We start from the raw sequence: 72,089 nt of genomic DNA on the forward strand, positions 1-72,089 counted from the left end.
ACGCATACACAGTCCAGCAGTTTGTGTGTGTGAGTCAAGCTGTGACATTGAGTCCAGCTGTGTGTGTGTTCATCTCTCTAACTCCTACTTCCTTTGCCCCTTCCCCCTCCATCACTCCCTCCTCCTCCCTCCCCTCTCCAGGTGGCATTGTCCGCCGCCCAGGCGTCCCTGCGAGGTCGAAGGTCACACCTGGAGGAGGGCTGCCTAAGCCACACCCGGAAGAGGCGTGTCCTGTCGCCTGAGGACCTGCGGCACCTCATCGTGGATGACCGTCACGGCCTGCTCTACTGCTACGTCCCCAAGGTGGCCTGCACCAACTGGAAACGCGTCCTCATGGTGCTCACGGGCGACGGACGCCAGTCCGACCCACTCGCCATCCCCGCCAACGAGGCCCACGTGGCGGGAAACCTCCACACGCTAGCCGAGTTCCCCGTGGCCGAGATCAACCACCGGCTCCGCTCCTACCTCAAGTTCCTGTTTGTCCGCGACCCCTTCGAGAGGCTGGTGTCGGCCTACCGCAACAAGTTCACGCGGAGCTACAACACGGCCTTCCACAAGCGCTACGGCACCAAGATCGTGCGCAGGCACAGGGCGGGGGCGCGACCCGAGGCGTTGGAGAGGGGCGACGACGTGACGTTTGACGAGTTTGTCCGGTACCTGGTGGACCCGCGGACGCAGCGAGAGGAGCCCTTCAACGAGCACTGGGAGAGGGTTCACTCACTCTGCCACCCCTGCCTCATCCACTACGATGTGGTGGGCAAGTACGAGACGCTGGATTCAGACTCCAGGGCCGTCCTGCAGCTTGCCGGGGTGGACGGGGAGGTGAGGTTCCCCACCTCGGCCAAGAGCACACGGACCAACGGCGACATGGCGGGGCGCTTTTTCAAATCCGTCAACCCTTTCTACCAGAAGAAGCTTCTGAATCTCTATCGCATGGACTTCCTGTTGTTTAATTACTCCACCCCTGAGTACCTCAGTGTCAGCTGAGAGGAGGGCCGTTCTGACTCTCGAAACAAGCTTCCCCGTTCCCCTACTGAGAGGGACGCTGTATGGCTGAAGATAGAGAAAGTTTCAATTCAAGTCGTTTTTGTTGTTGTTTTTTTCAGTGCTTCAAATGCTCAAGACTTCAAAGTCTTTTAAGATTGTTGCTGTGTGCTGAGTTATCGCTAAAGTCCAAATCACTTCACGCATCAAGCGAGTTCAAACTTGAACTCAGGACTTTGACTGTACTGTTTTCTATTAGCGAGTGAGCCAAGAGTTTATTTGAATATTATTTATAGTGCCTTGTCACTGGAATATCCCAGAGTGTCACAATGTTGCCATGGTCACCCAATAAGACCTTCTCTGTGCCTTTTTTTCAGTCAAGGACTGTACTAAATATACATGACATTATTGAGATGTGGAACTTAATGCATTTCTCACTTCAGTGAGCCATGGCCATGAAGTTGTAGAAGGAGAGAAGCAGGTTCTTCTCTCCCCTGCTACACAGCCTGGGTCTGGGCACTAGGACTTCATCTGGGCATGGACCAGGACATGGACGGAAGTTAGGAGTTGGACCTGGGTCTTGGTTGAGGCTAAGACCTGGTCTTGAGTCCATGTCTCTCCAGGACTACGATTTAAATTAACTTAATCATCCCTAAAAGAGTAAGCATGTGTAACACTGCTCAGGGGAGTGTATTTATTATCATCAAAGACTGTGGAGTCATGGACTCTGCCTGGATGAATGGATGGATTCATGATGGAGATTATGAGTTTTTCAGGAAAAGAGAATCTGTTTTTTTTTTCTTCTACTTGCTTTTAAATTCAGTGTCTTGAGTTTCTTTTCTTGAGCACAGACTGGCTAATGATGCAACTGATAAACATGCATGCAGTACACACCCAACACACCCTCTCCCTGATGTCTTTATAACTCCCTCTCTCCCTCCCCACACACACACACCCAATCTCTCTTTATCTCTCTCCCTTCACCCACACACACATACACACACAGCAAAACTCCCTCCCTCCCTCCCTCCCTCCCTACTCTTCCTTCACCCCCCCCCCCCAAACTCTCTCTCATCCCTCCCTTTACTCCCCTGCACAGACACAGCCAAACTGTCTTTCTTTTCCCTCCATCCCTCCCTAACTTTCTCCACCCCCACCTCACCTTCGCCCAGTCCCACCCTGTCATCTCCCCCTAGTTTGTACCTGGCCCCAGCCTTGCTGAGTAAACAGCTGCATAGCTGTGGTTGGGCCTGTGACTAGCTCCCATCAGTAGCCTCCTTGTCCAGCCGGTGAACAGTCTGCAAGGGGTTAACCTACCAACGCCACACACTGCTACAGGTCATCGTCCACACACGGTTATTTTAGGGTTTTTTTAGTCGTTTTTCTGTTTCCTTTTTCCTTTCTTTAAAAAACATTTTTTGTATACCCCTAAGAGCTCAGAGATCGTTCTACATCCTGTAATTACTGCAATACAGAATGTTTGTTTCACACAAAGCCCAAGTACAACTTTGGATTGGAGAAGGAAGCTAAGAAGATGCTAGTTGGCGAGGGAGGATAGCTAGTTAGCTAAGGAGGCCACAGACGTCCTCAGACTTGCTAAAAAGTGCAATATAGTGTTCCCTCGCGCGCTATAGGATGTTTGTTATTGGCTTACAGGAAGGAAACATGGAAGACGATATCTCTTTGGAGTCTTTTGTCTCTGCAACTTAATGGGAATAACTCGATCCAGTTGTTCCCTTCTAAGCAACCTTGCACAACAGTTTGTCTTGTTGCAAACATGCTTTTCTGACTAGCCGTTCAGCTGGTTTGAATACTAGCTTCATGGACACCAGATATATTCCACAGTAATATATTGTTCGTGACACTGTCTGTTGTGAATGATTGTAACGATGAACTTGTAGCTCCTCAACTTTCACCTTGCTGCCTTGCTGGAAAGGAATGTGTTTCTTCTAGAAGAGTGCCTGTCCAGGAGACGGAACATCAATCACGGTGTGTGCGTACCCCGCGGCGTGTGTGCGTGTGCTTACACGCGTGTGTGTGTGTAGGGAAACGATTACAGGGGTAAAAAAAAAACGGCCATAAACTGTGAATCAAGTCCTGTGTAAACAGATGTCTCACTCAGCAGAAACGTTGCATCATTTTATGAACTCATTTCCGACTTGAAATGACAGGCAGAATCTGCATTTCCGGTAGACTCTAACGCCCGGTTAAAGACCGGTTACCGAGTTCCCGTTCCGGACGAAGCAGTTTATAGCGATACCTTTGTACGAATCCTGGTGAGTGTTTTATTAAGCTCTGACAGAGTTCTTAGCTAAATTCTAGTCTGTTACCGGGCTCACAGCCTCTGTGAATGTTGTCGCATCATTGCTCTTAAATATGTTATCTGTATAGGCTATTTATAAGTGAGCAATGTGTGGTCTAATATGCAATCGTTTGTTGAGAGCGCCAGGGACCCTAACTGTATTTATTTTTGATGTTGGCCCCGCTCTTAGGCTTGTTAAAAGGGATGTTGTCGATGCATCACCGCAATCGTCCAGATAGGGGCGCCAGATATTTCCGATTATCCCCCTAAATTACCGATGTGACCCAATTTTACTTCTAGAAATGAACAGCATACCTATTGAGACTCACTTACGGAGGGAAAAAACTGGTACTTCTCCTTAGCGGCCACGTTTCATGAGCACTTCTCCGCCTTAGGGAAAGAACGTAAAAGGAAACGATTGCTTAGTGGGTACAATCAGTTTGATGTTTTCTTTATTAAAAAGGGACTAAACAGAGCCACAGGGAACACTGAGATGTTTGTTGAACATCATTCAGTTCCATGTATTATATTACATTTGTGTATGGAATAAATATCCACAGACTTAAACATGTAGGCTGTTTGGACAATTGAAGTGGAGATACGATTAAAGGTACAATAAATGTTGTGTGAGCCAGCGAGCTGCTGGCAGTGTGAATGAGAAATATCCTCGTAAGGTTTTATGTCATGGAACATGAGTGGGACCATTGCAATGTTTCTAATAAAAGCCGGAGTTTTCTGTGACATTCAGCAGTGTGATGAACTAGCCCTTACAGGTTACACACACCTGTAGTCATTTATATATATACTCACATACACACCCATCTAGATATGAGATACACACAGTATATATGGTATATATATATATACACTGTATATACACAATTTTGTCTGGTCCCTTGAAATCCAGATTGCCACATGGTGATGTCATTGTCTAACTAGCTTTTAGTATGAATCCCTCCCTCACTGCGTTATGTTGGTAGTGTTCGCACTCGGGTAGTCCGAGATGGCGTGTTCGATCCCGGGCGAACGTCGGCCAAGTGTACAACCCTGCCTGTCTCCTCCAGGCCACTAGAAGGCAGAAGACTCACTCCACACCCTCACAGCTTAATCTGCTCAGCCTTCCACAACACCGGAAGTCCTACACAGATGTAATTCACCCAGAAATATTCCAGTTCCAGCCAGTGATTTATTAGGTACAGAGGTAGCCCACTTAGTTCATTAAGTGTTATAAACAGGTTTTGATCCAGTCACGGGTGGTGTAGTGTTACCGTGCTTCTGAGACATATTCATCTTGGATGGAGATGGAGAGAGACAGAGAAGAGGAGAAAGAAAGATGGAGAGGGATAAAGAAGGAGAGAGTTTAATGCAGTGTGTGTTGATGCCTGCTAGATCTCAAACACAGGCTGTTAGTCCACACACTCATGTGCATGTAGTAATACACCCACACAAATACACACGTCATCAGAACAAGGTGGCACCATCATCTGTGCTTTCTTTTTAAACATTCTGAGGAGAACAGCTGTAACAATCTCCAGGTGTAACAGCTGATCCAGTCACATGTCCCCAGGTTTAACAGTCTTCAGGTGAGTTGTCAAATAAATAAAACCTGAACCCTCAAACAACTAAACAAAAAAGTCTCCCCCCCCAAAAAAAGTCAGAAACCTGGTGGGGAGCAGTTCACCTGCTCCCCAGAGACGGGTGGCGACACAGGTGCATAACCTGCCAGGAGACAATTATGCAAAAAGAAAATCAGCCAATCAGTGTTCAGCTCCAGGTCTCTAGGTGAGGCAGTGCCAGTTAGGGTTCCAGATCCTGGACCAATGAGACAGAGCGGAAGCAGAGGGCCAGGAAGCCGGTGCCCAGCAGGTCGCCCAGCGCCGTCAGGTAGGGGATGGAGAAGTTGTCCGGGTCCAGGCTCCGCCTCCACATCAGACGCACGATGAGGTCAGCCAAGTACAGCAGGATGCCCACCTGGGAAGGTGACGGACAGCAGAGTCAGCCAATCGCAACAGACTATCCATCATGTGGGGTGACAGACATTGGATGGACAGAGCTGGAGACAGGCCTTGGTGACAGGAGGGGCGGGCCTTGGTGACAGGGGGGGCGGGTCTTGGTGACAGGAGGGGCGGGTCTTGGTGACAGGAGGGGCGGGCCTTGGTGACAGGAGGGGCGGGCCTTGGTGACGGGCCTCGGTGACAGGGGGGGCGGGCCTTGGTGACGGGGGGGGCGGGCCTTAGTGATGGGGGGTTTTCTATCTCGTTTATGGTTAAGTTTGATTTATACTCCCTAACCTGTAGCAGGGTTGCACATTGGGCCACATTGATGGAGATTGTACTCTTACCCTGCTGTTAGATTTATACTCTTTCCCTGCAGCACACGTGGAAGCATGTGAAGAACACAGTAAAGACGCTAGATAGGGGTTGTTTGGTTTGAACTCCGTACCTGCAGCAGGGCAGCACAGAGGTAGCAGCAGGTGAAAAACACTGAGATGGTTATGTGTCCTCCCTGGAGCAGAGAGATGGCGTAGAGGAACACCAGGTGACCCGGAATCACCAATAGGAAGAGGACACGCGCCGACTTGGAGTTCACACCTGGAAACAGGAAGGTGATGAAGGGGCCTGTATCTTACCTGGGGACAGGTGCTGGGTTGGGCCTGTTAGTTACCTAAGGACAGGTGCTGGGTTGGGCCTGTTAGTTACCTAAGGACAGGTGCTGGGTTGGGCCTGTTAGTTACCTAAGGACAGGTGCTGGGTTGGGCCTGTTAGTTACCTAAGGACAGGTGCTGGGTTGGGCCTGTTAGTTACCTGGGGACAGGAAGGTGATAAAGGGGCTGGGCCAGTGCTGCCTCATGCTGTAAGGCAGGACTCCAGGTAGACTCCAGTAGTGCAGGTAGGTAGAGATCCGGCTGGCCTGGATAGCTACCAGGTTCCCCCCCACCCCTGGGGAGACAGGGAGAGGGGGGCAGAAGGGGTGAGGAGAGAGAGAGGGGAGAAAAGGCAGGGATATAAGGGGGAGAGGGTAAGATTTATTTAGAGAAAGGAGGGGTTAAGAGAGAAAGGAGATGACAGGGTGAGGGAGAGAGAGGGAAGGAGTAGAACAAGTGCAGATATACAAATAGAAACAGATGCAAGAGAGAGGGGAGAAAGAGGGCGAGAGAGAGAGGTGGAAAGAAGGCGAGAGAGAGAGGTGGAAAAAGAGAAGTGGGTAAACTTCTTGAGTATGCTGCCATTAAACCATGTCATACCACGTAGAGTAATGCCTGTTGCTGCCTATAAACACCTCATGCTTATTAAAGAAAGCTGAACCAGACACACACAACACCAGCCTTTCTCCCTCCCTCTCCCCCTCTCTCCTTCTCCCTCTTCCTCTCCCCCAGAAGTCACACTCATGTGTTTTCAATACCAAACACACTGGGTAACACACACACCTGCAGAGACAAGGACAAAACACACACACACACAGAACACACTAGGTTAGACACACACACACACTAAACCTCTACTGCCACCAAGTGGTTCAGAAACATTTTAAGAACAATTACGTTTCATAATGTTAAGGATTTTTGTTTTGACGTTTTAAACCTCTATATAAAAAAAAATAACAAAATAAAACTGTATTGATGAAGCTATGAAGCACTGAGTTCCTTTCACACTCACAACCGTATCTAAAAATAATGGTTCAGAATGGTTAGGTCCTTCCGACTGATATCTGGAAAGAGCCATTTCCCCAGCCATGCCAGCCTACAGTAACAAAAACTGCTTTTTACTAAATGTTACACACTAAACACAAGTGTTAGGGTCCTGTTTAAAGGATGAGCTGAGAGAGAGAGACAGAGAGAGAGACCGAGAGAGAGAGGCAGAGAGAGAGACAGAGAGAGAGCTGGCACGCTCACCGTTGATGACCGGGGTGAAGACAGCCATGCCCACAAACTTAGGGTCACTCACTGTCTGGTCCAGGATCAGACCACCAAAGCTGCAGAGGCAGAGAGAGAGAGAGATAGAGAGAGGCAGAGAGAGAGAGAGAGACACACACACACAAGGAGATAGAGGTAGAAACAGAGATAGAGGCTGTTAACCACTGTGATCTGTTTCACTGTGTGTATGTGTAGATATAGTGTTGACAGAGTGTGTCGATGTAGATTTACATCTTAGTTTATGGATTTGATGTGACCGTGAGTGTGTGATTGCATGTGTGAATGCATGCATGTGTGTGTGTACCTACCTGCTGATAGACATGGCCACTATGACAGGCTGCCAGCCTGACCGCAGCACCTCTGTGATCTGAGAGCTGCGTTTGGCCAGCTTCACCCAGACTGGCAGCATCGCCAAGAACAAGACGCACACCAGGGGAGACAGGTACCACACACCTGGGCGCAGAGAGGCTGGGTTATACACACACACACACTAACCTCTATACTGGAACAGTGAGGAGCTGAAACACTAACCTCTATACTGGAACAGTGAGGAGCTGAAACACTAACCTCTATACTGGAACAGTGAGGAGCTGAAACACTAACCTCTATACTGGAACAGTGAGGAGCTGAAACACTAACCTCTATACTGGAACAGTGAGGAGCTGAAACACTAACCTCTATACTGGAACAGTGAGGAGCTGAAACACTAACCTCTATACTGGAACAGTGAGGAGCTGAAACACTAACCTCTATACTGGAACAGTGAGGAGCTGAAACACTAACCTCTATACTGGAACAGTGTGGCGCTGACACACTAACCTCTATACTGGAACAGTGTGGCGCTGACACACTAACCTCTATACTGGAACAGTGTGGCGCTGACACACTAACCTCTATACTGGAACAGTGTGGCGCTGACACACTAACCTCTATACTGGAACAGTGTGGCGCTGACACACTAACCTCTATACTGGAACAGTGTGGAGCTGACAGCGGCCAGCAGAGACAAGGTGATGAGGTCACCGAGACTGGCGGCGATGGGCGTGGCCACGTTGTCGGGGTTGATGCCCACCTTCCTGGAGCCCAGGATCACACCAATCATCACCAGGCCTGGAGGAGGAGGAGAGGGGGTCACACAGACAGACAGCCTTCATGAGTGTGCATATGTGTGAGTGTATGTGCCCAGGTGTCGCCCGTGTGACTGCTTGTGAACCTCCCCCCCCCCCGTACCGAGAGAGAGCGCTGCTACGAAGGCGGTGACGATGCTGCTGGCACAGAGCACGGCCGCCTGCTCCAGATCCACCCCTCCCCTGGACACCGCCCCCAGCACCACCGCCGCCAGCGCCGCCAGGAAGCCCACCACCGTGGCCTGCACTTGGATCAGAGCCAGGTTGCTGCTCACCAGAACCCACTGCTGGCCTGGGTCATCTAGCTGGCCAGTATTAGACTGGAACACAAGTACACACACACACACAAGCACACACACACACAAGCACACAGACACACACACACACACAGAGATGGTGACGAAGGAGGATGAGTAGGAGAGGAGGAGGGAGAGGAGGAGGGAGAGGAGGAGGAGGAGGAGGGAGAGGAGGAGGGAGAGGAGGGAGAGGAGGAGGGAGAGGAGGAGGGAGAGTAGGAGGGAGAGGAGGAGGGAGACGAGGAGGGAGAGGAGGAGGGAGAGGAGGAGGGAGAGGAGGAGAGAGAGTAGGAGGGAGAGGAGGAGGGAGAGTAGGAGGGAGAGGGAGAGGAGGAGGGAGAGGAGGAGAGAGAGTAGGAGGGAGAGGAGGCGGGAGAGTAGGAGGGAGAGGAGGAGGAGGAGGGAGAGGAGGAGGAGTGACTCACAGCAGTGGAGAGGCGTGCAGCCAGGGTCATCTCCAGGTTCCCCTTCAGCCCCACCAGAGCAGGAACCAGGATGAACACCTCTGTGATCACCTTGAACACCTCCCAGTGCTGGAAAACACACACAAACACACATGCCAAGACAAACACAGAAATAGAATTAGAGAGTGTACCTCTCTCCCTCCCTGCCTCTCTCCAGCCCTGCCCCTTTCCAGCCCTGCCTCTCTCCAGCCCTGCCTCTCTCCAGCCCTGCCTCTCTGCAGCCCTGCCTCTCTCCAGTCCTGCCTCTCTCCAGCCCTGCCTCTCTCCAGCCCTGCCTCTCCAGCCCTGCCTCTCTCCCTCCCTGCCTCTCTCCAGCCGGTTCAAACACACATTTAGAAATGGTCACACAGGGATATTTATAAATCCCTCTTCTTTTCTCTCTCCCTCTCTACTCACAAAACCAAAATAGACACTGGGTTTAGCATAACCAATATAGACACTGACACACACTGACACATACATCCACATAAACACAATACCCCTCACACACCCCCCCCACAAACCTTCAACTCATAAAACACAGCACAGGACGTATGTACTTTTACTGTATCCATGACGATGCCCGCTGACACCATGCCCATGCCACACACCAGGTAGGGCAGCAGCACCTGGGCGGCCACACTCCAGGCGCTCTCCGGCAGGAAGTCGTGCGGGAAGCGTGTCAGCTGACAGGAAACGCCACGTAGCTTCCTCCTCTGGTAGCAGAGCTGTAGCTCCAGATGAGTCACCACCATGGCTAGCAGCTAGCTAGCGATTAATGCTAAGCGTAGGACTGCGGTAGCTGATAGCTAAGCTAACAGCTAGCTACTGGCTTTTGTAAAAGATGGCTAAGCATGCAGCTAGCTTCTGATGCTAAAGATAGGACAACTGCAGCCGATGGCTGGAGTAGCAGCTAGCTTCTGATGCTAGTTATCTTAGGGGTTAACAATAGCACTACCGTTGCTGATGGCTAGGCTAGCAACTAGTAACCCTCCCCCTGTTTTAACAGCACCTGTCAAAAACACATGACTGAGATGCTCTCTGACACAGAGGCTGAGAACAGACCCGACAGGATGGAAAACAAGGTGGAAAGAGAGGAGAAAGAGAGAGAGGTAGGGATAGAGTGAGAGGGATAGAGAGAGGGGAGTGAGAGGGAGAGAGAGAGAGAGGGAGGGAGAGAGGGAGGGAGAGAGGGGGGGAGAGAGGGAGAGAGAGAGCACAAAGAAAGCCAATGAGGAAGGAGATGGTGAGGATGCAGAGTGAGAAGGAGGGAGAACTCCCTCCTGGCCCACCTTCCTGACTCGCTTGAAACCAATTGAATGATTTTCCATCATTATTGGTCCACGTAACCAAGAAGCTTCAGTTGTGTGACAGTAGGGTGACCAGGTTTGAGTTTGTGAAAAAGAGGACACTTCATTGCATCGAGGGGAGGGGGGGGGTGCTGGTCGTGTATTGCATGCCGCACTATCTGATCAAAATGACAGTTCTCTCTACATTCAGCGCAGGAAGGTGGAACATAAGGGAGATGCCCTTTCCAAAACTTGTAAGGGCGTAATAACCAGTTTGTGAAAGACCCAGAGAAACACAAATATCCGACGAGGCAAAATCCCGGACAATTTTGGAATCCCTTCCGGACAAATTTTTTAGGTCTCTAAAAGAGGACATGTCCGGGTAACAGAGGACGTCTGGTCACCCTAAGTGACAGACATGTAACATGTTTCCTCCACACATCTGTCAGCATCCCACCCTCATCCCAGCCCTCATCCTCACTATCCCTCATCCTGCCTCCATCCCACATCTTCCATCCCTCATCCTCACACCAATCATCATCCCCACTACCCTTCATCCTACATCATCCCCACTCCATCCTTCACAGTCCATCTGTCATCCTCTCTCTATTCCTCACCCTCGCTCCTCTCCTCACCTGTCCCACCCCCCAGCGGACTCACCTGCACACTGTCCAGCACCATGCCCGCCATCACCATGCCCATCCCAGCCAGCAGGTAGGGGAACACCACCTGCAGGCAGATCGCTACCGAGGACTCCTCCGCTGGCTTCGCCTCCTCCTTCACCGGCTTCCTGGAGGCCGGAGCCGGGACCAGGGGCACGGGTAGATCCTCCTGCCCATCGAAGGAGCCCCTGAGGCGGTCGAGAGAGCCACTGGCATTCCCTTTCCCCTTCTTGGACTTAGATTTCTTGGAGGATTTCTTCCTCTGGCGAGGCTGCTCCTCTGGTGGCATGGTGGGCTTCCCGAGGATGGACTGTCTGAAGAGGACACCAGGCAATGTGCTAAACTGATTAAATAAATATAAATACGGTCAACTGATCAAGATGGCATTTGCTGTTCGGTACATTCAACTGATAAATACTTGTAGAACTGATCAATGCTCATCTATTCAACTGATAAATACTTGTAGAACTGATCAATACTTATATATACTGAAAAAGACACTCAACTGGTCAAATTAAGTTAACGTTTCACTGATCAGTATGTAATAATAAGGTAATCCGATCGACACTGACAAATATGCAAGCTCAACTGATTGCAGACAGCACAAAGACATCATTACTGTAGGCCTAATGTGTGGTATCAGTACTTTGTTCTTGTACTTGTTTGCTTTTCCAAATCCGGAACCACGGGCATCGTCGTTTGTTTACTCGGCACGGCTTTTTTCCTTGGAGCTCGACGCTACTGTTCCTGTTGAACTAGCCAATTCAACGTTCTGACGAATTATCTTGGCTGGCATAAACTATTAACGTAAGTTAATTATAATGTCTCACACCCACTCACATTGTCCTACATGTGTCATTTTGTTCGAAAAGTTGACTCTATTAGAGAGTCGCGTTCAGTCGCTTGAGGAAGAACGTATGCTAGTAACTTTAGATGCGACTGGCGCAACATCACAAACAGGGAGTCCTAGCGTGAGTGAGGACTCAAGTTTAGCCCCACCGGTTTCACCTTTGCAGCATGGTGGGAGTGGGACTCCGCAGACGTTAGTGATCGGTGACTCCATCACTCGTAACATTAGATTGGAGGGACCAGCGACAGTTTACTGTGTACCTGGGGCCAGAGCTACCGACATAGAAGCTAATCTTAGGGTGCTGGCTAGCACTAGGGCTAAGGCAAATGCCCAAGCTAAGGCACATGGCGCACGCACTGATGATAGGTATGAGAATATTGTCATTCATGTCGGCACCAATGATGTTAGGCTGAGGCAGTCAGAGGTCACGAAGGTTAATATTGCTCGGGCATGTGACCTTGCTCAAAAGATGAGTCGGCATCGAGTAATAGTCTCTGGCCCACTACCTGCTAGGGGGACTGACGAGATCTACAGCAGGCTTGTCTCTCTCAACCGCTGGTTGGCTCGCTTTTGCTCAGAACAGGGTTTAGGATTTGTAGATAATTGGTCTCGTTTCTGGGCCAAACCTGGCTTGTTGAAAAGTGACGGGCTCCATCCTAGCTGGAGAGGTGCTTTTCTTTTGTCTAGGAATATTGAAGCTATTCTAAAGCAGACCTGACACTCACTAGAACAAGCCGGGCTACAGTCTCTTAGAGAGTCTGATAGGTATGTTGATAGGCATGCTGTGAGCTGTTGGGGCCCCGATAGCTCAGCTTGTAGTGTAGCCAGGGTGGTTGCTGATGTTGTTTTTCCCATTGAGACGGTGTCGGCCCCCCGCCCTTTTTCCAAATTCCGGCCCTCAATTATTAGGAATTATACCAATTTAATATATATTCAGCCTTGCTCACCCGTTGCTCTTCCAACTCAGTTTCTTGATAACAGTGCCACCTTTTCAGAAGTATTATCTACGTCTAAAGCTGCCAAAAACCCATACTGGAATGTTGGGCTCCTAAACATCAGATCTCTATCCACAAAGGCCGTTTTGATTAATGATCTGATGTCTGACTGCAGCCTGGACCTGATTGGTTTCACCGAAACCTGGCTAAAACCTGATGAATATTTCCCCCTGAATGAAGCTTTGCCTCCTGATTTTGCGTATTCACACATCCCTCGTGTTTCAAAGAAAGGTGGTGGTGTTGCTATGTTATATAAAGCTAGCTTCAACCTCAGCCTAAAATCTGTCAATACCTTTAAATCATTTGAGATAATTTGTATGAAACCACCAACTACTTTAAAAAGGACTAATTCTACTACTGTTGCCCCCCCTCCTTCGTTTTGTATAGTTACTCTATACCGGCCCCCTGGCCCATACTCCCTCTTCCTTGAGGAATTTGCTGATTTTAGTGCTGATCTTGTGACATACACTGACAATATCTTAATTATGGGTGATTTTAACATTCATGTCGATGACCCAAAAGATCCTCTAAGTAAGGCCTTTACTGCTCTTATGGATTCCACAGGTCTCACTCAGGTGGTTTCTAAACCTACCCATCTTCACTCGCATACATTGGATTTAGTTCTCACGCGGGGAATCAAGATTAGTGATGTCATTGTTCATACCCACAATCCTATATTATCAGACCACTGCCTGGTAACCTTTAAAATGGATCTCTGCCAGAGCCTTGGAGGCACCCAGAATATTTCTATTAGCCGCTGCTTAACCCCAAATACAGCTCTGGAACTGGCTAGTATTCTACCCGCTGCACTAGAAGCACTTGATGTCCCGAATAAATCATTAAATGCTAAAACAAGGGATCTGAATTTGGTTCTTCAGCAATCCCTAGATTCTGTTGCTCCACTCAAACCAAGGAAAATAATAGACAAGAAACTGGCTCCATGGTATTCAGAGGAAACCCGCACTCTCAAGAGGTCCACTAGAAAATTAGAGCGTAAGTGGCGTACCACTAAATTGGAGGTTTTCCGCCTGGCCTGGAAGGACAGCCAAATAGAGTACAAGCAAGTCCTCATCAGGTCCAGATCAGAATATTTCTCTAAGTTGATTAGTAAGAACAAACACAACACTAAGTTCCTATTTGATACTGTTGCAAAACTCACTAAGAAAAGTACACTCTGTGTTAGTTCAGATCTCTCTCCCAATGATTTCTTAGATTTCTTTGACCAAAAAATCTATGCAATAAGGGACAAACTACAGACTAGTCCTGGAGGAGTGGCCATCAACACTGATTTTCCCTCTGTACCCAGCATTCTGCATGTTGAGACTCTCACTCACTTTAACCCTATTTCTATGGAAGCATTCATCAAGCTGATAGATTCCTCGAAACCCACTAGCTGCCTTCTCGATCCCCTCCCTGCCAAACTTTGTAGGGAACTTCTCCATATTATTGGACCGCCCATGCTTAGTATTATTAATGAATCTCTTGTAACTGGACAAGTCCCTGACGATTTCAAACAAGCTATTATCAAGCCCCTTCTTAAAAAAACAAACCTGGATCCAGGTTGTCTTAGCAATTACAGGCCCATTTCAAATTTGCCATCTCTCTCCAAAATTTTGGAAAAAGCTGTGGCAAAACAGCTCACTGAGCACCTCTCCTCAAATCAGCTCTATGAACCTCTCCAGTCTGGATTTCGTCTTCACCACAGCACTGAAACTGCATTAGCCAAGGTAGTCAATGATCTATTATTAGCCTCTGACGCGGGCTTTAGCTCTGTCCTTGTTCTTCTAGACCTAAGTGCAGCTTTTGACACTGTAGATCATGAGATTCTCCTGGAACGTATGGAGAACTATGTTGGGATTTCTGGTACTTCACTTCAGTGGTTCAGATCGTATCTATCTGATAGATCACAATATGTCCACTATGATGGTTGCTCATCCAGGAGCTCCATTGTAAAATACGGAGTACCACAGGGTTCAGTTTTAGGCCCTCTGTTATTTTCACTCTATATGTTGCCTTTAGGAAACATAATTAGAAGTTTTGGGGTAGATTTTCACTGCTATGCAGATGATACTCAGCTATACATGTCTATAAAGCCGGGAGAATTTCCACATGCTATGGAAACCTGTGTTTCCGGGTTGAAAACTTGGATGACTGCAAATTTCCTTCTTCTTAATTCGGATAAAACCGAGGTTCAAATTTTTGGTCCGAAAAAACACCGAAATAATTTATCCCATCTAACCTTAGACTTAGACGGCGTCAAAGTATCTCAAAGCCAGCTGGTAAAAAATCTGGGAGTCACAATGGACCCAGACCTTTCGTTTGAGTACCATATTAAGCAAATCACCAGAACAGCATTTTTCCATCTACGTAATATTGCCAAAATACGAAAATTCCTCTCAAAGGATGATGCTGAAAAACTAATACATGCTTTTGTTACGTCCCGATTGGACTACTGCAATGTGTTGTTCTCTGGCCTCCCAATTACCTACCTAAAAAACTTACAGCGGGTGCAAAATGCTGCTGCTAGACTATTGACTAAAACTAGAAAGTTTGATCATATAACATCGACTCTTACCTCTTTACACTGGCTCCCTATCCAAGCCAGAGCTGATTTCAAAGTTCTACTACTAACTTACAAATCTCTGCATGGATTGGCACCACTGTACCTCTCCGGTCTCCTTGCACCCTATTGCCCCGCAAGGTCTCTAAGATCTCAAAATGCCGGCTATCTGGTAATACCCAAAGTTAAGAAAAAAACTGCTGGAGGTAGGGCGTTCTCATATAGAGCACCTCTTCTTTGGAACAAATTACCCATCTCAATTAAGGAAGCTGATACTGTCTCGACATTTAAAACTAGATTAAAAACGTTCTTGTTTAGTCAATTCTATGATTGTTAAAGGGAAGTATGTGTGTACTTTCTATGTAAACCTGGGATGTGTGCTTGCCTATGTGTGTATCACATGTAACTTTTAAATTTTAATTATAGCTTATGTTCACATTGCCCAGCTAGATGTTACAAATAAAGTAAACCTGTTACTGTATATTGTTAGTATTATTATTATTATAGTTCCGTTGCTGTATATTGTTACTGTTATAGTTTTTATTACTAGTTGGAGACAACGGGGGACTGGCTGTTTTCATCCTTATTCGTATAAGTATAACCTACTTTAGAGTTCTTTCCCCTGGAACAGATTTCATGTTCCAACTGAGGGGGGCTGTCGTTGTTTTGGTGTGTGGGGCTGCATCAAATACCCTTTTTGCTCTGTTAAATTGCTGCACTAGTCCACACTTGACCGGTGGGGATCTCATTCTATTTTGACTGTAACTGTTAGCTGCTCCTGGCATTCTCTAATCCCTGCTCTCCTCTCTGTCCCCCCCCCACACATTCCCTGTGGTGTGGGGGGTTTGAGCTGTCAGGACCTGCTTGGTCGTCGGTCTGCCAACGCTGAACCAGGTCGTCACCCGGAATCCAGTCTCCATGACGGCCAACAGCGAGTTTCCCGGTCCCATCCAACGTCTATAAAGCCGAACAATGGATTTTGGTGTTTCAAAACCCATTGACACTGTATGACTATGTTTAGCTTGTGTTCTGCTCCTCTCTCTTACCAACCGTCTCTGGAGGAGGGGATCCCTCTCTGAATTGCTCCTCCCAAGGTTTCTTCCATTTTTTCTCCCGGTGGGAGTTTTTCTGGGAGTTTTTCCTTGTCTTCCTTGAGGGTTTAGGTTGGTTGAGGGGCAGTTCTATGGGCGCATGTGAAGCCCTCTGTGACATGCTTGCGTGTAAAAAGGGCTATACAAATAAATTTGATTTGATTTGTTCACTGTTTATTTTCATGACAACTTTTTACTTAAAAATTTTTACACAAATATCTGAAGGCTACTTTTGTACTTCTTATATTTTCAAACCAGGCTCGTTACTTTGTGGAATGATCAATACAATTTATTGTCATTGCGTGACTTTTTTTAATTTCCTGGTAACATTGTACAGTTCGATACATGTCAAATCCCCATGCGTGATTGCACCAAACTTTAGCTAGATGTTTGCGGCTAGACTAGCTTGATTCTTACAAGCATTAAAATGCACTCTGATAATCAGGGTTTGAATCAAGGGAGAGGCTTGGGGGGGGTTTGACCCCCCTAATTAAGACTGCATGTGTGTTTTGGATGAAATGACCAAAGGGCTTACCATGTGTGTTTTGGATGAAATGACCAAAGGGGGTTAGCATGTGTGTTTTGGATGAAATGACCAAAGGGGTTAGCATGTGTGTTTTGGATGAAATGACCAAAGGGGTTAGCATGTGTGTTTTGGATGAAATGACCAAAGGGGTTAGCATGTGTGTTTTGGATTAAATGACCAAAGGGTTTAGGATGTGTATTTTGGATAAAATGTCCAAAGGTGTTAGTATGTGTGTTTTGGGGTAAATGACCGAAGGGGTTAACACGTGTGTTTCGGATGAAATGACCAAAGGGGTTAGCATGTGTTTTGGATGAAATGACAAAGGGGTTAGCATGTGTGTTTTGGATGAAATGACCAAAGGGGTTAGCATGTGTGTTTTGGATGAAATGACCAAAGGGGTTAGTATGTGTGTTTTGGATGAAATGACCAAAGGGGTTAGCATGTGTGTTTTGGGGTAAATGACCAAAGGGGTTAGCATGTGAGTTTTGGATGAAATGACCAATGTGGTCAGCATGTGTGTTTTGGATGAAATGACCAAAGGGGTTAGTACAGTGCCCTCCAAAAGTATTGGAACAGTGAGGCCAATTCCTTTATTTTTGCTGTACACTGAAAACATTTGGGCTTGACATCAAACGATGAATGTGAAACCAGAGATCAACGTTTCAGCTTTTATTTCCAGGTATTTACATCAGGATCTGATGCACAAATTAGAAAATATCACCTTTTTGTTCGAACCCACCCATTTGTCACGTGAGCAAAAGTATTGGAACATATGACTGACAGGTGTGTTTTGTTGCCCAGGTGTGTCCTATTACATACATTATTCAATCAATAAATACCACTGAATGTCTACACTCAGGTTCAGATTGGGTAAGATAGGTTTTGTCTATGCAGACTGTATTCAGAGGTGAAAACAACATGAAAACCGGAGCGCTGTCTTTGGGTGAAAAACAAGCAATTGTGAGTCTTAGAGAAGATGGAAAATCAATCAGAGCCATTGCAGAAACATTGGCCATAGCCAGTACAACCATTTGGAATGTCCTGAAGAAGAAGAAAACTACTGGTGTACTAAGTAACAGACGTCGAACAGGTAGACCAAGGAAAACATCAGCAGTTGATGACAGAAACATTGTGAGAGCTGTAAAGAAAGACCCTAAAACAACTGTTAGTGAGATCAGCAACAACCTCCAGATGGCAGGAGTGAAGGTATCACTATCTACTGTTCGCAGAAGACTTCATGAACAAAAGTACAAGGGCTACACCAGAAGATGCAAACCACTCATTAGCAAGAAGAATAGGAAGGCCAGGCTGGAATTTGCCAAAAAGTACAGAGATGAACCTCAAAAATTCTGGGACAAAGTTTTATGGACTGATGAGACAAAGATTAACTTTTACCAAAGTGATGGAAAGGCTAAAGTTTGGAGAAAGAAAGGAACTGCTCATGATCCCAAACACACAAGCTCATCTGTGAAACACGGTGGAGGTAATGTCATGGCTTGGGCTTGCATGGCTTCTTCTAGGACGGGCTCATTAATCTTCATTGAGGATGTAACACATGATGGCAGCAGCAAAATGAACTCGGAAGTCTACAGAAACATTTTGTCTGCCAATTTAAGGAAAGATGCAACCAAACTGATTGGCAGAGCCTTCATCATGCAGCAAGATAACGACCCAAAACACACTGCCAAAACAACAAAGGAGTTCATCAGGGGCAAGAAATGGAAGGTATTAGACTGGCCAAGTCAATCTCCAGACTTAAACCCTATAGAGCATGCATTTTACCTGCTTAAGAGGAGACTGAAGGGAGGAACCCCACAAAACAAACAACAACTGAAAGAGGCTGCAGTGAAAGCCTGGGAAAGCATCAAAAAGGAAGAATGCAAAAGTTTGGTGACGTCAATGGGTCACAGACTTGCTGCAGTTATTGAAAGCAAAGGATTTGCAACTAAATATTAAGTCTTATTCACTTAAATATGTTTTAAGTATATATGTTCCAATACTTTTGCTCACATGACAAATGGGTGGATTCAAACAAAATGTGATATTTTCTTAGTTGTGCATCAGATCCTGATGTAAATACCTGGAAATAAAAGCTGAAACGTTGATCTCTGGTCTCACGTTCATTATTTGATGTCAAGCCCAAATGTTTTCAGTCTACAGCAAAAATAAAGGAATTCGCCTCACTGTTCCAATACTTTTGGAGGGCACTGTATGTGTGTTTTGGATTAAATGACCAAAGGGGTTAGCATGTGTGTTTTGGATGAAATGACCAAAGGGGTCAGCATGGATAAAATGACCAAAGGGGCTAGCATGTGTGTTTTGGGGTATATTACCAAAGGGGTTAGTATGTGTATTTTGGATGAAATGACCAAAGGGGTTAGCATGTGTGTTTTGGATGAAATGACCAAAGGGTTTAGGATGTGTATTTTGGATAAAATATCCAAAGGTGTTAGTATGTGTGTTTTGGGGTAAATGACCGAAGGGGTTTGCATGTGTGTTTTGGATGAAATGACCAAAGGGGTTAGCATGTATGTTTTGGGGGAAATGACCAAAGGGGTTAGCATGTGTGTTTTGGATGAAATGACCAAAGGGCTTAGCATGTGTGTTTTGGATTAAATGACCAAAGGGGTTAGCATGTGTGTTTTGGATGAAATGACCAAAGGGGTTAGCATGTGTGTTTTGGGGTAAATGACCAAAGGGGTTAGCATGTATTTTTTGGGGTAAATGACGAAAGGTGTTAGCATGTGTGTTTTGGGGGAAATGACCAAAGGGGTTAGCATGTGTGTTTTGGATGAAATGACCAAAGGGGTTAGCATGTGTGTTTTGGATGAAATGACCAAAGGGGTTAGTATGTGTGTTTTGGGGTAAATGACCAAAGGGGTCAGCATGGATAAAATGACCAAAGGGGCTAGCATGTGTGTTTTGGGGTAAATTACCAAAGGGGTTAGTATGTGTATTTTGGATGAAATGACCAAAGGGGTTAGCATGTGTGTTTTGGATGAAATGACCAAAGGGTTTAGGATGTGTATTTTGGATAAAATATCCAAAGGTGTTAGTATGTGTGTTTTGGGGTAAATGACCGAAGGGGTTAACACGTGTGTTTCAGATCAAATGACCAAAGGGGTTAGCATGTGTGTTTTGGATGAAATGACAAAGGGGTTAGCATGTGTGTTTTGGATGAAATGACCAAAGGGGTTAGCATGTCTGTTTTGGATGAAATGACCAAAGGGGTTAGCATGTGTTTTGGATGAAATGACCAAAGGGGTTTTCAGGGTTTGAATTAAGGGGGTCTTGACACCCCTAATTAAGACTTGGATCCCCCCAAAAGAGTTAAAACAACAGGTCGGGGGATCTATACATTATTATATCGTTCTTACCTGTAACCGTAAATATTACTTTACGCCCTGGAGAAGAAGTTAACCCCACCGATTATCATTAAATAATTCGCACGCTGTTCATAATCACACACACACCACGCACCCACACCACGCTCTACAAACTTTCAATGAAATCCGTGGCTCATCATTCATTCACACCGCTACTGCAGAAGCAGCTCTCACTTGAAGTGAGTCTGCAAGTCTTAGCTAGACATCAATTCATTCAGTTTGAACAGCTACAAACCGAAGAACTTCTTGCGGCTAAATGAGCTAAACGCAACAGCTACCTTTAATAAATCGAAGTGTAGCCGGACGCTACAGTCTGTGGGCCGCCTTGTCAACGTAACGCAATAATTCATGGGTTGTGCTACGGTTTCGTTGCAATGGCTGCGTCTAGATAATCATCTGATTGGCTCGAAATTTGAGTTGCACCTTTAACCCCGCCCCCAGAGAAAGTGAACACAAACAGGCTCTGGTGAACAGTTATGAACCTATCGAACCTGGCGACGTCAACCGGAGAGAACTTGAAAGAGCCGTTATTGATCATTCAAACATACATTATGTTACGGCAAGTAGTCTACAAACTTACAAATGTTTGCCTACCTTTGTGTGTCTCCCAGTTTCAACCATCAACGCATCTTTCATATCGTTCTTTCTTACAGCAGTAGGCTAATCAAACCACAGTGTCGACTTAAACTACTGCATTCTATTCTAAAGCAACAGTTATAGTTAAATTCGTCATAATAAATCAATGAATCGCTAATTTTCAATTTCAACGAGTTCGAATAGTAGCCTATGTTGCTCGCGTGACAGTCGATTTGTTTGAGTGATGATCCAGACCAAATATAAATTGAACAATTTACCCCACCCCATCTCTACCTTCCCAAACAACCGCGACAGCGTCTGCACTGTGATCTCCAGACAGTTGTCCTTACCTGTTGTCTGTGGTGCTCGTGAAGCCCGTTAGAGAGTTCGAGTGTGTGGTGATGTTCTGAAACCGTCTGAGAATAGATCGTCTATGAAGATGTGGGGGGATGTAGGAGAAGTGTGTGTGTGTGTGTTGGGAGGGGGGGGGGGGGGGTGCTGTCTTAGATTTCAGCCTGCTTGGCAAATTAGGATACCACCCCCCCTCCCCTCTCCTTACTCTCCTTCGAGGATGGTGACACACACACACTATCCATTGACACATGTACACGCACACAGCACTGTCAGTATCTCAAACTCCTCAGAATAGCCTGGCAAGGCGTGCCTGCTGTTTGGCTTGTCAGAGTGTGTCAGCATGTGTGTGTGACTGTGTGTGTGACTGTGTATGATGTGTGACTGTGTGTGTGTGTGTGTGTGTGTGTGGTAGCTGCTGAGTGACAAGGCTATTCACTGTGCAAGTTGCAAAAAAGTTAGCTCAGTGCTTGTGAGTGTGTGTATGTGTGTGTTTGTTTGCCTGTCAGTGCAACATTTCACCACCAAGGGGCAGCAAGGTGACACAGTGAAAAAACATTCTTCATTCATTTCCCTTTATATCAATTTATTTGACCAATAAAGCTTACTAATATTGTTTAGTCATGCCAGTCTGGAAAGCAGAGCCAGAGACACCATTACGAAGTTCACCGTTTCAACCACTACCCTGTGGTACATGAACACATGCATACACTCACACACATGTGCACACACTCACAAACACACACCCACAGAAACGCACACGCTCACAAACACACACGCTTGAGGAAGCTAGCTGCTCTCTCTTCTCAAAGTGCCCTGGAGAAACAATGGCACTTCACTTTTAAGTTGCTATGGTGACACCCCCCACACACACACACACTCACTGACACACACACACACACACTGACACACACACACTGACACACTCACACACACAGCCCCTCTCAGCAGCGTCAATCCTCAGAGATTGAAAAGGACGATACGTCTACATCTCAGAGAGAGTCTGCAGGCAGACTGGCAGTCTGCAGGCTGGCAGTCTAGTCTCTGTCAGGACATTTACATTTCTAGTTTATTCATGTAGCAGATGCTCTTATCCAAAGCCTCAGAGAAGATAGTGCTCATGGAAAGAACAGCAGCAGATCAAGGATCTCACAGTGGTTGATCCCTCAGGAGTGTTTCAGTGGTTACACAGTCTGTCTGAAGGTAGAGAGAGAGAGAGAGAGAGAGAGAGAGAGAGAGAGAGAGAGAGACAGAGAGAGAGAACGAGGGAGAGAGAGAGAGACAGAGAGAGAGAGAGACAGAGAGAGAGAGAGAGAGAGAGACAGAGAGAGAGAACGAGGGAGAGAGAGAGAGAGAGAGAGAGAGAGAGAGAGAGAGAGAGAGACAGAGAGACAGAGACAGAGACAGAGAGAGAGAGACAGAGAGAGAGAGAGACAGAGAGAGAGAGAGAGAGACAGAGAGAGAGAGAGACAGAGAGAGAGAGACAGAGAGAGAGACAGAGAGAGAGAGAGAGAGAGAGAGAGACAGAGAGAGAGAGAGACAGAGAGAGAGATAGAGGGTAGGTTGTGTTGCTGTGTGAGGGGTGTGTGTGGAGTGTGTACTGTGTCTGTGTGACACACACACACTTACATACTCTGCACAGAGAGTGTGAGCTTGGTGGACTTCTTTAGAGGTTCTTCAATGAGACATCAAACACAGTGGAGGGTTGTCCTCACCTCTGTGAATGTGTTCATAGATAGTTCTCCCTCTCTCTCTCTCTCTCTCTCTCACTCTCTCTCTCACTCCCTCACTCACTCTTGTTCCCTCTGTGCAGCGTGATGGAAAGTCTCAGGACTATAAATAAACATCCGTCTACCTACCTGCCTGCCTGCCTGCCTGCCTGCCTGCCTGCCTGCCTGCCTGCCTGCCTGCCTGCCTGCCTGCCTGCTTGTCTGTCTGCCTGCTTGTCTGTCCGTCTGTCTGTCTGTCTGTCTGTCTGTCTGTCTGTCTGTCTGTCTGTCTGTCTGTCTGTCTGTCTTCTTGAAGCACCTGTCACCTGCACCATTTACATTACATTTACATTTATGCATTTAGCAGACGCTTTTATCCAAAGCGACTTCCAAGAAAGAGCTTTACAAAAGAGCATAGGTCACTGATCATAACAACGAGGTAGTCCCAAACATTGCAAGCAGCCAAAACATGAAGCATACATTGTGAAAAACTTAAAAAGTGCCAAAAGGGAAGACTCATAAGAGCATGCAGTTATACAAGTTACAAATTAAAACAACATGAACTACAAAAAACTAACTAACCCACAAGAGCACCAAGTCACTCAATAAGAGTCATTGTGATCCTGGAGAAATCTAACAACAGGTCCAGCCAAGCATTCCTAAGTGCCGTTGTACTCCCGGAACAAGTGCGTCTTGAGCCTTTTCTTGAAGGTGGGGAGACAGTCAGTGTCCCTGATGGAGGTGGGGAGCTGGTTCCACCATTGGGGGGCCAGGCAGGAGAAGAGCTTGTGTTGGGACCTGGCAGTCTTGAGCGGTGGGACCACCAGGCGGTTGTCTGAGGAAGACCGTAGGTGACGGGTGGGGGTGTTAGGTTGCAGGAGAGACTTGATGTAGTCGTGTGCAGTCCCGTTCACTGCTCGGAAGGTCAGTACCAGGGTCTTGAATCTGATACGGGCGTTGATGGGTAGCCAGTGGAGAGAGATGAGGAGCGGGGTAACATGGGAGCGTCTGGGTAGATTGTAGACCAGGCGGACCGCTGCGTTCTGAATCCTCTGAAGAGGGCGGGTTGCACATGCTGGGAGACCAGCGAGCAGCGAGTTGCAGTAGTCCAACTTGGAGAGGACCATTGCTTGGACTAGCAGCTGGGTGGAGTGCTCAGACAGGTATCTCCTGATATTCCGGATGTTGTAGAGGGTGAATCTACAAGACCGGGAGACTGCGGCAATGTGGGCCGTGAGGGAGAGCTTGTCATCCATGGTAACCCCAAGGTTCCTGGCAGAGGATGAAGGGGTCACCGTCGCAGATCCCAGGGTGATTGACAGATCATGGGAGATGGAGGGTTTAGCCGGGATGATGAGAAGTTCTGTTTTGGCGAGGTTCAGCTGTAGGTGGTGCTCATCCAGGCGGAGATGTCTGTGAGGCAGGCCTCAATCCTAGCTGAGATCCCCGGATCAGTCGGGGGGAACGACAGGTACAGCTGCGTGTCGTCAGCGTAGCAGTGGTAGGAGAAGCCATGGGAGGTGATGATTGGTCCAAGTCAGGTGCTGTACAGAGAGAAGAGGAGGGGGCCAAGGATGGAGCCCTGTGGGACACCAGTGGAGAGCTGGCGAGGGACTGACAGTTTGCCTCCCCAGGACACCTGGTAGGATCTTCCCGACAGGTAGGATGAGATCCACTGGAGTGCAGTGCCAGTGATGCCCATCTCAGAAAGTCTGGAGAGCAGGATCTGCTCCAGGCTTCACGTTCCCTTCCATCTCCTTCTTTCTCTTTATCCCTCCTTTCCTATTCCTTCTTCCATTCCAACTCCAACAGAATGTTTAATCGCTCACATGCCACTCACACACTCCAACACACTCAAACACATTCAAACACATGCACACACTCAAACACACTCACTCACTCAAACACACTCAAACACACTCACTTACTCACTCAAACACACGCATACACATAAATACCGACAAACCACTGACACATTTCAAAATGTAATTTTTTTCTCCCTCACTTTTTAAATCACATTCACAGTGATACAAACACATTCTCTCTTTCTCCCACACACACACACACATGCTCAAACTCTCTCTCTCACACGCACGCACACACCTTCCCCTTCTGAGATACATAATGTAATCAAAAGTTGTGATTGATGACCGTCTGATCTTGCACAGTTGCTCCGTATGCTGTCTCTTCTCCTCCTCCACTCATCTTTCATCCCTCGCTCACCCCTCCTTCAGTCTTCTATTCTTCTCCAAACATCCCAAACCTCCTCCACCCTGCTCCACCCTTCCTCCACCCTTCCTCCACCCTCCTCCACCCTCCTCCTCCACCCTCCTCCAGCCTCCTCCACCTTCCTCCACCCTCTTCATCCTCCACCCTTCTCCTCCACCCTCCTCCACCTTCCTCCACCCTGCTCCACCCTTCCTCCACCCTCCTCCACCTTCCTACACCCTCTTCCACCTTCCTCCACCCTCCTCCAGCCTCCTCCACCTTCCTCCACCCTCCTCCACCCTCTTCCTCCTTCACCCTTCTCCTCCACCCTCCTCCACCTTCCTCCACCCTCCTCCACCCTTCCTCCATGTCTTCCCAGCGGCCTGTTTTTCTGCTCTCTCCTCTCTTTTCTCTCTATCCCTCTCCTCTCTTCATCATTCATCTCCCTCTTTCTTCCTGCTCTGATCTCCAAAACAGACAGAGATGAGAGATCTGCAGTAGTGTTCCCTGAAGAGGATTAGGTTTTATTTTCATCTCATGACTGCTGTTTAACAGACTTGTAGATTTGTTACTGGGTCTAGAGTGGGAGAGCGTTTAACTGCAGATTAAGAAGTCGTAGGTTCGAATCCTCCCTGCATGCTCTGGATGAAAGTGTGGCTGAATGACTGCATTATGATTGCATGTTGCTCTGGATGAAAGTGTGGCTGAATGACTGCAGTATGATACTGGATACAGAATGACATGGCTGTCCAGTCTATCTGACTGTTTATTGAGCAAACAGTCATCTGTAAATACTTATGAAATAAGTACACATACACGCACCTGCACAAACACACACACACATGCATGCCCACACACACGCACATGCACAAACACACACACACACACATGGCTAGGGAGATCAGAAGGAGCAGAAAGACAGCTATGATGTCATGGTTTAGCTGGAATGATCGTTATATCACTCTATAAAGGCTGGCCAGGGCTCCAGGTGGTTTCCACAAAGATCCACATGTGTGTGTGTCAGAATGTGTGTGTTACTTGTGACGTGATTATGTTGTCGTCGTCAACCCCCCCCCCCCCCCCCCCCCCCCCACACACACACACACACACAGGAACAGAGTCCTAGACAGAGACAGGGATCACATTAAGCAGGACACAGAAGGATGACAGCTTCTGGAAAGCACATTTCTGGCCTGTGAGTCGTTACATAACTGTGTATATGAGGCTCTTTGTGCATTGTTCAATATTCACTTCATATGTGCGATTCATTGCTGGGTGGGATGTGTGTGTGTGTGTGGATATGTAGGTATACGGGTGGCAGAGTTACTCACACATGCATACACTTTTATTTCTTTACTTTCTTAATTCTTTTTTCTTTTTCTCCATTCTCTTGTTCTCTCCATGAGCATGAAACAAGCAGTGTTTTCATGACAATAAGACTGAGCTATGACAGGGAGGAGCAGAGAGGCGGAGGAGAGGGGGAGAGGAGGAGGAGAGGGGGAGAGGAGGAGAGGCGGAGTGGAAAGGGGGAGAGTTTGTGTGTGTGCATGTGTGAGTGTATGTACAGTATGTGCTTGCATATATGTATGTGTGAGGGCATGTGTGTGTGTATGTGTGTGTGTGTGTGTAAGAGTGTTCCAGGACCTTAGTGTGCTGGAGTTGTTGCCAGCAGTAATGAACTTGACATTAACTTCATCAGCTAACAGACCACCATGCTGGCAGGGTACAAACCTACACACACACACACACAAACACCCCCACCCCCCCCACACACAAACACCCCCCCACACCCCCCCCCCACACACACAGACACACACACACATATGCACACACACTAGGATGTCTTGCCTCATGTAGGTTTAAAATGTGAAGATACAGTAAATATAGATATCAATATACAAAATATATATATATATGTGAGAGAGGAGAGGCAAGATGCCAGGTGAGACCAGCTGAAAGGGAGGGTGTGTATGTGTGTGTGTGAGAGAGAGAGGAATGCTAGGGTTGTTTTAGAAGAACAATGGGCTTGGCATCTCTCTCCTCTCCTTCTCTCTCCTCTCTACCTTCTATCTACCGCCTCTCTATCTCTCCCTCCTCTCTATCCTCTCTCATGTCCCACTCAATTCAATTCAGTTTAATTCAAGCTTCAACACACACTTTTGTGTCATAGATGTTGCCATGGAAGTCCACAATAAAGGGAACACAGGTAATTATCAACCCATTACAGGCAGTTGATCAGCAATCACAAATCAAACATACATGCAATTATTTCAGTTCTTTGATTATTTCCTCCTTTCTTTGTCTTTCTCTGTCGCTCTCTCCATCTGTCTATTTTGGAAAGGATACAGGGAGTAAAAATAGTTTAGATTCTTTGTTGGTGTTCACATGTCTGTCTCTCTCATCATAGACTTTCTGAGAGAGAGAGGGAGAGAGATGGAGGGAGACAGAGAGAGACAGAGAGAGAGAGAGAAAAAGAGAGTGAGAGCATTCTCAGAGCAGTTAGAAGGAACATTCTACTCATGCCTTCCCTCCTCAAAGCATTTCCACCCAGGGAGAGATTTAATACCTTTGTGAAACACTCTCTCCTTCTCTCCTTCCCTCTGTAGTCTGCCTCTACACATCTCTCTGTCTCTTTCTTGTTTTCCAACCCCCCGGTCCTCTTCATCCCTCATTCCAGACCTCCAGACCTCCAGACCTCCAGACCTCCAGGTTCACCCTCCCAGCGGAGCACAGAAGCAGCTCCACAACATCGTATGGTGTTCACTACGCCTGTGTGTCTATGGTGTTCACTACGCCTGTGTGTCTATGGAGTGTGTCTATGGTGTGTGTCTATGGTGTTCACTACACCTGTGTGTCTATGGAGGGTGTCTATGGTGTTCACTACGCTTGTGAGTCTATGGAGGGTGTCTATGGTGTGTGTCTATGGTGTGTGTGTGAGCCGAGTCTGAGAGTTTCTCATAGTCACATGATCTCCCAGTCTGTCATAGTCACATGATCTCCCAGTCTGAAGCCTCTTCTCTGACTGTGAGGTGAATGATAACAGCCTTGTTCCTCTGTGGAGTCAGATGATCTGGTCTCTCAGTGTTAAACAGCAGCAGGAGCCTGGAGGACCAGGAGGAGACTGAAACCGCCGAAGAAGACAAGAGAGAGGAGTGGAGGACCAGGAGGAGGGAGACCCACAGAAGAAGTAGACAGAGGAGTCTGGAGGACCAGAAGGGGGCAGAAACCACAGAAGAAATAGAGTTGGCTGAGAGAAAACCACACAATCAAACTCAGAGCTCAAACCAGAACCACATGTGCAACGTAAAGAGAAAATAATGACAGGATTTCATTTCTATTGGAACAGGAATCCAATATGCGTGCCTATGTTTGTGTGTGTGGGTGTGTTTGTGCCAAACATATGTGAAAAGACCTGTACATGTGTTTGCCCACCATGAGATGCTATGGTCTGTGTCTGTTTATTCCGGGTTTGAAGGTCCAGTGTGTGTCTGTGCCTGCCTAGAGACATGTTCCTGAGTAATTCTTAGAATGAGGAGCTGCCCTCAATTCCTAGGAAGAACTTAAGATTGGTTCATGTTTAGCAACCACAACCACTCCCACATCAGTAGATGCTATGCTGTGAATGACTCAGGTACTTAAGCGGGTGCTGAGCCTTCACCTAAGGTCCGTCATTTTAATCAGAGAAAGTATTTCACACATTCAAAACATTAGAATTGAGAGGAGCTTTGGATATCTGCCTTAAAGGCCCAATTATTTGAATGATCTACTAGACTTGAGTCTTTTCCAATAAAAACAAAGCAGTTACAGAAGAGCAAACTTCATACAGCACTCATTCTATACAGAGTTTCAAGACAACTATTGTAACCTAGTGTATATACATTCAAACTTAACAGAGCATGCAGGCAATGTGTGGTTCCCAACAACTTGATACTCTAGCAGTTCAATTAACTTCAGAAAAAGAACATCAGGAAATGATCTTGTAAGGGGAACCAATCTGATCATTCCCACAGTCATATCTAAATAGTTGCCATCCGTTGAAGAATAATACCCCAACTTAATAGCACTTTCTGTGATTGGAGGAAAGAGAGTCACTCAAGTTGAAGGATCATTCTCAATGAACTTGATACGGATGAAATTGACCAGAGTAAATTATGGAGAAAGAACAGACACAGATCACACTGCCTCACAGACAAGCACTGAAGAACATTGAAATCAATCAAGGCTTCAGTTTAAAGTCATGTAATATTGGAATTTAGAAGCAAATGACAAACACAATGTGTATGAATATCAGATGAAAAAGTCACAGAAGACTACCCCAACAAGTAGCACTTACTCTGTTATAAGGACAAGCCAATGCCATTGTTAGGGTACCAATCGCAACAATCCAAAGACAGATCTAGTTGGGACTCAGTGCAAACATTGCACCAAATTCAGGTATATTTACTACAGGCAGTGTAAAATGCAAAGGAGATTGTTAACACTGGTATAATACAGAGAAGGAACAGACAGATCACACTGCCTCACAGACAAGCACTGAAGAACATTGAAATCAATCAAGGCTTCAGTTTAAAGTCATGTAATATTGGAATTTAGAAGCAAATGACAAACACAATGTGTATGAATATCAGATGAAAAAGTCACAGAAGACTACCCCAACAAGTAGCACTTACTCTGTTATAAGGACAAGCCAATGCCATTGTTAGGGTACCAATCCAAACATATTAAAAATACCTGTACATGACCTGCCCACCAAATTATCACTTACTGTTTATTCCATGAAGTCCATCTTCTTCTAGAGACATGTTCCTGAGTAATTCTTAGAATGAGGAGCTGCCCTTCAATTCCTAGGAAGAACTTAAGATTGGTTCATGTTTAGCAACCACAACCACTCCCACATCGGTAAATGCTATGCTGTGAACGACTCAGGTACTTAAGCGGGTGCTCTGCCTTTACCTAAGGTCCGTCATTTTAATCAGAGAAAGTATTTCACACATTCAAAACATTAGAATTGAGAGGAGCTTTGGATCTCTGCCTTAAAGGCCCAATTATTTGAATGATCTACTAGACTTGAGTCTTTTCTAATGCAAAAACAAAGCAGTTACAGAAGAGCAAACTTCATACAGCACTCATTCTATATAGAGTTTCTAGACAACTATTGTAACCTACTGTATATACATTCAAACTTAATAGAGCATGCAGGCAATGTGTGGTTCCCAATAACTTGATACTCTAGCAGTTCAATTAACTTCAGAAAAAGAACATCAGGAAATGATCTTGTAAGGGGAACCAATCTGATCATTCCCACAGTCATATCTAAATAGTTGCCATCCGTTGAAGAATAATACCCCAACTTAATAGAACTTTCTGTGATTGGAGGAAAGAGAGTCACTCAAGTTGAAGGATCATTCTCAATGAACTTGATACGGATGAAATTGACCAGAGTAAATTATGGAGAAAGAACAGACACAGATCACACTGCCTCACAGACAAGCACTGAAGAACATTGAAATCAATCAAGGCTTCAGTTTAAAGTCATGTAATATTGGAATTTAGAAGCAAATGACAAACACAATGTGTATGAATATCAGATGAAAAAAGTCACAGAAGACTACCCCAACAAGTAGCACTTACTCTGTTATAAGGACAAGCCAATGCCATTGTTAGGGTACCGATCGCAACAATCCAAAGACAGATCTAGTTGGGACTCAGTGCAAACATTGCACCAAATACAGGTATATTTACTACAGGCAGTGTAAAATGCAAAGGAGATTGTTAACACTGGTATAATACAGAGAAGGAACAGACAGATCACACTGCCTCACAGACAAGCAGTGAAGAACATTGAAATCAATCAAGGCTTCAGTTTAAAGTCATGTAATATTGGAATTTAGAAGCAAATGACAAACACAATGTGTATGAATTTCGGATGAAAAAGTCACAGAAGACTACCCCAACAAGTAGCACTTACTCTAATATAAGGACAAGCCAATGCCATTGTTAGGGTACCAATCCAAACATATTGAAAAGACCTGTACATGACCTGCCCACCAAATTATCACTTACTGTTTATTCCATGAAGTCCATCTTCCTCTAGAGACATGTTCCTGAGTAATTCTTAGAATGAGGAGCTGCCCTCAATTCCTAGGAAGAACTTAAGATTGGTTCATGTTTAGCAACCACAACCACTCCCACATCAGTAGATGCTATGCTGTGAATGACTCAGGTACTTAAGCGGGTGCTCTGCCTTCACCTAAGGGCCGTCATTTTCATCAGAGAAAGTATTTCACACATTCAAAACATTAGAATTGAGAGGAGCTTTGGATATCTGCCTTAAAGGCCCAATTATTTGAATGATCTACTAGACTTGAGTCTTTTCCAATAAAAACAAAGCAGTTACAGAAGAGCAAACTTCATACAGCACTCATTCTATACAGAGTTTCAAGACAACTATTGTAACCTAGTGTATATACATTCAAACTTAATAGAGCATGCAGGCAATGTGTGGTTCCCAATAACTTGATACTCTAGCAGTTCAATTAACTTCAGAAAAAGAACATCAGGAAATGATCTTGAAAGGGGAACCAATCTGATCATTCCCACAGTCATATCTAAATAGTTGCCATCCGTTGAAGAATAATACCCCAACTTAACAGCCCTTCTGTGATTGGAGGAAAGAGAGTCACTCAAGTTGAAGGATCATTCTCAATGAACTTGATACGGGTGAAATTGACCAGAGTAAATTATGGAGAAAGAACAGACAGATCACACTGCCTCACAGACAAGCCCTGAAGAACATTGAAATCAATCAAGGCTTCAGTTTAAAGTCATGTAATATTGGAATTTAGAAGCAAATGACAAACACAATGTGTATGAATATCAGATGAAAAAGTCACAGAAGACTACCCCAACAAGTAGCACTTACTCTGTTATAAGGACAAGCCAATGCCATTGTTAGGGTACCGATCGCAACAATCCAAAGACAGATCTAGTTGGGACTCCGTGCAAACATTGCACCAAATACAGGTATATTTTCTACAGGCAGTGTAAAATGCAAAGGAGATTGTTAACACTGGTATAATACAGAGAAGGAACAGACAGATCACACTGCCTCACAGACAAGCAGTGAAGAACATTGAAATCAATCAAGGCTTCAGTTTAAAGTCATGTAATATTGGAATTTAGAAGCAAATGACAAACACAATGTGTATGAATATCAGATGAAAAAGTCACAGAAGACTACCCCAACAAGTAGCACTTACTCTGTTGTAAGGACAAGCCAATGCCATTGTTAGGGTACCGATCGCAACAATCCAAAGACAGATTTAGTTGGGATTCAGTGCAAACATTGCACCAAATACAGGTATATTTACTACAGGCAGTGTAAAATGCAAAGGAGATTGTTAACACTGGTATAATACAGAGAAGACACAGATCACACTGCCTCACAGACAAGCACTGAAGAACATTGAAATCAATCAAGGCTTCAGTTTAAAGTCATGTAATATTTCAATTTAGAAGCAAATGACAAACACAATGTGTATGAATATCAGATGAAAAGTCACAGAAGACTACCCCAACAAGTAGCACTTAATCTGTTATAAGGACAAGCCAATGACATTGTTAGGGTACCGATCACAACAATCCAAAGACAGATCTAGTTGGGACTCAGTGCAAACTTTGCACCAAATACAGGTTTATTTACTACAGGCAGTGTAAAATGCAAAGGAGATTGTTAACACTGGTATGATACAGAGAAGGAACAGACAGATCACACTGCCTCACAGACAAGCACTGAAGAACATTGAAATCAATCAAGGCTTCAGTTTAAAGTCATGTAATATTGGAATTTAGAAGCAAATGACAAACACAATGTGTATGAATATCAGATGAAAAGGTCACAGAAGACTACCCCAACAAGTAGCACTTACTCTGTTATAAGGACAAGCCAATGCCATTGTTAGGGTACCGATCGCAACAATCCAAAGATAGATCTAGTTGGGACTCAGTGCAAATATTGCATGAAATTCAGGTATATTTACTACAGGCAGTGTAAAATGCAAAGGAGATTGTTAACACTGGTATAATACAGAGAAGGAACAGACAGATCACACTGCCTCACAGACAAGCACTGAAGAACATTGAAATCAATCAAGGCTTCAGTTTAAAGTCATGTAATATTGGAATTTAGAAGCAAATGACAAACACAATGTGTATGAATATCAGATGAAAAAGTCACAGAAGACTACCCCAACAAGTAGCACTTACTCTGTTATAAGGACAAGCCAATGCCATTGTTAGGGTACCGATCGCAACAATCCAAAGACAGATCTAGTTGGGACTCAGTGCAAACTTTGCACCAAATACAGGTATATTTACTACAGGCAGTGTAAAATGCAAAGGAGATTGTTAACACTGGTATGATACAGAGAAGGAACAGACAGATCACACTGCCTCAAAGACAAGCACTGAAGAACATTGAAATCAATCAAGGCTTCAGTTTAAAGTCATGTAATATTGGAATTTAGAAGCAAATGACAAACACAATGTGTATGAATATCAGATGAAAAGGTCACAGAAGACTACCCCAACAAGTAGCACTTACTCTGTTATAAGGACAAGCCAATGCCATTGTTAGGGTACCGATCGCAACAATCCAAAGATAGATCTAGTTGGGACTCAGTGCAAATATTGCATGAAATTCAGGTATATTTACTACAGGCAGTGTAAAATGCAAAGGAGATTGTTAACACTGGTATAATACAGAGAAGGAACAGACAGATCACACTGCCTCACAGACAAGCACTGAAGAACATTGAAATCAATCAAGGCTTCAGTTTAAAGTCATGTAATATTGGAATTTAGAAGCAAATGACAAACACAATGTGTATGAATATCAGATGAAAAAGTCACAGAAGACTACCCCAACAAGTAGCACTTACTCTGTTATAAGGACAAGCCAATGCCATTGTTAGGGTACCGATCGCAACAATCCAAAGAACATTGCACCAAATACAGGTATATTTACTAAAGGCAGTGTACAATGCAAAGGAGATTGTTAACACTGGTATAATACAGAGAAGGAACAGACAGATCACACTGCCTCACAGACAAGCACTGAAGAACATTGAAATCAATCAAGGCTTCAGTTTAAAGTCATGTAATATTGGAATTTAGAAGCAAATGACAAACACAATGTGTATGAATATCAGATGAAAAAGTCACAGAAGACTACCCCAACAAGTAGCACTTACTCTGTTGTAAGGACAAGCCAATGCCATTGTTAGGGTACCGATCGCAACAATCCAAAGACAGATTTAGTTGGGATTCAGTGCAAACATTGCACCAAATACAGGTATATTTACTACAGGCAGTGTAAAATGCAAAGGAGATTGTTAACACTGGTATAATACAGAGAAGACACAGATCACACTGCCTCACAGACAAGCACTGAAGAACATTGAAATCAATCAAGGCTTCAGTTTAAAGTCATGTAATATTTCAATTTAGAAGCAAATGACAAACACAATGTGTATGAATATCAGATGAAAAGTCACAGAAGACTACCCCAACAAGTAGCACTTAATCTGTTATAAGGACAAGCCAATGACATTGTTAGGGTACCGATCACAACAATCCATAGACAGATCTAGTTGGGACTCAGTGCAAACTTTGCACCAAATACAGGTATATTTACTACAGGCAGTGTAAAATGCAAAGGAGATTGTTAACACTGGTATGATACAGAGAAGGAACAGACAGATCACACTGCCTCACAGACAAGCACTGAAGAACATTGAAATCAATCAAGGCTTCAGTTTAAAGTCATGTAATATTGGAATTTAGAAGCAAATGACCAACACAATGTGTATGAATATCAGATGAAAAAGTCACAGAAGACTACCCCAACAAGTACCACTTACTCTGTTGTAAGGACAAGCCAATGCCATTGTTAGGGTACCGATCGCAACAATCCAAAGACAGATTTAGTTGGGATTCAGTGCAAACATTGCACCAAATACAGGTATATTTACTACAGGCAGTGTAAAATGCAAAGGAGATTGTTAACACTGGTATAATACAGAGAAGACACAGATCACACTGCCTCACAGACAAGCACTGAAGAACATTGAAATCAATCAAGGCTTCAGTTTAAAGTCATGTAATATTTCAATTTAGAAGCAAATGACAAACACAATGTGTATGAATATCAGATGAAAAGTCACAGAAGACTACCCCAACAAGTAGCACTTAATCTGTTATAAGGACAAGCCAATGACATTGTTAGGGTACCGATCACAACAATCCAAAGACAGATCTAGTTGGGACTCAGTGCAAACTTTGCACCAAATACAGGTATATTTACTACAGGCAGTGTAAAATGCAAAGGAGATTGTTAACACTGGTATGATACAGAGAAGGAACAGACAGATCACACTGCCTCACAGACAAGCACTGAAGAACATTGAAATCAATCAAGGCTTCAGTTTAAAGTCATGTAATATTGGAATTTAGAAGCAAATGACAAACACAATGTGTATGAATATCAGATGAAAAAGTCACAGAAGACTACCCCAACAAGTAGCACTTACTCTGTTATAAGGACAAGCCAATGCCATTGTTAGGGTACCGATCGCAACAATCCAAAGACAGATCTAGTTGGGACTCAGTGCAAACTTTGCACCAAATACAGGTATATTTACTACAGGCAGTGTAAAATGCAAAGGAGATTGTTAACACTGGTATGATACAGAGAAGGAACAGACAGATCACACTGCCTCACAGACAAGCACTGAAGAACATTGAAATCAATCAAGGCTTCAGTTTAAAGTCATGTAATATTGGAATTTAGAAGCAAATGACAAACACAATGTGTATGAATATCAGATGAAAAGGTCACAGAAGACTACCCCAACAAGTAGCACTTACTCTGTTATAAGGACAAGCCAATGCCATTGTTAGGGTACCGATCGCAACAATCCAAAGATAGATCTAGTTGGGACTCAGTGCAAATATTGCATGAAATTCAGGTATATTTACTACAGGCAGTGTAAAATGCAAAGGAGATTGTTAACACTGGTATAATACAGAGAAGGAACAGACAGATCACACTGCCTCACAGACAAGCACTGAAGAACATTGAAATCAATCAAGGCTTCAGTTTAAAGTCATGTAATATTGGAATTTAGAAGCAAATGACAAACACAATGTGTATGAATATCAGATGAAAAAGTCACAGAAGACTACCCCAACAAGTAGCACTTACTCTGTTATAAGGACAAGCCAATGCCATTGTTAGGGTACCAATCCAAACATATTAAAAATACCTGTACATGACCTGCCCACCAAATTATCACTTACTGTTTATTCCATGAAGTCCATCTTCTTCTAGAGACATGTTCCTGAGTAATTCTTAGAATGAGGAGCTCCCTTCAATTCCTAGGAAGAACTTAAGATTGGTTCATGTTTAGCAACCACAACCACTCCCACATCGGTAAATGCTATGCTGTGAACGACTCAGGTACTTAAGCGGGTGCTCTGCCTTTACCTAAGGTCCGTCATTTTAATCAGAGAAAGTATTTCACACATTCAAAACATTAGAATTGAGAGGAGCTTTGGATCTCTGCCTTAAAGGCCCAATTATTTGAATGATCTACTAGACTTGAGTCTTTTCTAATGCAAAAACAGCAGTTACAGAAGAGCAAACTTCATACAGCACTCATTCTATATAGAGTTTCTAGACAACTATTGTAACCTACTGTATATACATTCAAACTTAATAGAGCATGCAGGCAATGTGTGGTTCCCAATAACTTGATACTCTAGCAGTTCAATTAACTTCAGAAAAAGAACATCAGGAAATGATCTTGTAAGGGGAACCAATCTGATCATTCCCACAGTCATATCTAAATAGTTGCCATCCGTTGAAGAATAATACCCCAACTTAATAGAACTTTCTGTGATTGGAGGAAAGAGAGTCACTCAAGTTGAAGGATCATTCTCAATGAACTTGATACGGATGAAATTGACCAGAGTAAATTATGGAGAAAGAACAGACACAGATCACACTGCCTCACAGACAAGCACTGAAGAACATTGAAATCAATCAAGGCTTCAGTTTAAAGTCATGTAATATTGGAATTTAGAAGCAAATGACAAACACAATGTGTATGAATATCAGATGAAAAAGTCACAGAAGACTACCCCAACAAGTAGCACTTACTCTGTTATAAGGACAAGCCAATGCCATTGTTAGGGTACCGATCGCAACAATCCAAAGACAGATCTAGTTGGGACTCAGTGCAAACATTGCACCAAATACAGGTATATTTACTACAGGCAGTGTAAAATGCAAAGGAGATTGTTAACACTGGTATAATACAGAGAAGGAACAGACAGATCACACTGCCTCACAGACAAGCAGTGAAGAACATTGAAATCAATCAAGGCTTCAGTTTAAAGTCATGTAATATTGGAATTTAGAAGCAAATGACAAACACAATGTGTATGAATTTCGGATGAAAAAGTCACAGAAGACTACCCCAACAAGTAGCACTTACTCTAATATAAGGACAAGCCAATGCCATTGTTAGGGTACCAATCCAAACATATTGAAAAGACCTGTACATGACCTGCCCACCAAATTATCACTTACTGTTTATTCCATGAAGTCCATCTTCCTCTAGAGACATGTTCCTGAGTAATTCTTAGAATGAGGAGCTGCCCTCAATTCCTAGGAAGAACTTAAGATTGGTTCATGTTTAGCAACCACAACCACTCCCACATCAGTAGATGCTATGCTGTGAATGACTCAGGTACTTAAGCGGGTGCTCTGCCTTCACCTAAGGGCCGTCATTTTCATCAGAGAAAGTATTTCACACATTCAAAACATTAGAATTGAGAGGAGCTTTGGATATCTGCCTTAAAGGCCCAATTATTTGAATGATCTACTAGACTTGAGTCTTTTCCAATAAAAACAAAGCAGTTACAGAAGAGCAAACTTCATACAGCACTCATTCTATACAGAGTTTCAAGACAACTATTGTAACCTAGTGTATATACATTCAAACTTAATAGAGCATGCAGGCAATGTGTGGTTCCCAATAACTTGATACTCTAGCAGTTCAATTAACTTCAGAAAAAGAACATCAGGAAATGATCTTGAAAGGGGAACCAATCTGATCATTCCCACAGTCATATCTAAATAGTTGCCATCCGTTGAAGAATAATACCCCAACTTAACAGCCCTTCTGTGATTGGAGGAAAGAGAGTCACTCAAGTTGAAGGATCATTCTCAATGAACTTGATACGGGTGAAATTGACCAGAGTAAATTATGGAGAAAGAACAGACAGATCACACTGCCTCACAGACAAGCCCTGAAGAACATTGAAATCAATCAAGGCTTCAGTTTAAAGTCATGTAATATTGGAATTTAGAAGCAAATGACAAACACAATGTGTATGAATATCAGATGAAAAAGTCACAGAAGACTACCCCAACAAGTAGCACTTACTCTGTTATAAGGACAAGCCAATGCCATTGTTAGGGTACCGATCGCAACAATCCAAAGACAGATCTAGTTGGGACTCCGTGCAAACATTGCACCAAATACAGGTATATTTTCTACAGGCAGTGTAAAATGCAAAGGAGATTGTTAACACTGGTATAATACAGAGAAGGAACAGACAGATCACACTGCCTCACAGACAAGCAGTGAAGAACATTGAAATCAATCAAGGCTTCAGTTTAAAGTCATGTAATATTGGAATTTAGAAGCAAATGACAAACACAATGTGTATGAATATCAGATGAAAAAGTCACAGAAGACTACCCCAACAAGTAGCACTTACTCTGTTGTAAGGACAAGCCAATGCCATTGTTAGGGTACCGATCGCAACAATCCAAAGACAGATTTAGTTGGGATTCAGTGCAAACATTGCACCAAATACAGGTATATTTACTACAGGCAGTGTAAAATGCAAAGGAGATTGTTAACACTGGTATAATACAGAGAAGACACAGATCACACTGCCTCACAGACAAGCACTGAAGAACATTGAAATCAATCAAGGCTTCAGTTTAAAGTCATGTAATATTTCAATTTAGAAGCAAATGACAAACACAATGTGTATGAATATCAGATGAAAAGTCACAGAAGACTACCCCAACAAGTAGCACTTAATCTGTTATAAGGACAAGCCAATGACATTGTTAGGGTACCGATCACAACAATCCAAAGACAGATCTAGTTGGGACTCAGTGCAAACTTTGCACCAAATACAGGTTTATTTACTACAGGCAGTGTAAAATGCAAAGGAGATTGTTAACACTGGTATGATACAGAGAAGGAACAGACAGATCACACTGCCTCACAGACAAGCACTGAAGAACATTGAAATCAATCAAGGCTTCAGTTTAAAGTCATGTAATATTGGAATTTAGAAGCAAATGACAAACACAATGTGTATGAATATCAGATGAAAAGGTCACAGAAGACTACCCCAACAAGTAGCACTTACTCTGTTATAAGGACAAGCCAATGCCATTGTTAGGGTACCGATCGCAACAATCCAAAGATAGATCTAGTTGGGACTCAGTGCAAATATTGCATGAAATTCAGGTATATTTACTACAGGCAGTGTAAAATGCAAAGGAGATTGTTAACACTGGTATAATACAGAGAAGGAACAGACAGATCACACTGCCTCACAGACAAGCACTGAAGAACATTGAAATCAATCAAGGCTTCAGTTTAAAGTCATGTAATATTGGAATTTAGAAGCAAATGACAAACACAATGTGTATGAATATCAGATGAAAAAGTCACAGAAGACTACCCCAACAAGTAGCACTTACTCTGTTATAAGGACAAGCCAATGCCATTGTTAGGGTACCGATCGCAACAATCCAAAGACAGATCTAGTTGGGACTCAGTGCAAACTTTGCACCAAATACAGGTATATTTACTACAGGCAGTGTAAAATGCAAAGGAGATTGTTAACACTGGTATGATACAGAGAAGGAACAGACAGATCACACTGCCTCAAAGACAAGCACTGAAGAACATTGAAATCAATCAAGGCTTCAGTTTAAAGTCATGTAATATTGGAATTTAGAAGCAAATGACAAACACAATGTGTATGAATATCAGATGAAAAGGTCACAGAAGACTACCCCAACAAGTAGCACTTACTCTGTTATAAGGACAAGCCAATGCCATTGTTAGGGTACCGATCGCAACAATCCAAAGATAGATCTAGTTGGGACTCAGTGCAAATATTGCATGAAATTCAGGTATATTTACTACAGGCAGTGTAAAATGCAAAGGAGATTGTTAACACTGGTATAATACAGAGAAGGAACAGACAGATCACACTGCCTCACAGACAAGCACTGAAGAACATTGAAATCAATCAAGGCTTCAGTTTAAAGTCATGTAATATTGGAATTTAGAAGCAAATGACAAACACAATGTGTATGAATATCAGATGAAAAAGTCACAGAAGACTACCCCAACAAGTAGCACTTACTCTGTTATAAGGACAAGCCAATGCCATTGTTAGGGTACCGATCGCAACAATCCAAAGAACATTGCACCAAATACAGGTATATTTACTAAAGGCAGTGTACAATGCAAAGGAGATTGTTAACACTGGTATAATACAGAGAAGGAACAGACAGATCACACTGCCTCACAGACAAGCACTGAAGAACATTGAAATCAATCAAGGCTTCAGTTTAAAGTCATGTAATATTGGAATTTAGAAGCAAATGACAAACACAATGTGTATGAATATCAGATGAAAAAGTCACAGAAGACTACCCCAACAAGTAGCACTTACTCTGTTATAAGGACAAGCCAATGCCATTGTTAGGGTACCGATCGCAACAATCCAAAGACAGATCTAGTTGGGACTCAGTGCAAACTTTGCACCAAATACAGGTATATTTACTACAGGCAGTGTAAAATGCAAAGGAGATTGTTAACACTGGTATGATACAGAGAAGGAACAGACAGATCACACTGCCTCAAAGACAAGCACTGAAGAACATTGAAATCAATCAAGGCTTCAGTTTAAAGTCATGTAATATTGGAATTTAGAAGCAAATGACAAACACAATGTGTATGAATATCAGATGAAAAGGTCACAGAAGACTACCCCAACAAGTAGCACTTACTCTGTTATAAGGACAAGCCAATGCCATTGTTAGGGTACCGATCGCAACAATCCAAAGATAGATCTAGTTGGGACTCAGTGCAAATATTGCATGAAATTCAGGTATATTTACTACAGGCAGTGTAAAATGCAAAGGAGATTGTTAACACTGGTATAATACAGAGAAGGAACAGACAGATCACACTGCCTCACAGACAAGCACTGAAGAACATTGAAATCAATCAAGGCTTCAGTTTAAAGTCATGTAATATTGGAATTTAGAAGCAAATGACAAACACAATGTGTATGAATATCAGATGAAAAAGTCACAGAAGACTACCCCAACAAGTAGCACTTACTCTGTTATAAGGACAAGCCAATGCCATTGTTAGGGTACCGATCGCAACAATCCAAAGAACATTGCACCAAATACAGGTATATTTACTAAAGGCAGTGTACAATGCAAAGGAGATTGTTAACACTGGTATAATACAGAGAAGGAACAGACAGATCACACTGCCTCACAGACAAGCACTGAAGAACATTGAAATCAATCAAGGCTTCAGTTTAAAGTCATGTAATATTGGAATTTAGAAGCAAATGACAAACACAATGTGTATGAATATCAGATGAAAAAGTCACAGAAGACTACCCCAACAAGTAGCACTTACTCTGTTGTAAGGACAAGCCAATGCCATTGTTAGGGTACCGATCGCAACAATCCAAAGACAGATTTAGTTGGGATTCAGTGCAAACATTGCACCAAATACAGGTATATTTACTACAGGCAGTGTAAAATGCAAAGGAGATTGTTAACACTGGTATAATACAGAGAAGACACAGATCACACTGCCTCACAGACAAGCACTGAAGAACATTGAAATCAATCAAGGCTTCAGTTTAAAGTCATGTAATATTTCAATTTAGAAGCAAATGACAAACACAATGTGTATGAATATCAGATGAAAAGTCACAGAAGACTACCCCAACAAGTAGCACTTAATCTGTTATAAGGACAAGCCAATGACATTGTTAGGGTACCGATCACAACAATCCAAAGACAGATCTAGTTGGGACTCAGTGCAAACTTTGCACCAAATACAGGTTTATTTACTACAGGCAGTGTAAAATGCAAAGGAGATTGTTAACACTGGTATGATACAGAGAAGGAACAGACAGATCACACTGCCTCACAGACAAGCACTGAAGAACATTGAAATCAATCAAGGCTTCAGTTTAAAGTCATGTAATATTGGAATTTAGAAGCAAATGACAAACACAATGTGTATGAATATCAGATGAAAAGGTCACAGAAGACTACCCCAACAAGTAGCACTTACTCTGTTATAAGGACAAGCCAATGCCATTGTTAGGGTACCGATCGCAACAATCCAAAGATAGATCTAGTTGGGACTCAGTGCAAATATTGCATGAAATTCAGGTATATTTACTACAGGCAGTGTAAAATGCAAAGGAGATTGTTAACACTGGTATAATACAGAGAAGGAACAGACAGATCACACTGCCTCACAGACAAGCACTGAAGAACATTGAAATCAATCAAGGCTTCAGTTTAAAGTCATGTAATATTGGAATTTAGAAGCAAATGACAAACACAATGTGTATGAATATCAGATGAAAAAGTCACAGAAGACTACCCCAACAAGTAGCACTTACTCTGTTATAAGGACAAGCCAATGCCATTGTTAGGGTACCGATCGCAACAATCCAAAGACAGATCTAGTTGGGACTCAGTGCAAACTTTGCACCAAATACAGGTATATTTACTACAGGCAGTGTAAAATGCAAAGGAGATTGTTAACACTGGTATGATACAGAGAAGGAACAGACAGATCACACTGCCTCAAAGACAAGCACTGAAGAACATTGAAATCAATCAAGGCTTCAGTTTAAAGTCATGTAATATTGGAATTTAGAAGCAAATGACAAACACAATGTGTATGAATATCAGATGAAAAGGTCACAGAAGACTACCCCAACAAGTAGCACTTACTCTGTTATAAGGACAAGCCAATGCCATTGTTAGGGTACCGATCGCAACAATCCAAAGATAGATCTAGTTGGGACTCAGTGCAAATATTGCATGAAATTCAGGTATATTTACTACAGGCAGTGTAAAATGCAAAGGAGATTGTTAACACTGGTATAATACAGAGAAGGAACAGACAGATCACACTGCCTCACAGACAAGCACTGAAGAACATTGAAATCAATCAAGGCTTCAGTTTAAAGTCATGTAATATTGGAATTTAGAAGCAAATGACAAACACAATGTGTATGAATATCAGATGAAAAAGTCACAGAAGACTACCCCAACAAGTAGCACTTACTCTGTTATAAGGACAAGCCAATGCCATTGTTAGGGTACCGATCGCAACAATCCAAAGAACATTGCACCAAATACAGGTATATTTACTAAAGGCAGTGTACAATGCAAAGGAGATTGTTAACACTGGTATAATACAGAGAAGGAACAGACAGATCACACTGCCTCACAGACAAGCACTGAAGAACATTGAAATCAATCAAGGCTTCAGTTTAAAGTCATGTAATATTGGAATTTAGAAGCAAATGACAAACACAATGTGTATGAATATCAGATGAAAAAGTCACAGAAGACTACCCCAACAAGTAGCACTTACTCTGTTATAAGGACAAGCCAATGCCATTGCTAGGGTACCGATCGCAACAATCCAAAGACAGATTTCGTTGGGACTCAGTGCAAACATTGCACCAAATACAGGTATATTTACTACAGGCAGTGTAAAATGCAAAGGAGATTGTTAACACTGGTATAATAGAGAGAAGGAACAGGCAGATCACACTACCTCACAGGCAAGCACTGAAGAACATTGAAATCAATCAAGGCTTCAGTTTAAAGTCATGTAATATTGGAATTTAGAAGCAAATGACAAACACAATGTGTATGAATATCAGATGAAAAGTCACAGAAGACTACCCCAACAAGTAGCACTTAATCTGTTATAAGGACAAGCCAATGACATTGTTAGGGTACCGATCACAACAATCCAAAGACAGATCTAGTTGGGACTCAGTGCAAACTTTGCACCAAATACAGGTTTATTTACTACAGGCAGTGTAAAATGCAAAGGAGATTGTTAACACTGGTATGATACAGAGAAGGAACAGACAGATCACACTGCCTCACAGACAAGCACTGAAGAACATTGAAATCAATCAAGGCTTCAGTTTAAAGTCATGTAATATTGGAATTTAGAAGCAAATGACAAACACAATGTGTATGAATATCAGATGAAAAGGTCACAGAAGACTACCCCAACAAGTAGCACTTACTCTGTTATAAGGACAAGCCAATGCCATTGTTAGGGTACCGATCGCAACAATCCAAAGATAGATCTAGTTGGGACTCAGTGCAAATATTGCATGAAATTCAGGTATATTTACTACAGGCAGTGTAAAATGCAAAGGAGATTGTTAACACTGGTATAATACAGAGAAGGAACAGACAGATCACACTGCCTCACAGACAAGCACTGAAGAACATTGAAATCAATCAAGGCTTCAGTTTAAAGTCATGTAATATTGGAATTTAGAAGCAAATGACAAACACAATGTGTATGAATATCAGATGAAAAAGTCACAGAAGACTACCCCAACAAGTAGCACTTACTCTGTTATAAGGACAAGCCAATGCCATTGTTAGGGTACCGATCGCAACAATCCAAAGACAGATCTAGTTGGGACTCAGTGCAAACTTTGCACCAAATACAGGTATATTTACTACAGGCAGTGTAAAATGCAAAGGAGATTGTTAACACTGGTATGATACAGAGAAGGAACAGACAGATCACACTGCCTCAAAGACAAGCACTGAAGAACATTGAAATCAATCAAGGCTTCAGTTTAAAGTCATGTAATATTGGAATTTAGAAGCAAATGACAAACACAATGTGTATGAATATCAGATGAAAAGGTCACAGAAGACTACCCCAACAAGTAGCACTTACTCTGTTATAAGGACAAGCCAATGCCATTGTTAGGGTACCGATCGCAACAATCCAAAGATAGATCTAGTTGGGACTCAGTGCAAATATTGCATGAAATTCAGGTATATTTACTACAGGCAGTGTAAAATGCAAAGGAGATTGTTAACACTGGTATAATACAGAGAAGGAACAGACAGATCACACTGCCTCACAGACAAGCACTGAAGAACATTGAAATCAATCAAGGCTTCAGTTTAAAGTCATGTAATATTGGAATTTAGAAGCAAATGACAAACACAATGTGTATGAATATCAGATGAAAAAGTCACAGAAGACTACCCCAACAAGTAGCACTTACTCTGTTATAAGGACAAGCCAATGCCATTGTTAGGGTACCGATCGCAACAATCCAAAGAACATTGCACCAAATACAGGTATATTTACTAAAGGCAGTGTACAATGCAAAGGAGATTGTTAACACTGGTATAATACAGAGAAGGAACAGACAGATCACACTGCCTCACAGACAAGCACTGAAGAACATTGAAATCAATCAAGGCTTCAGTTTAAAGTCATGTAATATTGGAATTTAGAAGCAAATGACAAACACAATGTGTATGAATATCAGATGAAAAAGTCACAGAAGACTACCCCAACAAGTAGCACTTACTCTGTTATAAGGACAAGCCAATGCCATTGCTAGGGTACCGATCGCAACAATCCAAAGACAGATTTCGTTGGGACTCAGTGCAAACATTGCACCAAATACAGGTATATTTACTACAGGCAGTGTAAAATGCAAAGGAGATTGTTAACACTGGTATAATAGAGAGAAGGAACAGGCAGATCACACTACCTCACAGGCAAGCACTGAAGAACATTGAAATCAATCAAGGCTTCAGTTTAAAGTCATGTAATATTGGAATTTAGAAGCAAATGACAAACACAATGTGTATGAATATCAGATGAAAAAGTCACAGAAGACTACCCCAACAAGTAGCACTTACTCTGTTATAAGGACAAGCCAATGCCATTGTTAGGGTACCAATCCAAACATATTAAAAATACCTGTACATGACCTGCCCACCAAATTATCACTTACTGTTTATTCCATGAAGTCCATCTTCTTCTAGAGACATGTTCCTGAGTAATTCTTAGAATGAGGAGCTCCCTTCAATTCCTAGGAAGAACTTAAGATTGGTTCATGTTTAGCAACCACAACCACTCCCACATCGGTAAATGCTATGCTGTGAACGACTCAGGTACTTAAGCGGGTGCTCTGCCTTTACCTAAGGTCCGTCATTTTAATCAGAGAAAGTATTTCACACATTCAAAACATTAGAATTGAGAGGAGCTTTGGATCTCTGCCTTAAAGGCCCAATTATTTGAATGATCTACTAGACTTGAGTCTTTTCTAATGCAAAAACAGCAGTTACAGAAGAGCAAACTTCATACAGCACTCATTCTATATAGAGTTTCTAGACAACTATTGTAACCTACTGTATATACATTCAAACTTAATAGAGCATGCAGGCAATGTGTGGTTCCCAATAACTTGATACTCTAGCAGTTCAATTAACTTCAGAAAAAGAACATCAGGAAATGATCTTGTAAGGGGAACCAATCTGATCATTCCCACAGTCATATCTAAATAGTTGCCATCCGTTGAAGAATAATACCCCAACTTAATAGCACTTTCTGTGATTGGAGGAAAGAGAGTCACTCAAGTTGAAGGATCATTCTCAATGAACTTGATACGGATGAAATTGACCAGAGTAAATTATGGAGAAAGAACAGACACAGATCACACTGCCTCACAGACAAGCACTGAAGAACATTGAAATCAATCAAGGCTTCAGTTTAAAGTCATGTAATATTGGAATTTAGAAGCAAATGACAAACACAATGTGTATGAATATCAGATGAAAAAGTCACAGAAGACTACCCCAACAAGTAGCACTTACTCTGTTATAAGGACAAGCCAATGCCATTGTTAGGGTACCGATCGCAACAATCCAAAGACAGATCTAGTTGGGACTCAGTGCAAACATTGCACCAAATACAGGTATATTTACTAAAGGCAGTGTACAATGCAAAGGAGATTGTTAACACTGGTATAATAGAGAGAAGGAACAGACAGATCACACTGCCTCACAGACAAGCACTGAAGAACATTGAAATCAATCAAGGCTTCAGTTTAAAGTCATGTAATATTGGAATTTAGAAGCAAATGACAAACACAATGTGTATGAATATCAGATGAAAAAGTCACAGAAGACTACCCCAACAAGTAGCACTTACTCTGTTATAAGGACAAGCCAATGCCATTGTTAGGGTACCGATCGCAACAATCCAAAGACAGATTTAGTTGGGATTCAGTGCAAACATTGCACCAAATACAGGTATATTTACTACAGGCAGTGTAAAATGCAAAGGAGATTGTTAACACTGGTATAATACAGAGAAGACACAGATCACACTGCCTCACAGACAAGCACTGAAGAACATTGAAATCAATCAAGGCTTCAGTTTAAAGTCATGTAATATTTCAATTTAGAAGCAAATGACAAACACAATGTGTATGAATATCAGATGAAAAGTCACAGAAGACTACCCCAACAAGTAGCACTTAATCTGTTATAAGGACAAGCCAATGACATTGTTAGGGTACCGATCACAACAATCCAAAGACAGATCTAGTTGGGACTCAGTGCAAACTTTGCACCAAATACAGGTATATTTACTACAGGCAGTGTAAAATGCAAAGGAGATTGTTAACACTGGTATGATACAGAGAAGGAACAGACAGATCACACTGCCTCACAGACAAGCACTGAAGAACATTGAAATCAATCAAGGCTTCAGTTTAAAGTCATGTAATATTGGAATTTAGAAGCAAATGACAAACACAATGTGTATGAATATCAGATGAAAAAGTCACAGAAGACTACCCCAACAAGTAGCACTTACTCTGTTGTAAGGACAAGCCAATGCCATTGTTAGGGTACCGATCGCAACAATCCAAAGACAGATTTAGTTGGGATTCAGTGCAAACATTGCACCAAATACAGGTATATTTACTACAGGCAGTGTAAAATGCAAAGGAGATTGTTAACACTGGTATAATACAGAGAAGACACAGATCACACTGCCTCACAGACAAGCACTGAAGAACATTGAAATCAATCAAGGCTTCAGTTTAAAGTCATGTAATATTTCAATTTAGAAGCAAATGACAAACACAATGTGTATGAATATCAGATGAAAAGTCACAGAAGACTACCCCAACAAGTAGCACTTAATCTGTTATAAGGACAAGCCAATGACATTGTTAGGGTACCGATCACAACAATCCAAAGACAGATCTAGTTGGGACTCAGTGCAAACTTTGCACCAAATACAGGTATATTTACTACAGGCAGTGTAAAATGCAAAGGAGATTGTTAACACTGGTATGATACAGAGAAGGAACAGACAGATCACACTGCCTCACAGACAAGCACTGAAGAACATTGAAATCAATCAAGGCTTCAGTTTAAAGTCATGTAATATTGGAATTTAGAAGCAAATGACAAACACAATGTGTATGAATATCAGATGAAAAGGTCACAGAAGACTACCCCAACAAGTAGCACTTACTCTGTTATAAGGACAAGCCAATGCCATTGTTAGGGTACCGATCGCAACAATCCAAAGATAGATCTAGTTGGGACTCAGTGCAAATATTGCATGAAATTCAGGTATATTTACTACAGGCAGTGTAAAATGCAAAGGAGATTGTTAACACTGGTATAATACAGAGAAGGAACAGACAGATCACACTGCCTCACAAACAAGCACTGAAGAACATTGAAATCAATCAAGGCTTCAGTTTAAAGTCATGTAATATTGGAATTTAGAAGCAAATGACAAACACAATGTGTATGAATATCAGATGAAAAAGTCACAGAAGACTACCCCAACAAGTAGCACTTACTCTGTTATAAGGACAAGCCAATGCCATTGTTAGGGTACCGATCGCAACAATCCAAAGACAGATCTAGTTGGGACTCAGTGCAAACTTTGCACCAAATACAGGTATATTTACTACAGGCAGTGTAAAATGCAAAGGAGATTGTTAACACTGGTATGATACAGAGAAGGAACAGACAGATCACACTGCCTCAAAGACAAGCACTGAAGAACATTGAAATCAATCAAGGCTTCAGTTTAAAGTCATGTAATATTGGAATTTAGAAGCAAATGACAAACACAATGTGTATGAATATCAGATGAAAAGGTCACAGAAGACTACCCCAACAAGTAGCACTTACTCTGTTATAAGGACAAGCCAATGCCATTGTTAGGGTACCGATCGCAACAATCCAAAGATAGATCTAGTTGGGACTCAGTGCAAATATTGCATGAAATTCAGGTATATTTACTACAGGCAGTGTAAAATGCAAAGGAGATTGTTAACACTGGTATAATACAGAGAAGGAACAGACAGATCACACTGCCTCACAGACAAGCACTGAAGAACATTGAAATCAATCAAGGCTTCAGTTTAAAGTCATGTAATATTGGAATTTAGAAGCAAATGACAAACACAATGTGTATGAATATCAGATGAAAAAGTCACAGAAGACTACCCCAACAAGTAGCACTTACTCTGTTATAAGGACAAGCCAATGCCATTGTTAGGGTACCGATCGCAACAATCCAAAGAACATTGCACCAAATACAGGTATATTTACTAAAGGCAGTGTACAATGCAAAGGAGATTGTTAACACTGGTATAATACAGAGAAGGAACAGACAGATCACACTGCCTCACAGACAAGCACTGAAGAACATTGAAATCAATCAAGGCTTCAGTTTAAAGTCATGTAATATTGGAATTTAGAAGCAAATGACAAACACAATGTGTATGAATATCAGATGAAAAAGTCACAGAAGACTACCCCAACAAGTAGCACTTACTCTGTTATAAGGACAAGCCAATGCCATTGCTAGGGTACCGATCGCAACAATCCAAAGACAGATTTCGTTGGGACTCAGTGCAAACATTGCACCAAATACAGGTATATTTACTACAGGCAGTGTAAAATGCAAAGGAGATTGTTAACACTGGTATAATAGAGAGAAGGAACAGACAGATCACACTACCTCACAGGCAAGCACTGAAGAACATTGAAATCAATCAAGGCTTCAGTTTAAAGTCATGTAATATTGGAATTTAGAAGCAAATGACAAACACAATGTGTATGAATATCAGATGAAAAAGTCACAGAAGACTACCCCAACAAGTAGCACTTACTCTGTTATAAGGACAAGCCAATGCCATTGTTAGGGTACCAATCCAAACATATTAAAAATACCTGTACATGACCTGCCCACCAAATTATTACTTACTGTTTATTCCATGAAGTCCATCTTCTTCTAGAGACATGTTCCTGAGTAATTCTTAGAATGAGGAGCTCCCTTCAATTCCTAGGAAGAACTTAAGATTGGTTCATGTTTAGCAACCACAACCACTCCCACATCGGTAAATGCTATGCTGTGAACGACTCAGGTACTTAAGCGGGTGCTCTGCCTTTACCTAAGGTCCGTCATTTTAATCAGAGAAAGTATTTCACACATTCAAAACATTAGAATTGAGAGGAGCTTTGGATCTCTGCCTTAAAGGCCCAATTATTTGAATGATCTACTAGACTTGAGTCTTTTCTAATGCAAAAACAGCAGTTACAGAAGAGCAAACTTCATACAGCACTCATTCTATATAGAGTTTCTAGACAACTATTGTAATCTACTGTATATACATTCAAACTTAATAGAGCATGCAGGCAATGTGTGGTTCCCAATAACTTGATACTCTAGCAGTTCAATTAACTTCAGAAAAAGAACATCAGGAAATGATCTTGTAAGGGGAACCAATCTGATCATTCCCACAGTCATATCTAAATAGTTGCCATCCGTTGAAGAATAATACCCCAACTTAATAGCACTTTCTGTGATTGGAGGAAAGAGAGTCACTCAAGTTGAAGGATCATTCTCAATGAACTTGATACGGATGAAATTGACCAGAGTAAATTATGGAGAAAGAACAGACACAGATCACACTGCCTCACAGACAAGCACTGAAGAACATTGAAATCAATCAAGGCTTCAGTTTAAAGTCATGTAATATTGGAATTTAGAAGCAAATGACAAACACAATGTGTATGAATATCAGATGAAAAAGTCACAGAAGACTACCCCAACAAGTAGCACTTACTCTGTTATAAGGACAAGCCAATGCCATTGTTAGGGTACCGATCGCAACAATCCAAAGACAGATCTAGTTGGGACTCAGTGCAAACATTGCACCAAATACAGGTATATTTACTAAAGGCAGTGTACAATGCAAAGGAGATTGTTAACACTGGTATAATACAGAGAAGGAACAGACAGATCACACTGCCTCACAGACAAGCACTGAAGAACATTGAAATCAATCAAGGCTTCGGTTTAAAGTCATGTAATATTGGAATTTAGAAGCAAATGACAAACACAATGTGTATGAATATCAGATGAAAAAGTCACAGAAGACTACCCCAACAAGTAGCACTTACTCTGTTATAAGGACAAGCCAATGCCATTGTTAGGGTACCAATCCAAACATATTAAAAATACCTGTACATGACCTGCCCACCAAATTATCACTTACTGTTTATTCCATGAAGTCCATCTTCTTCTAGAGACATGTTCCTGAGTAATTCTTAGAATGAGGAGCTCCCTTCAATTCCTAGGAAGAACTTAAGATTGGTTCATGTTTAGCAACCACAACCACTCCCACATCGGTAAATGCTATGCTGTGAACGACTCAGGTACTTAAGCGGGTGCTCTGCCTTTACCTAAGGTCCGTCATTTTAATCAGAGAAAGTATTTCACACATTCAAAACATTAGAATTGAGAGGAGCTTTGGATCTCTGCCTTAAAGGCCCAATTATTTGAATGATCTACTAGACTTGAGTCTTTTCTAATGCAAAAACAGCAGTTACAGAAGAGCAAACTTCATACAGCACTAATTCTATATAGAGTTTCTAGACAACTATTGTAACCTACTGTATATACATTCAAACTTAATAGAGCATGCAGGCAATGTGTGGTTCCCAATAACTTGATACTCTAGCAGTTCAATTAACTTCAGAAAAAGAACATCAGGAAATGATCTTGTAAGGGGAACCAATCTGATCATTCCCACAGTCATATCTAAATAGTTGCCATCCGTTGAAGAATAATACCCCAACTTAATAGCACTTTCTGTGATTGGAGGAAAGAGAGTAGCTCAAGTTGAAGGATCATTCTCAATGAACTTGATACGGATGAAATTGACCAGAGTAAATTATGGAGAAAGAACAGACACAGATCACACTGCCTCACAGACAAGCACTGAAGAACATTGAAATCAATCAAGGCTTCAGTTTAAAGTCATGTAATATTGGAATTTAGAAGCAAATGACAAACACAATGTGTATGAATATCAGATGAAAAAGTCACAGAAGACTACCCCAACAAGTAGCACTTACTCTGTTATAAGGACAAGCCAATGCCATTGTTAGGGTACCGATCGCAACAATCCAAAGACAGATCTAGTTGGGACTCCGTGCAAACATTGCACCAAATACAGGTATATTTTCTACAGGCAGTGTAAAATGCAAAGGAGATTGTTAACACTGGTATAATACAGAGAAGGAACAGACAGATCACACTGCCTCACAGACAAGCACTGAAGAACATTGAAATCAATCAAGGCTTCAGTTTAAAGTCATGTAATATTGGAATTTAGAAGCAAATGACAAACACAATGTGTATGAATATCAGATGAAAAAGTCACAGAAGACTACCCCAACAAGTAGCACTTACTCTGTTATAAGGACAAGCCAATGCCATTGTTAGGGTACCGATCGCAACAATCGAAAGACAGATCTAGTTGGGACTCAGTGCAAACATTGCACCAAATACAGGTATATTTACTACAGGCAGTGTAAAATGCAAAGGAGATTGTTAACACTGGTATAATACAGAGAAGGAACAGACAGATCACACTGCCTCACAGACAAGCAGTGAAGAACATTGAAATCAATCAAGGCTTCAGTTTAAAGTCATGTAATATTGGAATTTAGAAGCAAATGACAAACACAATGTGTATGAATTTCGGATGAAAAAGTCACAGAAGACTACCCCAACAAGTAGCACTTACTCTAATATAAGGACAAGCCAATGCCATTGTTAGGGTACCAATCCAAACATATTGAAAAGACCTGTACATGACCTGCCCACCAAATTATCACTTACTGTTTATTCCATGAAGTCCATCTTCCTCTAGAGACATGTTCCTGAGTAATTCTTAGAATGAGGAGCTGCCCTCAATTCCTAGGAAGAACTTAAGATTGGTTCATGTTTAGCAACCACAACCACTCCCACATCAGTAGATGCTATGCTCTGAATGACTCAGGTACTTAAGCGGGTGCTCTGCCTTCACCTAAGGTCCGTCATTTTAATCAGAGAAAGTATTTCACACATTCAAAACATTAGAATTGAGAGGAGCTTTGGATATCTGCCTTAAAGGCCCAATTATTTGAATGATCTACTAGACTTGAGTCTTTTCCAATAAAAACAAAGCAGTTACAGAAGAGCAAACTTCATACAGCACTCATTCTATACAGAGTTTCAAGACAACTATTGTAACCTAGTGTATATACATTCAAACTTAATAGAGCATGCAGGCAATGTGTGGTTCCCAATAACTTGATACTCTAGCAGTTCAATTAACTTCAGAAAAAGAACATCAGGAAATGATCCTGTAAGGGGAACCAATCTGATCATTCCCACAGTCATATCTAAATAGTTGCCATCCGTTGAAGAATAATACCCCAACTTAACAGCCCTTCTGTGATTGGAGGAAAGAGAGTCACTCAAGTTGAAGGATCATTCTCAATGAACTTGATACGGGTGAAATTGACCAGAGTAAATTATGGAGAAAGAACAGACAGATCACACTGCCTCACAGACAAGCCCTGAAGAACATTGAAATCAATCAAGGCTTCAGTTTAAAGTCATGTAATATTGGAATTTAGAAGCAAATGACAAACACAATGTGTATGAATATCAGATGAAAAAGTCACAGAAGACTACCCCAACAAGTAGCACTTACTCTGTTATAAGGACAAGCCAATGCCATTGTTAGGGTACCGATCGCAACAATCCAAAGACAGATCTAGTTGGGACTCCGTGCAAAAATTGCACCAAATACAGGTATATTTTCTACAGGCAGTGTAAAATGCAAAGGAGATTGTTAACACTGGTATAATACAGAGAAGGAACAGACAGATCACACTGCCTCACAGACAAGCACTGAAGAACATTGAAATCAATCAAGGCTTCAGTTTAAAGTCATGTAATATTGGAATTTAGAAGCAAATGACAAACACAATGTGTATGAATATCAGATGAAAAAGTCACAGAAGACTACCCCAACAAGTAGCACTTACTCTGTTATAAGGACAAGCCAATGCCATTGTTAGGGTACCGATCGCAACAATCCAAAGATAGATCTAGTTGGGACTCAGTGCAAATATTGCATGAAATTCAGGTATATTTACTACAGGCAGTGTAAAATGCAAAGGAGATTGTTAACACTGGTATAATACAGAGAAGGAACAGACAGATCACACTGCCTCACAGACAAGCACTGAAGAACATTGAAATCAATCAAGGCTTCAGTTTAAAGTCATGTAATATTGGAATTTAGAAGCAAATGACAAACACAATGTGTATGAATATCAGATGAAAAAGTCACAGAAGACTACCCCAACAAGTAGCACTTACTCTGTTATAAGGACAAGCCAATGCCATTGTTAGGGTACCGATCGCAACAATCCAAAGACAGATCTAGTTGGGACTCAGTGCAAACATTGCACCAAATACAGGTATATTTACTAAAGGCAGTGTACAATGCAAAGGAGATTGTTAACACTGGTATAATACAGAGAAGACACAGATCACACTGCCTCACAGACAAGCACTGAAGAACATTGAAATCAATCAAGGCTTCAGTTTAAAGTCATGTAATATTTCAATTTAGAAGCAAATGACAAACACAATGTGTATGAATATCAGATGAAAAGTCACAGAAGACTACCCCAACAAGTAGCACTTAATCTGTTATAAGGACAAGCCAATGACATTGTTAGGGTACCGATCACAACAATCCAAAGACAGATCTAGTTGGGACTCAGTGCAAACTTTGCACCAAATACAGGTATATTTACTACAGGCAGTGTAAAATGCAAAGGAGATTGTTAACACTGGTATGATACAGAGAAGGAACAGACAGATCACACTGCCTCACAGACAAGCACTGAAGAACATTGAAATCAATCAAGGCTTCAGTTTAAAGTCATGTAATATTGGAATTTAGAAGCAAATGACAAACACAATGTGTATGAATATCAGATGAAAAGGTCACAGAAGACTACCCCAACAAGTAGCACTTACTCTGTTATAAGGACAAGCCAATGCCATTGTTAGGGTACCGATCGCAACAATCCAAAGATAGATCTAGTTGGGACTCAGTGCAAATATTGCATGAAATTCAGGTATATTTACTACAGGCAGTGTAAAATGCAAAGGAGATTGTTAACACTGGTATGATACAGAGAAGGAACAGACAGATCACACTGCCTCACAGACAAGCACTAAAGAACATTGAAATCAATCAAGGCTTCAGTTTAAAGTCATGTAATATTGGAATTTAGAAGCAAATGACAAACACAATGTGTATGAATATCAGATGAAAAAGTCACAGAAGACTACCCCAACAAGTAGCACTTACTCTGTTGTAAGGACAAGCCAATGCCATTGTTAGGGTACCGATCGCAACAATCCAAAGACAGATTTAGTTGGGATTCAGTGCAAACATTGCACCAAATACAGGCATATTTACTACAGGCAGTGTAAAATGCAAAGGAGATTGTTAACACTGGTATAATACAGAGAAGACACAGATCACACTGCCTCACAGACAAGCACTGAAGAACATTGAAATCAATCAAGGCTTCAGTTTAAAGTCATGTAATATTTCAATTTAGAAGCAAATGACAAACACAATGTGTATGAATATCAGATGAAAAGTCACAGAAGACTACCCCAACAAGTAGCACTTAATCTGTTATAAGGACAAGCCAATGACATTGTTAGGGTACCGATCACAACAATCCAAAGACAGATCTAGTTGGGACTCAGTGCAAACTTTGCACCAAATACAGGTATATTTACTACAGGCAGTGTAAAATGCAAAGGAGATTGTTAACACTGGTATGATACAGAGAAGGAACAGACAGATCACACTGCCTCACAGACAAGCACTGAAGAACATTGAAATCAATCAAGGCTTCAGTTTAAAGTCATGTAATATTGGAATTTAGAAGCAAATGACAAACACAATGTGTATGAATATCAGATGAAAAGGTCACAGAAGACTACCCCAACAAGTAGCACTTACTCTGTTATAAGGACAAGCCAATGCCATTGTTAGGGTACCGATCGCAACAATCCAAAGATAGATCTAGTTGGGACTCAGTGCAAATATTGCATGAAATTCAGGTATATTTACTACAGGCAGTGTAAAATGCAAAGGAGATTGTTAACACTGGTATGATACAGAGAAGGAACAGACAGATCACACTGCCTCACAGACAAGCACTGAAGAACATTGAAATCAATCAAGGCTTCAGTTTAAAGTCATGTAATATTGGAATTTAGAAGCAAATGACAAACACAATGTGTATGAATATCAGATGAAAAAGTCACAGAAGACTACCCCAACAAGTAGCACTTACTCTGTTATAAGGACAAGCCAATGCCATTGTTAGGGTACCGATCGCAACAATCCAAAGACAGATCTAGTTGGGACTCAGTGCAAATATTGCATGAAATTCAGGTATATTTACTACAGGCAGTGTAAAATGCAAAGGAGATTGTTAACACTGGTATAATACAGAGAAGGAACAGACAGATCACACTGCCTCACAGACAAGCACTGAAGAACATTGAAATCAATCAAGGCTTCAGTTTAAAGTCATGTAATATTGGAATTTAGAAGCAAATGACAAACACAATGTGTATGAATATCAGATGAAAAAGTCACAGAAGACTACCCCAACAAGTAGCACTTACTCTGTTATAAGGACAAGCCAATGCCATTGTTAGGGTACCGATCGCAACAATCCAAAGACAGATCTAGTTGGGACTCAGTGCAAACATTGCACCAAATACAGGTATATTTACTAAAGGCAGTGTACAATGCAAAGGAGATTGTTAACACTGGTATAATACAGAGAAGGAACAGACAGATCACACTGCCTCACAGACAAGCACTGAAGAACATTGAAATCAATCAAGGCTTCAGTTTAAAGTCATGTAATATTGGAATTTAGAAGCAAATGACAAACACAATGTGTATGAATATCAGATGAAAAAGTCACAGAAGACTACCCCAACAAGTAGCACTTACTCTGTTATAAGGACAAGCCAATGCCATTGTTAGGGTACCGATCGCAACAATCCAAAGACAGATTTCGTTGGGACTCAGTGCAAACATTGCACCAAATACAGGTATATTTACTACAGGCAGTGTAAAATGCAAAGGAGATTGTTAACACTGGTATAATAGAGAGAAGGAACAGACAGATCACACTACCTCACAGGCAAGCACTGAAGAACATTGAAATCAATCAAGGCTTCAGTTTAAAGTCATGTAATATTGGAATTTAGAAGCAAATGACAAACACAATGTGTATGAATATCAGATGAAAAAGTCACAGAAGACTACCCCAACAAGTAGCACTCACTCTGTTATAAGGACAAGCCAATGCCATTGTTAGGGTACCAATCCAAACATATTAAAAATACCTGTACATGACCTGCCCACCAAATTATCACTTACTGTTTATTCCATGAAGTCCATCTTCTTCTAGAGACATGTTCCTGAGTAATTCTTAGAATGAGGAGCTCCCTTCAATTCCTAGGAAGAACTTAAGATTGGTTCATGTTTAGCAACCACAACCACATCGGTAAATGCTATGCTGTGAACGACTCAGGTACTTAAGCGGGTGCTCTGCCTTTACCTAAGGTCCGTCATTTTAATCAGAGAAAGTATTTCACACATTCAAAACATTAGAATTGAGAGGAGCTTTGGATCTCTGCCTTAAAGGCCCAATTATTTGAATGATCTACTAGACTTGAGTCTTTTCTAATGCAAAAACAGCAGTTACAGAAGAGCAAACTTCATACAGCACTAATTCTATATAGAGTTTCTAGACAACTATTGTAACCTACTGTATATACATTCAAACTTAATAGAGCATGCAGGCAATGTGTGGTTCCCAATAACTTGATACTCTAGCAGTTCAATTAACTTCAGAAAAAGAACATCAGGAAATGATCTTGTAAGGGGAACCAATCTGATCATTCCCACAGTCATATCTAAATAGTTGCCATCCGTTGAAGAATAATACCCCAACTTAATAGCACTTTCTGTGATTGGAGGAAAGAGAGTCACTCAAGTTGAAGGATCATTCTCAATGAACTTGATACGGATGAAATTGACCAGAGTAAATTATGGAGAAAGAACAGACACAGATCACACTGCCTCACAGACAAGCACTGAAGAACATTGAAATCAATCAAGGCTTCAGTTTAAAGTCATGTAATATTGGAATTTAGAAGCAAATGACAAACACAATGTGTATGAATATCAGATGAAAAAGTCACAGAAGACTACCCCAACAAGTAGCACTTACTCTGTTATAAGGACAAGCCAATGCCATTGTTAGGGTACCAATCGCAACAATCCAAAGACAGATCTAGTTGGGACTCAGTGCAAACATTGCACCACATACAGGTATATTTTCTACAGGCAGTGTAAAATGCAAAGGAGATTGTTAACACTGGTATAATACAGAGAAGGAACAGACAGATCACACTGCCTCACAGACAAGCACTGAAGAACATTGAAATCAATCAAGGCTTCAGTTTAAAGTCATGTAATATTGGAATTTAGAAGCAAATGACAAACACAATGTGTATGAATATCAGATGAAAAAGTCACAGAAGACTACCCCAACAAGTAGCACTTACTCTGTTATAAGGACAAGCCAATGCCATTGTTAGGGTACCGATCGCAACAATCGAAAGACAGATCTAGTTGGGACTCAGTGCAAACATTGCACCAAATACAGGTATATTTACTACAGGCAGTGTAAAATGCAAAGGAGATTGTTAACACTGGTATAATACAGAGAAGGAACAGACAGATCACACTGCCTCACAGACAAGCAGTGAAGAACATTGAAATCAATCAAGGCTTCAGTTTAAAGTCATGTAATATTGGAATTTAGAAGCAAATGACAAACACAATGTGTATGAATTTCGGATGAAAAAGTCACAGAAGACTACCCCAACAAGTAGCACTTACTCTAATATAAGGACAAGCCAATGCCATTGTTAGGGTACCAATCCAAACATATTGAAAAGACCTGTACATGACCTGCCCACCAAATTATCACTTACTGTTTATTCCATGAAGTCCATCTTCCTCTAGAGACATGTTCCTGAGTAATTCTTAGAATGAGGAGCTGCCCTCAATTCCTAGGAAGAACTTAAGATTGGTTCATGTTTAGCAACCACAACCACTCCCACATCAGTAGATGCTATGCTCTGAATGACTCAGGTACTTAAGCGGGTGCTCTGCCTTCACCTAAGGTCCGTCATTTTAATCAGAGAAAGTATTTCACACATTCAAAACATTAGAATTGAGAGGAGCTTTGGATATCTGCCTTAAAGGCCCAATTATTTGAATGATCTACTAGACTTGAGTCTTTTCCAATAAAAACAAAGCAGTTACAGAAGAGCAAACTTCATACAGCACTCATTCTATACAGAGTTTCAAGACAACTATTGTAACCTAGTGTATATACATTCAAACTTAATAGAGCATGCAGGCAATGTGTGGTTCCCAATAACTTGATACTCTAGCAGTTCAATTAACTTCAGAAAAAGAACATCAGGAAATGATCCTGTAAGGGGAACCAATCTGATCATTCCCACAGTCATATCTAAATAGTTGCCATCCGTTGAAGAATAATACCCCAACTTAACAGCCCTTCTGTGATTGGAGGAAAGAGAGTCACTCAAGTTGAAGGATCATTCTCAATGAACTTGATACGGGTGAAATTGACCAGAGTAAATTATGGAGAAAGAACAGACAGATCACACTGCCTCACAGACAAGCCCTGAAGAACATTGAAATCAATCAAGGCTTCAGTTTAAAGTCATGTAATATTGGAATTTAGAAGCAAATGACAAACACAATGTGTATGAATATCAGATGAAAAGGTCACAGAAGACTACCCCAACAAGTAGCACTTACTCTGTTATAAGGACAAGCCAATGCCATTGTTAGGGTACCGATCGCAACAATCCAAAGATAGATCTAGTTGGGACTCAGTGCAAATATTGCATGAAATTCAGGTATATTTACTACAGGCAGTGTAAAATGCAAAGGAGATTGTTAACACTGGTATAATACAGAGAAGGAACAGACAGATCACACTGCCTCACAGACAAGCACTGAAGAACATTGAAATCAATCAAGGCTTCAGTTTAAAGTCATGTAATATTGGAATTTAGAAGCAAATGACAAACACAATGTGTATGAATATCAGATGAAAAAGTCACAGAAGACTACCCCAACAAGTAGCACTTACTCTGTTATAAGGACAAGCCAATGCCATTGTTAGGGTACCGATCGCAACAATCCAAAGACAGATCTAGTTGGGACTCAGTGCAAACATTGCACCAAATACAGGTATATTTACTAAAGGCAGTGTACAATGCAAAGGAGATTGTTAACACTGGTATAATACAGAGAAGGAACAGACAGATCACACTGCCTCACAGACAAGCACTGAAGAACATTGAAATCAATCAAGGCTTCAGTTTAAAGTCATGTAATATTGGAATTTAGAAGCAAATGACAAACACAATGTGTATGAATATCAGATGAAAAAGTCACAGAAGACTACCCCAACAAGTAGCACTTACTCTGTTATAAGGACAAGCCAATGCCATTGTTAGGGTACCGATCGCAACAATCCAAAGACAGATTTCGTTGGGACTCAGTGCAAACATTGCACCAAATACAGGTATATTTACTACAGGCAGTGTAAAATGCAAAGGAGATTGTTAACACTGGTATAATAGAGAGAAGGAACAGACAGATCACACTACCTCACAGGCAAGCACTGAAGAACATTGAAATCAATCAAGGCTTCAGTTTAAAGTCATGTAATATTGGAATTTAGAAGCAAATGACAAACACAATGTGTATGAATATCAGATGAAAAGGTCACAGAAGACTACCCCAACAAGTAGCACTTACTCTGTTATAAGGACAAGCCAATGCCATTGTTAGGGTACCAATCCAAACATATTAAAAATACCTGTACATGACCTGCCCACCAAATTATCACTTACTGTTTATTCCATGAAGTCCATCTTCTTCTAGAGACATGTTCCTGAGTAATTCTTAGAATGAGGAGCTCCCTTCAATTCCTAGGAAGAACTTAAGATTGGTTCATGTTTAGCAACCACAACCACTCCCACATCGGTAAATGCTATGCTGTGAACGACTCAGGTACTTAAGCGGGTGCTCTGCCTTTACCTAAGGTCCGTCATTTTAATCAGAGAAAGTATTTCACACATTCAAAACATTAGAATTGAGAGGAGCTTTGGATCTCTGCCTTAAAGGCCCAATTATTTGAATGATCTACTAGACTTGAGTCTTTTCTAATGCAAAAACAGCAGTTACAGAAGAGCAAACTTCATACAGCACTAATTCTATATAGAGTTTCTAGACAACTATTGTAACCTACTGTATATACATTCAAACTTAATAGAGCATGCAGGCAATGTGTGGTTCCCAATAACTTGATACTCTAGCAGTTCAATTAACTTCAGAAAAAGAACATCAGGAAATGATCTTGTAAGGGGAACCAATCTGATCATTCCCACAGTCATATCTAAATAGTTGCCATCCGTTGAAGAATAATACCCCAACTTAATAGCACTTTCTGTGATTGGAGGAAAGAGAGTCACTCAAGTTGAAGGATCATTCTCAATTAACTTGATACGGATGAAATTGACCAGAGTAAATTATGGAGAAAGAACAGACACAGATCACACTGCCTCACAGACAAGCACTAAAGAACATTGAAATCAATCAAGGCTTCAGTTTAAAGTCATGTAATATTGGAATTTAGAAGCAAATGACAAACACAATGTGTATGAATATCAGATGAAAAAGTCACAGAAGACTACCCCAACAAGTAGCACTTACTCTGTTGTAAGGACAAGCCAATGCCATTGTTAGGGTACCGATCGCAACAATCCAAAGACAGATTTAGTTGGGATTCAGTGCAAACATTGCACCAAATACAGGTATATTTACTACAGGCAGTGTAAAATGCAAAGGAGATTGTTAACACTGGTATAATACAGAGAAGACACAGATCACACTGCCTCACAGACAAGCACTGAAGAACATTGAAATCAATCAAGGCTTCAGTTTAAAGTCATGTAATATTTCAATTTAGAAGCAAATGACAAACACAATGTGTATGAATGTCAGATGAAAAGTCACAGAAGACTACCCCAACAAGTAGCACTTAATCTGTTATAAGGACAAGCCAATGACATTGTTAGGGTACCGATCACAACAATCCAAAGACAGATCTAGTTGGGACTCAGTGCAAACTTTGCACCAAATACAGGTATATTTACTACAGGCAGTGTAAAATGCAAAGGAGATTGTTAACACTGGTATGATACAGAGAAGGAACAGACAGATCACACTGCCTCACAGACAAGCACTGAAGAACATTGAAATCAATCAAGGCTTCAGTTTAAAGTCATGTAATATTGGAATTTAGAAGCAAATGACAAACACAATGTGTATGAATATCAGATGAAAAGGTCACAGAAGACTACCCCAACAAGTAGCACTTACTCTGTTATAAGGACAAGCCAATGCCATTGTTAGGGTACCGATCGCAACAATCGAAAGACAGATCTAGTTGGGACTCAGTGCAAACATTGCACCAAATACAGGTATATTTACTACAGGCAGTGTAAAATGCAAAGGAGATTGTTAACACTGGTATAATACAGAGAAGGAACAGACAGATCACACTGCCTCACAGACAAGCAGTGAAGAACATTGAAATCAATCAAGGCTTCAGTTTAAAGTCATGTAATATTGGAATTTAGAAGCAAATGACAAACACAATGTGTATGAATTTCGGATGAAAAAGTCACAGAAGACTACCCCAACAAGTAGCACTTACTCTAATATAAGGACAAGCCAATGCCATTGTTAGGGTACCAATCCAAACATATTGAAAAGACCTGTACATGACCTGCCCACCAAATTATCACTTACTGTTTATTCCATGAAGTCCATCTTCCTCTAGAGACATGTTCCTGAGTAATTCTTAGAATGAGGAGCTGCCCTCAATTCCTAGGAAGAACTTAAGATTGGTTCATGTTTAGCAACCACAACCACTCCCACATCAGTAGATGCTATGCTCTGAATGACTCAGGTACTTAAGCGGGTGCTCTGCCTTCACCTAAGGTCCGTCATTTTAATCAGAGAAAGTATTTCACACATTCAAAACATTAGAATTGAGAGGAGCTTTGGATATCTGCCTTAAAGGCCCAATTATTTGAATGATCTACTAGACTTGAGTCTTTTCCAATAAAAACAAAGCAGTTACAGAAGAGCAAACTTCATACAGCACTCATTCTATACAGAGTTTCAAGACAACTATTGTAACCTAGTGTATATACATTCAAACTTAATAGAGCATGCAGGCAATGTGTGGTTCCCAATAACTTGATACTCTAGCAGTTCAATTAACTTCAGAAAAAGAACATCAGGAAATGATCCTGTAAGGGGAACCAATCTGATCATTCCCACAGTCATATCTAAATAGTTGCCATCCGTTGAAGAATAATACCCCAACTTAACAGCCCTTCTGTGATTGGAGGAAAGAGAGTCACTCAAGTTGAAGGATCATTCTCAATGAACTTGATACGGGTGAAATTGACCAGAGTAAATTATGGAGAAAGAACAGACAGATCACACTGCCTCACAGACAAGCCCTGAAGAACATTGAAATCAATCAAGGCTTCAGTTTAAAGTCATGTAATATTGGAATTTAGAAGCAAATGACAAACACAATGTGTATGAATATCAGATGAAAAGGTCACAGAAGACTACCCCAACAAGTAGCACTTACTCTGTTATAAGGACAAGCCAATGCCATTGTTAGGGTACCGATCGCAACAATCCAAAGATAGATCTAGTTGGGACTCAGTGCAAATATTGCATGAAATTCAGGTATATTTACTACAGGCAGTGTAAAATGCAAAGGAGATTGTTAACACTGGTATAATACAGAGAAGGAACAGACAGATCACACTGCCTCACAGACAAGCACTGAAGAACATTGAAATCAATCAAGGCTTCAGTTTAAAGTCATGTAATATTGGAATTTAGAAGCAAATGACAAACACAATGTGTATGAATATCAGATGAAAAAGTCACAGAAGACTACCCCAACAAGTAGCACTTACTCTGTTATAAGGACAAGCCAATGCCATTGTTAGGGTACCGATCGCAACAATCCAAAGACAGATCTAGTTGGGACTCAGTGCAAACATTGCACCAAATACAGGTATATTTACTAAAGGCAGTGTACAATGCAAAGGAGATTGTTAACACTGGTATAATACAGAGAAGGAACAGACAGATCACACTGCCTCACAGACAAGCACTGAAGAACATTGAAATCAATCAAGGCTTCAGTTTAAAGTCATGTAATATTGGAATTTAGAAGCAAATGACAAACACAATGTGTATGAATATCAGATGAAAAAGTCACAGAAGACTACCCCAACAAGTAGCACTTACTCTGTTATAAGGACAAGCCAATGCCATTGTTAGGGTACCGATCGCAACAATCCAAAGACAGATTTCGTTGGGACTCAGTGCAAACATTGCACCAAATACAGGTATATTTACTACAGGCAGTGTAAAATGCAAAGGAGATTGTTAACACTGGTATAATAGAGAGAAGGAACAGACAGATCACACTACCTCACAGGCAAGCACTGAAGAACATTGAAATCAATCAAGGCTTCAGTTTAAAGTCATGTAATATTGGAATTTAGAAGCAAATGACAAACACAATGTGTATGAATATCAGATGAAAAGGTCACAGAAGACTACCCCAACAAGTAGCACTTACTCTGTTATAAGGACAAGCCAATGCCATTGTTAGGGTACCAATCCAAACATATTAAAAATACCTGTACATGACCTGCCCACCAAATTATCACTTACTGTTTATTCCATGAAGTCCATCTTCTTCTAGAGACATGTTCCTGAGTAATTCTTAGAATGAGGAGCTCCCTTCAATTCCTAGGAAGAACTTAAGATTGGTTCATGTTTAGCAACCACAACCACTCCCACATCGGTAAATGCTATGCTGTGAACGACTCAGGTACTTAAGCGGGTGCTCTGCCTTTACCTAAGGTCCGTCATTTTAATCAGAGAAAGTATTTCACACATTCAAAACATTAGAATTGAGAGGAGCTTTGGATCTCTGCCTTAAAGGCCCAATTATTTGAATGATCTACTAGACTTGAGTCTTTTCTAATGCAAAAACAGCAGTTACAGAAGAGCAAACTTCATACAGCACTAATTCTATATAGAGTTTCTAGACAACTATTGTAACCTACTGTATATACATTCAAACTTAATAGAGCATGCAGGCAATGTGTGGTTCCCAATAACTTGATACTCTAGCAGTTCAATTAACTTCAGAAAAAGAACATCAGGAAATGATCTTGTAAGGGGAACCAATCTGATCATTCCCACAGTCATATCTAAATAGTTGCCATCCGTTGAAGAATAATACCCCAACTTAATAGCACTTTCTGTGATTGGAGGAAAGAGAGTCACTCAAGTTGAAGGATCATTCTCAATTAACTTGATACGGATGAAATTGACCAGAGTAAATTATGGAGAAAGAACAGACACAGATCACACTGCCTCACAGACAAGCACTAAAGAACATTGAAATCAATCAAGGCTTCAGTTTAAAGTCATGTAATATTGGAATTTAGAAGCAAATGACAAACACAATGTGTATGAATATCAGATGAAAAAGTCACAGAAGACTACCCCAACAAGTAGCACTTACTCTGTTGTAAGGACAAGCCAATGCCATTGTTAGGGTACCGATCGCAACAATCCAAAGACAGATTTAGTTGGGATTCAGTGCAAACATTGCACCAAATACAGGTATATTTACTACAGGCAGTGTAAAATGCAAAGGAGATTGTTAACACTGGTATAATACAGAGAAGACACAGATCACACTGCCTCACAGACAAGCACTGAAGAACATTGAAATCAATCAAGGCTTCAGTTTAAAGTCATGTAATATTTCAATTTAGAAGCAAATGACAAACACAATGTGTATGAATGTCAGATGAAAAGTCACAGAAGACTACCCCAACAAGTAGCACTTAATCTGTTATAAGGACAAGCCAATGACATTGTTAGGGTACCGATCACAACAATCCAAAGACAGATCTAGTTGGGACTCAGTGCAAACTTTGCACCAAATACAGGTATATTTACTACAGGCAGTGTAAAATGCAAAGGAGATTGTTAACACTGGTATGATACAGAGAAGGAACAGACAGATCACACTGCCTCACAGACAAGCACTGAAGAACATTGAAATCAATCAAGGCTTCAGTTTAAAGTCATGTAATATTGGAATTTAGAAGCAAATGACAAACACAATGTGTATGAATATCAGATGAAAAGGTCACAGAAGACTACCCCAACAAGTAGCACTTACTCTGTTATAAGGACAAGCCAATGCCATTGTTAGGGTACCGATCGCAACAATCCAAAGATAGATCTAGTTGGGACTCAGTGCAAATATTGCATGAAATTCAGGTATATTTACTACAGGCAGTGTAAAATGCAAAGGAGATTGTTAACACTGGTATAATACAGAGAAGGAACAGACAGATCACACTGCCTCACAGACAAGCACTGAAGAACATTGAAATCAATCAAGGCTTCAGTTTAAAGTCATGTAATATTGGAATTTAGAAGCAAATGACAAACACAATGTGTATGAATATCAGATGAAAAAGTCACAGAAGACTACCCCAACAAGTAGCACTTACTCTGTTATAAGGACAAGCCAATGCCATTGTTAGGGTACCGATCGCAACAATCCAAAGACAGATCTAGTTGGGACTCAGTGCAAACATTGCACCAAATACAGGTATATTTACTAAAGGCAGTGTACAATGCAAAGGAGATTGTTAACACTGGTATAATACAGAGAAGGAACCGACAGATCACACTGCCTCACAGACAAGCACTGAAGAACATTGAAATCAATCAAGGCTTCAGTTTAAAGTCATGTAATATTGGAATTTAGAAGCAAATGACAAACACAATGTGTATGAATATCAGATGAAAAAGTCACAGAAGACTACCCCAACAAGTAGCACTTACTCTGTTATAAGGACAAGCCAATGCCATTGTTAGGGTACCGATCGCAACAATCCAAAGACAGATTTCGTTGGGACTCAGTGCAAACATTGCACCAAATACAGGTATATTTACTACAGGCAGTGTAAAATGCAAAGGAGATTGTTAACACTGGTATAATAGAGAGAAGGAACAGACAGATCACACTACCTCACAGGCAAGCACTGAAGAACATTGAAATCAATCAAGGCTTCAGTTTAAAGTCATGTAATATTGGAATTTAGAAGCAAATGACAAACACAATGTGTATGAATATCAGATGAAAAGGTCACAGAAGACTACCCCAACAAGTAGCACTTACTCTGTTATAAGGACAAGCCAATGCCATTGTTAGGGTACCAATCCAAACATATTAAAAATACCTGTACATGACCTGCCCACCAAATTATCACTTACTGTTTATTCCATGAAGTCCATCTTCTTCTAGAGACATGTTCCTGAGTAATTCTTAGAATGAGGAGCTCCCTTCAATTCCTAGGAAGAACTTAAGATTGGTTCATGTTTAGCAACCACAACCACTCCCACATCGGTAAATGCTATGCTGTGAACGACTCAGGTACTTAAGCGGGTGCTCTGCCTTTACCTAAGGTCCGTCATTTTAATCAGAGAAAGTATTTCACACATTCAAAACATTAGAATTGAGAGGAGCTTTGGATTTCTGCCTTAAAGGCCCAATTATTTGAATGATCTACTAGACTTGAGTCTTTTCTAATGCAAAAACAGCAGTTACAGAAGAGCAAACTTCATACAGCACTAATTCTATATATAGAGTTTCTAGACAACTATTGTAACCTACTGTATATACATTCAAACTTAATAGAGCATGCAGGCAATGTGTGGTTCCCAATAACTTGATACTCTAGCAGTTCAATTAACTTCAGAAAAAGAACATCAGGAAATGATCTTGTAAGGGGAACCAATCTGATCATTCCCACAGTCATATCTAAATAGTTGCCATCCGTTGAAGAATAATACCCCAACTTAATAGCACTTTCTGTGATTGGAGGAAAGAGAGTCACTCAAGTTGAAGGATCATTCTCAATTAACTTGATACGGATGAAATTGACCAGAGTAAATTATGGAGAAAGAACAGACACAGATCACACTGCCTCACAGACAAGCACTAAAGAACATTGAAATCAATCAAGGCTTCAGTTTAAAGTCATGTAATATTGGAATTTAGAAGCAAATGACAAACACAATGTGTATGAATATCAGATGAAAAAGTCACAGAAGACTACCCCAACAAGTAGCACTTACTCTGTTGTAAGGACAAGCCAATGCCATTGTTAGGGTACCGATCGCAACAATCCAAAGACAGATTTAGTTGGGATTCAGTGCAAACATTGCACCAAATACAGGTATATTTACTACAGGCAGTGTAAAATGCAAAGGAGATTGTTAACACTGGTATAATACAGAGAAGACACAGATCACACTGCCTCACAGACAAGCACTGAAGAACATTGAAATCAATCAAGGCTTCAGTTTAAAGTCATGTAATATTTCAATTTAGAAGCAAATGACAAACACAATGTGTATGAATATCAGATGAAAAGTCACAGAAGACTACCCCAACAAGTAGCACTTAATCTGTTATAAGGACAAGCCAATGACATTGTTAGGGTACCGATCACAACAATCCAAAGACAGATCTAGTTGGGACTCAGTGCAAACTTTGCACCAAATACAGGTATATTTACTACAGGCAGTGTAAAATGCAAAGGAGATTGTTAACACTGGTATGATACAGAGAAGGAACAGACAGATCACACTGCCTCACAGACAAGCACTGAAGAACATTGAAATCAATCAAGGCTTCAGTTTAAAGTCATGTAATATTGAAATTTAGAAGCAAATGACAAACACAATGTGTATGAATATCAGATGAAAAGGTCACAGAAGACTACCCCAACAAGTAGCACTTACTCTGTTATAAGGACAAGCCAATGCCATTGTTAGGGTACCGATTGCAACAATCCAAAGATAGATCTAGTTGGGACTCAGTGCAAATATTGCATGAAATTCAGGTATATTTACTACAGGCAGTGTAAAATGCAAAGGAGATTGTTAACACTGGTATGATACAGAGAAGGAACAGACAGATCACACTGCCTCACAGACAAGCACTAAAGAACATTGAAATCAATCAAGGCTTCAGTTTAAAGTCATGTAATATTGGAATTTAGAAGCAAATGACAAACACAATGTGTATGAATATCAGATGAAAACGTCACAGAAGACTACCCCAACAAGTAGCACTTACTCTGTTGTAAGGACAAGCCAATGCCATTGTTAGGGTACCGATCGCAACAATCCAAAGACAGATTTAGTTGGGATTCAGTGCAAACATTGCACCAAATACAGGTATATTTACTACAGGCAGTGTAAAATGCAAAGGAGATTGTTAACACTGGTATAATACAGAGAAGACACAGATCACACTGCCTCACAGACAAGCACTGAAGAACATTGAAATCAATCAAGGCTTCAGTTTAAAGTCATGTAATATTTCAATTTAGAAGCAAATGACAAACACAATGTGTATGAATATCAGATGAAAAGTCACAGAAGACTACCCCAACAAGTAGCACTTAATCTGTTATAAGGACAAGCCAATGACATTGTTAGGGTACCGATCACAACAATCCAAAGACAGATCTAGTTGGGACTCAGTGCAAACTTTGCACCAAATACAGGTATATTTACTACAGGCAGTGTAAAATGCAAAGGAGATTGTTAACACTGGTATGATACAGAGAAGGAACAGACAGATCACACTGCCTCACAGACAAGCACTGAAGAACATTGAAATCAATCAAGGCTTCAGTTTAAAGTCATGTAATATTGGAATTTAGAAGCAAATGACAAACACAATGTGTATGAATATCAGATGAAAAGGTCACAGAAGACTACCCCAACAAGTAGCACTTACTCTGTTATAAGGACAAGCCAATGCCATTGTTAGGGTACCGATCGCAACAATCCAAAGATAGATCTAGTTGGGACTCAGTGCAAATATTGCATGAAATTCAGGTATATTTACTACAGGCAGTGTAAAATGCAAAGGAGATTGTTAACACTGGTATAATACAGAGAAGGAACAGACAGATCACACTGCCTCACAGACAAGCACTGAAGAACATTGAAATCAATCAAGGCTTCAGTTTAAAGTCATGTAATATTGGAATTTAGAAGCAAATGACAAACACAATGTGTATGAATATCAGATGAAAAAGTCACAGAAGACTACCCCAACAAGTAGCACTTACTCTGTTATAAGGACAAGCCAATGCCATTGTTAGGGTACCGATCGCAACAATCCAAAGACAGATCTAGTTGGGACTCAGTGCAAACATTGCACCAAATACAGGTATATTTACTAAAGGCAGTGTACAATGCAAAGGAGATTGTTAACACTGGTATAATACAGAGAAGGAACAGACAGATCACACTGCCTCACAGACAAGCACTGAAGAACATTGAAATCAATCAAGGCTTCAGTTCAAAGTCATGTAATATTGGAATTTAGAAGCAAATGACAAACACAATGTGTATGAATATCAGATGAAAAAGTCACAGAAGACTACCCCAACAAGTAGCACTTACTCTGTTATAAGGACAAGCCAATGCCATTGTTAGGGTACCGATCGCAACAATCCAAAGATAGATCTAGTTGGGACTCAGTGCAAATATCGCATGAAATTCAGGTATATTTACTACAGGCAGTGTAAAATGCAAAGGAGATTGTTAACACTGGTATAATACAGAGAAGGAACAGACAGATCACACTGCCTCACAGACAAGCACTGAAGAACATTGAAATCAATCAAGGCTTCAGTTTAAAGTCATGTAATATTGGAATTTAGAAGCAAATGACAAACACAATGTGTATGAATATCAGATGAAAAAGTCACAGAAGACTACCCCAACAAGTAGCACTTACTC

General features: G+C 41.6%; 2 protein-coding genes across 2 annotated transcripts in view; one reads left to right on the plus strand and one right to left on the minus strand.

Annotated features, from left to right (window-relative positions):
• LOC124464183 (carbohydrate sulfotransferase 11-like) overlaps positions 1–1,982 on the plus strand; it is an 8,406-nt gene extending 6,424 nt beyond the window's left edge. Inside the window, exon 3 of the mRNA XM_047016134.1 lies at positions 142–1,982. Coding sequence (XP_046872090.1) covers positions 142–987 — 846 coding nt within the window. The 3' untranslated portion in view covers positions 988–1,982. The remainder of the gene's footprint in view (positions 1–141) is intronic.
• A 2,476-nt stretch (positions 1,983–4,458) lies between these two features.
• On the minus strand, positions 4,459–21,460 carry LOC124464182 (solute carrier family 41 member 1). Its single transcript, XM_047016133.1, has 10 exons — positions 21,351–21,460; positions 11,015–11,330; positions 9,048–9,155; positions 8,430–8,646; positions 8,163–8,309; positions 7,508–7,652; positions 7,179–7,258; positions 6,091–6,225; positions 5,729–5,877; positions 4,459–5,257 (listed from the first exon to the last, which is right to left on the minus strand). The coding sequence occupies exons 2-10, from the start codon at positions 11,303–11,305 to the stop codon at positions 5,084–5,086; spliced, it is 1,446 nt and encodes a 481-aa protein (XP_046872089.1). The 5' UTR covers positions 11,306–11,330; positions 21,351–21,460; the 3' UTR covers positions 4,459–5,083.
• Between the last annotated feature and the right edge of the window lie 50,629 nt (positions 21,461–72,089).

This window comes from Hypomesus transpacificus, unplaced genomic scaffold, assembly GCF_021917145.1.
Source record: "Hypomesus transpacificus isolate Combined female unplaced genomic scaffold, fHypTra1 scaffold_314, whole genome shotgun sequence".
Classification (NCBI taxonomy): Eukaryota; Metazoa; Chordata; class Actinopteri; order Osmeriformes; family Osmeridae; genus Hypomesus; species Hypomesus transpacificus.

Bases quoted from the DNA above. Each gene is read 5' to 3' on its own strand.
- LOC124464182 (XM_047016133.1), bottom strand. From the start codon at position 11,305: ATGCCACCAGAGGAGCAGCCTCGCCAGAGGAAGAAATCCTCCAAGAAA. The intron at 8,310-8,429 runs GTACGGGGGGGG...CTCCTCCTCCAG, and splicing joins CGTAGCAGCGCTCTCTCTCG to GCCTGGTGATGATTGGTGTG. The intron at 5,878-6,090 runs GTAACTAACAGG...TCCTGTTTCCAG, and splicing joins TATCACCTTCCTGTCCCCAG to GTGTGAACTCCAAGTCGGCG.